We start from the raw sequence: 72,089 nt of genomic DNA on the forward strand, positions 1-72,089 counted from the left end.
TTGATTGGTGGAGGGTTGTTTGCCAAACGGGTAGGATAGGACATTCAATTCCTCACTGATAAGTATAATGATTATTATGAAGTAACTAAATGTTTTCAAAAATTCACAATCTTAGTTACTTTAGGAAAAATGAGAAAATATGCTACTCCATGAAATTACACTTTGCACCTTGCCATGTCGTTAATGGAGCATGTGTGGTTAACCGGCACACTAACTTGGACTAACATGGGTGGCAAAGGGTAACTCGATGTTTATGATAGATCAATAGAGCGTGTGTGGTTAACCGACACATTGATTAGGTGATAAATGACATCGAGAGTGCCAAGCACATTTGCATGGTTATTCACACCTTGTTTGTGATCCTCGGTACCCCAGTCACAAAGTTGAAGGGCATATTCGAGATTGAAACATGCCATTAAAAAGTTTAATGAATCTCAAAGAAGCTAGGAATTTCAATTCATTTAAAACCTAATGTTCGTTTTCATTTTTCATGATGGAAATTAGTAAATTTTCATTTACCTACCTTCAAATATTTTGCAATTTGATTACAGCATCCCTCTTCCGAATTGTAGAGTATTATGTTGGGTCCTAGCCTTAATATTTCATTTGGGGTGTTATATTAAGGATTCTTATCTAATCTAAACTTTGTCTCTTTTCTTTTTTAGATGTCAAGTTCAAACTCCTCCAATGCCAACTCCTCGAACCCACTTTCTCTCTTGGGCATTTGTGGGACGGTCACATTTGATGGATCTAATTTTAATGATTGGATTCGCAACATTCGCATGGCCCTAAGGTACGAGGACAAGGAAGAGATTCTCGACAAGGAACTCGTCGAGATCAACGAATCTATTTCTACTCCCGAAGAAATCACCGAGTATAGGGCTCGATGCAATGTGGAAAAAAAGGTGCCGTGCATCATGGTAGCCACTAGGGATGAGATTTAGAACCGGAAAACGGGACCGGAACCGGAACCGTTAGAAATGGAATATATAGAACCGGTTCCAGTTCAGGGTTTAAAAATTGGTTTTATCTGGGTTTCGGGTAATCCGGATTTGGTTCCATCGGGTATGGGTAAACTGGGTCTAAAAACCGGAACCCGTGTTTCGAATCGGAACCATTTTTAGTGTTGGAACCGGTTTTTGTGAAACGTTTAAAATATACATATCTCATTCGTTTCAACTCCGATTGACATGCGATATTTTCCAACATCTAGTTTAGAGTTTGTACATGATTTTAGACTATAAATTTGCCATTTTTAGTTTTATATTCATTGACTTACAGTCCCCCAAAGTCGAGATATCAATGCTGGAAGTTTTTTGTTTTTCAATTTTTTTTGTATTCGGTAAAAATTTTAAAACATGAATATCTAATTTGTATGAAGTCGGATTGACATGTGGTTTTTTCCAACTTGTATTTTACAGTTTGTACGTGATTTTAGACTATAATTTTGTCATTTTTGGATTAATATTCACCGATTTACAGTCCTCTAAAGTCGGGATAACAAAACTGAAAATTTTCAACTTTTCAGCTATTTGTTTTTGTACTTTGTATTTTGTGAATATGTTAACACATACATATCTTATTCGTTTAATGTCGAATTGACATGCAGTTTTTTCCAGAGTGTATTTTAGAATTTGCACATGATTTTAGACTATAATTTTGTTAATTTTGGTTTTATATTCAATGAGTTACAGTTCCATAAAGTCAAGATATCAATATGAAAATTTTCAAAATTCAACCCACTAAGTAGTAAGTAATTACCAAAAAAATTCGGGTTTTCCGGGTCTAAACCCACTTTATCCAGTCCAACCTACCCACTTTGATGTTTCCGGGTTTTCCGGTTCTAGACCCACTTTACCCGGTACCATACCCGGAACCGAACCGGAACCGGTTCCTATATACCGGTCCGGTTTCCGGTTCTACGAAATCTTGTTAACTGGTTCCGGGTTTTCCAGGTCCGGGTCCATCCGGTCTCGGTTTGGACCCACTTTCATCCCTAGTAGCCACTATGACTCCTGAGTTTCAAAAGTTCTATGAGGACTATTGGCCTTATGACATGCACCAAGATTTGATGGAAAAGTACCATCAAAGTGCACGTCAAGAGAGGTACGAGATAGTTACCTCATTAATAACAGCCAAAATGAAGGATGGAGAGTCCATCACGACCTACTTGCTAAGAATGCAAAGATATGTGGATCATTTGCTCAAGTTGAATTTCAACTTCGATGAAGAGCTGACTATTTATATTATCCTCCACTCTTTACCTCCTTGTTATGAACAGTTCAAGATGACTTACCATATGAACAAGGATGAGGTGACCTTGAGCAAGCTTCAACGGTTGTTAAGAACTGCTGAAACCGGTTTGAAAGGCAAAGTTGTTGCATCAACTCCTACTGCTGCTGCCCCTGTCTTGGCAATTGGACAAGGGAATGGGAAGAAGAGGAAAGCTCCTTCTAAGAGCCACAAGGGAAAGTCTCATGACGGTTCTTCTTCAAGTGGAACCAAAAGTGGTTCTGCTGCTCCTTCGTCTAATCCAAAAGATGAAAATTTCTTCTACTGTCATGATAAAGAGCATTGGAAACGAAGCTGCCTGAAGTATCTGTAATATATCAAGGATGGGAAGATGCATCCCACCTTTGCAGGTATTTACATTATTCAATCTAATAACTCATCACATGCTAGTTCTTGGTTCCTTGACACAGGCTGTGGTTTTCACGTTTGTTCTTATTTGCAAGATCTATAAAGAAGTAGGGATGTGGAGCATGGGAAGATGAACTTGATCATGGGGAATACGAAAGTGTCGCTTGTCACCAAGATTGGAGTTTATTCTTTAGTCCTTAGTAGTGGGTTAGGTTTAGAGTTGAATAATTGTTGCTACTCGTCAGAGATTATGAGTAATATTACTTCATTTCATGGTTTGTATAAACAAGGTTTTAGATTTTCATTTAATAATGAAATTGGTTCTATTAATGCTTTCTACAACGGTACTTTCTACTTTGAAGCATTTCCTTGTAATGGTATATTTGAAACTGTGATGGTTTTAGATAACTTAGGAAATAATGTGTTTCATATTGATTCGTCCAATGATTTGGACAAGGCATGCTTGTGGTATTGTCGTCTTGGACATGTCAACAAGAAGCGCATAGCCCAACTCCAAAAGGAAGGAATTTTTGAGTCATTTAACCTAAAGTCGGATGACACGTGCGAATCTTGTCTACTTGGAAACATGACTAAGTCAACTTTCACTGGTACTTGTGAAAGAGGTGAGGGATTAGTGGATTTCATACACACCAATGTGAGTGGGCCCTTTAGATCCACCACAAGGGATCCAAATCGCTTCTACGTGACTTTTACCGATGATTATAGCAGATATGGGTATATCTACTTAATCAAACATAAGTTAGAAACTTTTGAAAAGTTCAAAGAGTTTAAGAGAGAAGTGGAGAATCAATTTGGTTGGAAGATAAAGATGCTCCGATCCGATCAAGGTGGTGAGTATCTAAGTATCAAGTTCCACGACAATTTAAGGAATGTGGAATTGTTTCACAATTGACACAACCTAGGACACCACAGCTGAATGGTGTGGATGAGAGGCGCAATCGAACCTTGCTGGAAACGGTTCGTTCCATGATGAGACGAGCTTCGTTACTATCTCATTTTGGGGGTATGCCTTAGAGACTACAACCCATATCCTTAATCTAGTCCCAACTAAGAAGGTTGCCAAAACACCTCACGAGATGTGGATAGGGAAGGTTCCCTAGTTGGCACATATCATGGTTTGGGGTTGCGAGGCTTTCGTAAGACGAGAGACTCACGACAAGCTGGAACCTCACAGTGAGCGGTGTTTTCATCAGTTATCCACAGAAGTCCTTTGGATACCTCTTCTACAGGCCGAGTGACAATGTTGTCTTTGTTGCGAGGAGAAGGGCTTTCCAAGAAATAGAACTCATATGCCAAGAGGACATTGGGAGGCAAATTGACCGTGAAGAGCTTCAAGAATCAAGTGATGAAGGAACCTCAAACACTAGCGCTCTATCAGATGAGGAAACTCATGTTGAACCTATTGATGAGTCCTTACCTCTTAGATGTTCCAGTAGAGTTAGTGTTCCAGCCGTGTTATATGGCTTCCATATAACTGCTGAGGGTGATAAGTTTATTAGTGATAGTACACTAGCAAATATAGATGAACCTAACAACTACAAGGAATCCATGGTAGGCCCAGAGTCTGCAAAATAGAAAGAGGTGATGGACAGCAAGATTCAGTCCATGTATGACAATCAAGTTTGGAACTTGGTTGAAAATGTAGTGGGTCGTAATATGGTCGGGTGCAAGTGGATCTTCAAGAAGAAGCCCGACATGGATGGGAAAGTGCATACATTCAAGGCACGATTGGTTGTGAAGGGCTTTACACAAACGACCTGGGGTTGACTATGATGAGACCTTCTTACCAGTGACCAAGATCAAATCTATAAGGGTTGTGATAGCCATAGCTGTGTTTCATGATTATGAAATATGGTAGATGGACATCAAAACCTCTTTCTTTAAGGGAAAGTTTGCTGATGTTTACATGAATCAACGAGAGGGTTTTGTGGATGCAAAGTACCCAAATAGAATGTGCAAGCTTAAGAAATCCATATATGGATTGAAACAAGAATCTCATAGATGGAATCTTTGTTGCGATGAAAAGGTCAAAGTGTTTGGTTTTTCGAGAAGCGAGGATGAGTCCTTTGTATATGTCAAAACTAGTGGTAGTATAGATAGCTTCTTTGTATTGCATGTGGATGACATACTACTCATATGAAACAACGTCCTAACCTTGCAGGAGGTTAAGTCTTGGCTTGGGAACTGTTTCGCTGTGAAGGACCTCGGAGAGGCTGCTTATATTCTAGGGATAAGGATATTGAGAAATAGGAGTAAGAGACTAATAAGACTTAGTCAAAGTACTTACTTGGATAAAGTGCTAAAATCTTTTAGCATGGAGAATTCCAAGAAAGGGTAGTTACCAATCCAGAGCAATACCAAATTGAGTAAGACACAAAGACCGATTACTGATGCAAAGATAGCAGAGATGAGTCGAGTGCCATATACTTTCATCGTTGGTTCGATCATGTACATTATGACATGTACTCACCCTGATGTGGTTTTTGCATTGAGCATGGTTAGCCGATATCAAGGGAACCTGGGTAGAGCTTACTGGACCGTAGTAAAGAACACTATTAAGTATATGCGATTGACGAAGGACTGGGTCCTCGTACTTGGTGGAAGTGAAGACTTGAGAGTAATAGGGTATAGTAATGCAAGTTTTCAAACCGAAAAAGATAACTTCCGCTCTCAGTCGGGCTGGGTATTTACCCTAAATGGAGGAGCAGCGGCTCTGAAAAGTTCCAAGCAGGAGACTGTAGTTGATTCAACATGCGAATCAGAGTACATAGCAGCGAGCAAAGCATCGAAGGAGGAGATATGGTTGAAGAACTTCATCGAAAACCTTGGAATTATACCACCTGATACATTGTTGGATTAGGTGTCTAAGCTCATAACTATAATTGGTATGTACATGACCTGATATTATCATGGTCCTTTTGGGTTGCCTTCACCATAACAATTTGATAGGATGAATTATGGAGAAAGAGGTTGATTATGATTTATTAATATATTATAAGAATAATATATTAATTGAAAAATCATATTATTTAATTAGTATTGATCAGAAATTAATTTGGAATTAATTTAGTGATCAAAAGAGACTGATTAAATTATGGGGACTGATATTGTAATTATATGATATTTGCAAAGTTGGGCTTGTAGATTATGATTTATGGAGAAAGAGGTTGATTATGATTTATTAATATATTATAAGAATAATATATTAATTGAAAAATCATATTATTTAATTAGTAATGATCAGAAATTAATTTGGTGATCAAAAGAGACTGATTAAATTATGGGGATTGATATTGCAATTATATGATAGTTGCGATGAAAAGGTCAAAGTGTTTGGTTTTTCGAGAACCGAGGATGAGTCCTTCGTATATGTCAAAACTAGTGGGAGTATAGATAACTTCTTTCTATTGCATGTGGATGACATACTACTCATATGAAACGACGTCCTAACCTTGCAGGAGATTAAGTCTTGGCTTGGAATTAATTTGGTAATCAAAAGAGACTGATTAAATCCTATGTATAGTAGACATAGATTTCGTCCATAAGAGGCCTTCTGGAAGGATATACTGGATTGCGTAAGGCCTAAGCAGAGAATTAGAATTCCAGTTAAATACCCTAATTGCACAAGTATATAAAGACCCCATGGCACCCTGAAATCGGCCACTTGCATTCAAGAGAATACCCTAGCCGATTTCAGGAGCCTATCACATCTCTCTCATCATCCTCCATTGCTACTAGAAGTGCAAAAATTGAGGAACTAAGCTCTTGAAGGTAAAGATCTACAAGATGCAAGTAAAAGGTATTCTTCTAATCTTGCTTCATGTTGAAAATCTCAAAAATTGTTTGCTACTTAGGGTTCATGCTTTGGATGATTAGTATTCCATGTATAACTTGAGAAAAATCTAGATCCATAGCATTAGGGTTGCATGTACACCATAGGAATGATGTAGTGCTCAAAACACATCATACATACCATCCCCAACTCACGGTATGTATATCACAATGCAAGAGGATCCTGTAGATAAAGACCAACCAACCTCAAAGAGATTTTGAATCTTAGGTGGAGACATTGGAAATTTCCCAAGCATATGCACCTCTAACATTAAGACTCCCATACGAATGCACAAGAAATAATTTTGACATCCCATTCATAGCACCGATTCTCTATCTAGAAACAAATTGACTACCACACACCTTGTCTCTAAATCCCCAACCATCATTTTATCGCGAGGATCATACATAAATACAAGAAGCATCATTCTCATTGTTGTGATACATCAAACACAATAGAAGTTGTCGTTCCCAATTCACTTACTAAATTCAAAGAAAGCATACCCTTGATATCATCTCAAGGAAATCATACCACAAGAATCCTCTTATGCATTCCCACAGTGCCATACGTTCTGCCAAAAACCGAAACCATCTAGCCCCATGCCGTGTCTACATCCTAACTCTAAAAATCACATACATTCCCTCTTTTTCCCCTGTTTATAGAAATCTAGAAGAGTATAACTCATGTCATAGATAGTGGCATCCCAATCTATCTGTCAATCTCTCAGCCTCTTGCTAGAATCCTCAATCATCACAATCGATTCCTTTTTGAGTCTTGCCACTCAACTGTCACCACCTCGAGTAAGGCCCTCGAGGCTACAAACTTAACCAACTCACTTAGGTCTGCACCATGTAAACCCATACTAACATGGGCACTAAGGCCCACACAATCATCAGACCTATCCTCAACCTAAACAACCATAAATGATAAATCGAATAAGAAGGAAACACATTGCAATGAATCATGGTTTCAAACCATACAATCTACCCTTAATCAGCTCCTTAGAATCCCTAAATATTTTCCCATTTCGAGTGCAGATCACGTGCTTTTAGTAGTACGAGCCCAATACTACCTTCCACAAGTATCTTTACTTTCCTCAAGAATCGTTTTCGATCATCCAAGTAAATACTCATGTCAACTACCGTCTAACCCAACCACCAATATCCACTATCAAACAAGTACACACTACTAAGCTTCCTAGTTTCTCCTTCTCGGACCCCCTTCCAAAAATGATCATGTAAGCACATTCTAAAATTCTTCCTAGGTTGTCCTAGGGTTCCCTTCGCACCACTCTCCGCCATCAACTACAAAAGTGACTCCCATTAATACATTCTAACTACCACACAAATACAATTACATTCTATATGCACTAAATAACTCTTTGGCTGCAAGGTCTTACACTACAACGGTTAGACTCAAACAAGATTTGTGTAATAGAGTTAAATGTAACCTTCTACAATTATCTAATCCTTGCAACATGTAACCTAACGTATTTTCTTAATAGTTAGATAATATTATTATAGGTCTCTAAAAGCACAAAGCAAGCACATTCGAGCATCGTGTAATCTAAACCAGTGCCTTACTTAATCAAGCCATTCCATCCAACAATCTGAAATCCATATTACCATGCAGTTCCAAAAGCTAAATCAATAGGCATATAAAGGCATTGATCCTAGAAATCTATCATGCAAATCCTGAGCAAATCCTTAGCCCTAATCTAGCATGCAATTATCATAGACTTATACCAAAACAATAAGCATAACATATATACGGGTATTTTAGGATATACTTACTTTAGCTCGACTAATTGCATGCATCACACCCCTTTTTCTAAAAAATACTTTTTTTCAAGACTCATTTTCCTTTTAAAAGATTTTATTAACTCCTTAGTTTGAGTTCAAACACACCTGAGAGTGTGCCAAAAATCCCTCAAACCAAGGCTCTTATACTAACTTGTAACGTCTCAAAAATAGTGAGTAAAAATTTTCATTTTAAATAAGTGAAAACCATTCATTAATTATCCCAAAAGTTGATCAGAGAAAAAGTATTCTCAAAACATCAAAGTAAAACCATAAACAATCACCATGGAATAAATCTCCAGGGGATGCAGTGAGATGAAGTCAGGCCCATCCTTTTGAAACCAAAAGTACCTTAAAACATTTTAAAGATAAAACGTAAGAACTAAGCTTAGTGAGTTCCCCAAAAATACCACATATTATACATACAGTTTCCATGGGCTAACCCTATGGTCTTTTTCGTGGAATGCCATAGGCTACCCCATGGTCTTAAAACCAAGTGTCATGGGCTACCTCATGGTTTTTCCATGGAATGCCATAGGCTACCACATGGTTTAACATCCATGTGCAATGGGTTATCCTCATGGTCTTTCATGCAATTTCCATGGGATACCCCCATGGTCTTTCATATAAATACCAGAGGTTAACCCCAGGTTCTTCCATGCAAGGGGACTCACATGTATGACATGCATGTGTTATACATGTCCTCAATCCATTATACGTCAAAAGGGGTAACAAATAGGTCAAAATCCCATGCATTACATAAAAAACACTTCTGAGTCCAGATCTGAAACATACAATGTGACCTTGAAGAGTAATAAAGTTTCAAACCTTATTTCCAGTTCTCACTCAAAACTCATTAAAATGGACCAAAACACAAAATACACGTAGATCCAAAGAAAAATGCAGTAAATATTGGAACTTTACGACTTACAAAGGTCTAAAAGATAGATCAAAGTTGAGATCTTCAATTACCAAGATTCAAGGATCGATCTTGCACGAAAACATTGCTCCAAAACCACAAAACACTCCAAAAATGCATGAGATAGGAGATACGAGGCTCAAAATCATGAGAGGGAGCCTAGGGTTTCTCTCAAAAGTTTTTAGGTGTGATGGAGGGTGGAAAAAAGTCCCAAAAACACTAAACCACCATTTAAATAAGTAGAAAACCCAAAAATTCGTGGGCTTAGGCTACCTAGTTCTTCCTCGTGATAATCTTTTTGTCATGTAATGAGAACATGATCTGCATGTTGTGAGAATATGCTCCCCACCTCATGAGAATGATTTTTCACCCAAATCCATTCCAACTTTAAACAATCATAACTTTTTCATTTCAACTCCATTTCCGGTAATCTTTATGTAATGCCCGATTCCCTGGTATAAAATTGAATAAATTATTTATTAAATTTTGAAAGACAGACTCAACGATTTGGTAGCCCTGACTCGTCCAGTATAAGGCAATTTGGACGTGGGGTTTAAATGAGCTACTCGATGAGTCGTAGCCTGGACTCGACGAGTAGGACATGCTAGATGAAACCCTAATCTTTAGGGTTTGCACCCTGTTTAAGCATCATATTTGTCCTCCTTTCAAGCCTCCATCACCTCCAAACCCTATCATTGAAACCCAAATCCGCCATAAGTGCTTGAGCTATTTCTTGCCTTTTTTAGCGTTATTTGTGTCTTTTGGAGCTTGTAGAAGAAGTAGAAGATAGATGACGCAAGTGGGAAGGAGTAGATTCAAAAACTACAGTCCATTTGCTACATTTTCTGGTAATCAAGTTTCCAACTTGATCATTCTTCTCTTAGATCTATTTGTTTCCACTTTATGAAAGTTTTGGTCCAAGAACCTTCGTCCTTGGGATTGGGACGTCCCAAGTGACTTATATCTCAGATCAAGGATTTAGGAAGGGTTCCATGGCATAAAGGTGCAAACTTTACGACCATGGAAGCCCCATGCAAGCATATAAGCAAGTTTATGGTCTTTTTAGCCCTAAAAAACCAAGCATGGAAGGAAAGTCTGGAACTTCATGTGTCCAACAGATGCTAAAACCCTAGATCTAGGTTTGTATGCGTGGATTTGAGATTCTATGGCCTTTTGGACTAGATCCATGTCATATAGGAATTAGGGTTTTGTCTAAACCCTTTTAGGAGGGTTATGTATGGGTGAAGTTGGAAAATTTACCCATAGAAAGGCCTTTCTAGTGAGCAAACGAGCTAAGGACCATGGATCTAGAAGATAGTGGCCTGATATGTTAAGATGACCAAACAGACAGAAGAACTCGTCGAGTCCATATGGGAACTCGACGAGCTATATTGTGTTGTCCTAATTTTCAGTTAGTAGAACTCGACAATTCTATAGAAGGACTTGACGAGTGGATGAGCCAAGTCGCGACTAAGCAACCTGATAGAACTCCATGATTTGGTGGAATGACTCGGCGAGTTGAATCGTGTTTTCAGGATTTCTAAGTTATAGAACTTGGCGAGTTGAAAGGTTGAATCGGTGATTTAGTCAACATAGGATGTTGACTTTGACCAGAGCGTTGACTTTGACCAGCGGTAAAATGGTCATTCTACCCTATGAAGAGTTATCAATTTTTGATTAAGTGTTATTATGGAATTTATAGTCGGAGAGTCGCCGGAGTAGCATATAAGGATTCCTTACTCGAGTTCAACATTCAATTTGAGAGGTGAGTCTTCTTCTATAGGAACGGGTATAAGGCACCAAGGTTGGCCCGTTTATGTGTGATTGTATGTGTCGGGGTTAGCTGATGTAGGTCTTATGTTCTGGATTTCGGTATGATGTCGAGCGGGGCCCCATGCAGTTAGTATGTTTGATGTCTTCGTGATTCTTGCATGTGTGTGATTATGTGTTCTGGACTTGGTCAATGTCGGGGAAAGCCCGAGGAATGTTAACTTTCTAGTTATGTTTATGTTTATGTATATGATTATGTTATGCTAATGATATGTATACCAGAGTTCAGTCTGATATCGGGCGGCGCCCGATGCAGGGGCTAGCCTAAGTATGTCGGACCTCGGCTCGATGTCGGGCGGGGCCCGCTGTCGGACTTGTCCGATGTCGAATAGGTCTCGATGCAATGGGCTAGGCCGAGTATGTGATTATGTGTATAGTATGTGGTAGCTTGGGGAGACTCACAAAGCTTTGTATTTACAATTTTCAGTTTTAGTTTCAGGTACTTCCAATAGCAATGGGAAGGGCTCGGGATGATCGCATGGCACACACCAAAGATTCAGCCTGGGATTGTTTTAGATTCTGATGATTACTTATATGATTTTGATATAGTATTGACATGATGTTTTGAGACACATGATCCTTGGTTTTTATTATGATGATGAATGATTATTAGTTTTGTTAATGATTTAAAAATGAAATTTTTGGCTTGCATTTTTGGGATGTTTCACTTTATATACACGAAAAGGTGTTGACGAGCCCCATAAGCCTATATAATTAATTTTGACTTAATACATGTAGAAATAAAACCATAATCCATGCAAGAAACCTGGAATATTACTTTTTCCATTTTACCCTTTTTCTTCAAAGCTAATCGAAGGCTTTAAGCACTTGACCAACATTATCAACACCCAATAAGGTTTAAAACTTATTCCCTTGTAGTCTAAGGCCTTTAATTGATCTATTTATAGTCCATAATCATGAAATAAGAAACTTCTTGAAATAGGGTGTTACATATACCAACGGTTTATATTAAATCCTACTAAAGAGATCTAAACAGGGTGTTACAGGCACGTATCTGGTTGAGCTAGTCCGAGGCGTGGTAGTTTGTAGACATAAATTGGTGGTAGTTCAAACCCTATGTATTGGAGAACTGAGTATTCTGATCAGAGGATCAATAGATTGGTCGCTTTAGTGGTTTTAGTGCACTGAGTCAGAGGAATTAGCAGTTCTAGTATGCAAGGTTTTAGGTTAGGTAACTACTATATAAGTGAGGGAATCTAGGCTACCATTGAGTCACTCGGTGGTAGGAGGTTTACTCATTACACTTCTTAAGGATCTATTGGAGTCCTTCATGATCTGAAGGAATTCACGAATTGGTCAAATCGAGGGTGCAGAGCAAGTTGCCATCAGATTTATGTCTCCTAGAGTGCATTGGTTGTCCTTGCACTAGGAAATTGTTTGGAAAGGAACTCGTTGTAGACAATAGTACTTTTCGGGAATGCCAAGTATTAGGTCAAGGAGAGTTTGAACTGCTTAGGTTTTGTATTGGTTATTAATAGATTGGTTAGCTCGTAGTATGGATTGATGTCTATAGCCAAGGATGGGCAGTTGTTGATCTGTTGATCACCGATTTTGGTATGTTCATTTTTATGTAGAGTTTGTTCAACAATGTAGGATCATTGAGTTTAGTTTGTCGACCCATTTTCAACGTTGGTTATACCATTCATTGTCAACAACTGAGGTTGTTTGAAGGTTTCGAGTTGTGTTAGTTATAGGTGTAATTGGTGTGTTAAAATTTCTACAAGTTCTGTCAGGTGTATCTAGGTTTCTGGGTATGTGTACCCTTAATTGTTTGGTTGTGGAATTATTGTTCCTAGCAGGCTCTTGTTTGGCAGTTTTCCTTGGTTATTGGAAATTCGGATGTTTGAACATCATTGTTCAATTTTCTAGGTGTAACCTCATATCTGCACGGAGTTCACTTTGGGATGTCACGTGTTTAGCATTGGTATTTAGGGTCGATATGATCATGGTTCTAACAGCATTTCTGGGTGATTTTGGATTTTTCCTCCGAATTTGGAAGTTTTATCAAGTATTTGCATGTTGATGGAATCTGCTCAATTTTATTTAAATTTTGGGATCATATTTTGGTTGTTTAGTAGAGAATTTTCTATTAGCAGCTAAATTTTTTTTAATCATTAGATCTGACAACCCGCAATTTCTATTCTGTACAACATGTCAATTAAATAGAAGTCAAAACAGTTTCTGAAAACTTTCAAGCTTTTTGGAATAAGTTTGAGTATTTTAGGATTAACAACTTAGGAGATATCAGGAGAGAGGATGCCCTAGGGTTTATTGTGCAACAATAAAGTCCCAACACATCAAAAGTTTAGAGTTTACAGCCTAAACAAGGAGTTTACGGCTGTAAACCCTAAAGGAAAGAGGTATAAAGGTGACACTTAGTCATTTTTACCATTTCTCCAACTTTCAAGAACAAAAACTCAAACTCTCTCAAGTATCATCCAAACAATTCTTCAAGATCTTCATCTAGTAAGTGTTTCTAGCCCTTTTAAGTTAGTATATCACTTAATATAGTGATTTAACACACTTCTATCCATGAAATCTTTCCAAAAGGTTGATTCTTCAAGTTTCACCAAGAACACACACTAGTGTTCTTGGACTTTTGGACCTTTTCAAGCTTCTATATTGTAATTAATTGTATCCTAGAGTATTTTAAGGCTTGATACACTTGTTTACATCAATAAAACACAAATAAACACCAAGATCAATGGTGTTTATGGTCCAAGAACACCTTGGATCGTAAACCCTAAATAAGGGGCCAAAGTGGCCCTAGTCCCTTCCTATGCCTTGGTAACTATCATGGATCCCTTCATTGATATGATAAGGACTTGAAAACATCAAAATACCATAATCAATAGGGGTTTACGACCGTAAATCCAAAGGGAAATGGTCTTAGGACCGTAAACTCCATTTAGGAGTGAAATGGTGCCCTAACTTCTTCCATAGGCTTATACTTCAAGTGGAAACAATTATAAGGACTTATAAACCTTCAAATCAATAAATGGTCAAAGGAGTATGAGTTTACGGCCGTAAATTCTTGGGTTTACGACTGTAAACTCAATGAGTTATGGTCAAGAAAGTGTAAACTCAAGTAAGGGGTTCCCTTGAACCCTAAACGCAATAGCTTTGTCCTACAACACTTACATGAAATCCTTGGGACTTATAGCACCTATATAAGGTGTTTTACATGTCTTAGGATATCTTAACTTTGTTAATTAGTTGTTTAAAGACTAATTGGATACATATATGTGTATTTATATGTTAACTAGGATCATTGTGTGTGTACAAGTCTTCACTTGACACCTAGCAATCCTATATCTTCAGTTCATCCAAACCACTCACTACAGGTGAGTTCATACCCCTTAATCAATCTCTTAAATGATTTTAAATTCTTTAATGGGGTGGAGGGAATACAAGTAGAAAACAGTATGTTATAGAATCAATCACATGTGATTTATAACTGTGTTTTCAACCGACTGATTCACATACTTCAAAATGTGATACATGTAAGGGTTTTCAGTCCTGATGTACTTTGTTATCAAATGAATTACTTTTGAAATGTTTTATAAAATGACATCAAGTCATTGTCATTTATTGTTCAAAACTCTTAAATGTTTTACAAAATCTCTTTCAACTTATTGATCAAAACCATATCTATACACTTATGTTCATGTATATATGTATTGATATGAAAGCTTTCATCCTTCATTCAGGTCCCACACTCTTGAGTAGCAGGGGTGTATAAACTTTCTTGGACATATATTACATTCTAGTAAACTATTATAAGGATAGTTTAGGGGATACAAAACATTATTCCTATTACAAGGAATTACACCAGAGTCAGTTCATTCATGAGTCTATACTAAATGCTATATGAAGGGATACACTTGCATGGATACACTTACAAGGTTATACTTACGTAGATACTATATGATGAGATACTATTACATATTATATGAGTAGATACTATTATATACGTTCGGGAGTAACCATTCTACGCCCAAGACTGTTAGCTACAGTAGGGAAAATGCACATCGACGGATGTCTATGGTTAATACATTTTCGGCGAGTTTCCACGCCGTATTTATCCTAGTACCAAAGGATAATACTTAAATGAATATATTTTCCCTATGACTGTTATTTTGTGACACATTCACATAAACTATGAGGTAGACTATATATTTACAATAATAGTCATACATGGGAAAACATTCTTTTGCATAGAAATGCAAACTTCAAAACAGTTGGGTCTTGGTAGAAGACTACTTTTATACTAGTAGGAAATATGGGACTTTCTAAGGTTTTCACACTTATATCAAATGTTTCATCAACAATTGCATGTTTTTCATAACAGCTTTCCAAATCAATGAGACTAAAATACTTATGAATTCACTAGCTTTATGCTGATCTACTCGCTTTGAAAATAACTTGTATTCTCAGGTCACTAGTAGACATGTACGATGACCAGGTTTTGAGAAGACGGAGCACAGTCAAGACTCGTATTTTATTTTGATTATATATTTTGGTCAAGGTTCTAAAAAGCTCGCCATGGCTCCGCCATGGCGCGCCACGACTCCAAGGCTTGCACCTGCCGCCAAGCTTTGCCAAAACGCCGCCTTAACTCATATATATGTATAAAAAAGAATAATAGTTGAAAATACATATAAAAATATTAATTATATAGAAAATTTCCGCCTTAAGTCACGCCTTACAAACGTCGTGACTCGCCAAGGCTCAGAAAAGCTTGAGGCTTGACATTGCCGCCAAGTCACGCCTTACGTTATTTAGAACCTTGATTTTGGTGTCTTATTACTATGAAAGAACACATGTGTATTAATACTTTACTTTTAATGCAATGGATGATGTTGTTGCTTGTTTACTACTTTACACTATTATGATACGGTACATGACATCCTCCACCCCTGAACGTTTCCGTCGTTCTTGGTTTTGGGGTGTGACATTAGATCCACTGGTACTCCACCCTTTAGGTAAGGTTGTAACAAAGAAGGAATGCAGTAGATCACAAGTTAATTGTATGCTCTCCTTGGGGGTATTTATTGTGGTAGTTTATTTAACATTGACATGAGGATTTCAAGTGGATCAAATAAGACCGCCTGAGAACACTTGGTCTGACTTATTGGCATGATTCTAGTATGATTTATTGCTTTCGGGTTGGAACAAACGTTCAACTATCTACCTTATTTTCTAGTCACGTGTAATCATGTTGTCATCTAGTGACGTGTTGTTAGCAATCTAGATTGCAGTAAGTTTTACATGTTATTGAGTTGTATCACTCGTGTTGTGGTTGACAAGTTCTATGATAGATGTTGACTGGGTTTCTACAAGTTGGTGGGATGATAGTTGTGTGCATATTGGCCTATTGAGGTGCTGATCGTGAGCCACGTTTTTAAAACTAGACCAGACCTGGTGGTTTAACTAGGAACCGATCCTGGATTTGGTTCTTAAAGGCCAAAAAACCGGTCTTCATGTGAACTAGTAAAAACTGGTCAAATCAGTAGAAATCGATCTACTTGAACCGGTAAAACAGGGAATTTTAAAGAATAATTTTTTGTTCATTTTTTATATTTTTTATATAATTAAAATTATTCATAATGTAACTATGACATCATCCAGTTTTTGAGACCGGTCCGACCGTTTGGACCCATTGAAGCATCGAACCAGTAAGACGGTCGATTCGGTCTCCTTTCTGGTTTTCTAAATGTTGGTCGTGATCTTCATGTCTGTTGTTGGATGATGGAAAGAATTGTGTAGAACCGTGAGCTCATCATTCCAATGCTTGGATGGTGTCACGACATATCGTGAACCAGTATTGATACGACTTAAGTGGATGGCATCTTTGTGTCTTAGTTTGTTAGTGTTTTGGCATAGTTTGGAGCTAGATCACTATGGTATTTCTGCTGGTAGCTTAGTGGCCGATAGTTTGGGGTCGGACATCTGTAGGATTTTGACTTGTTTGAAAAGCCTCGGTTGTTCATCAACAGTTCCTTGTTGAGCTTCTTCTTAGCAGATCCCTGTTCTTTTTTGTGAGAATGGTTTCGTGCGAGTTAAGTCACCAGTGATGGGGTCCATTATAGGTTTATTGAATGATTTTTTAGGCGATTGTACACCTGAGCTGATATGGGATTTCTTTTGGATTGAGGTTTGTTACGCTCATGGGAGTGGTGGTTTAGTAATGACTTGTCAGGAAGTCAAGTGTGTATTTAAGATCTTTTAGGAATAATTTTCGGATTTGTGATTGGTTTGAATTCATGATCGGGATGTTTTGAGTGCTCATTTTGCATGGTTTTGTGACGTTCCTAGTCAGGAACTAAGGGTAGGTATGATAAATTGATCATCATCAATCTTTAGGTATGCTTTATGGTCACTAGAGTTTAGACTGACAGGTTCCCGATCTTATACAATATATAGATATGTTGGTGATAATTGTAGGTTTGAATGGTTCTACAATGAGTTGGGTCTTATAGTTGGGGAGAGAAAGGTGGTTGTGCATTTGAATGTTTGCAAGTGTTTGAGTTATTTGTTGGCATTGGCTAGGTTCTGAGTGGTCTCGTGAATTTTTCTTTATGGATACTTTTGTTTTATAAAGTGGTTGGAGGAAGTGTATGGATTGTGTTGGTGTTGTTTTTAGAGATTCTAACCGAGACGGATTTCGAGGATGAAATCCAGTTTAAGTGGGAGATATGTGGTATGCAGTTTTAGGATGTTTCTAATTTCAAGATAGCGGATTGTAAATTGATTGAATAAAGGTCTTAGACTTCAATGGAATAAAGTTTAAGACATTATTAGATGTTGATAATGTTGGTTAAGTGAGTTAAGCCCCTGAAAGGGTGAATTTGGAGTCGAGGGTAAAATGGGAAAAAGTAATATTTCAGAGTCTTTGCATGAATTAAGAAATTTAGTTCGGTATGTTAATTTTAAGTCAAAAGCAATTGGATAGGATTGTAGGGATTATTAATACCTTTGCATGCATATAAAGATCCTTGAAAACAGATTTGGAACGAAAAAGTTATGGTTGTTTAAAGTTTGAATGGAATAGGTAAAACCCCATAAGCACCGTGTGGTGAGAAGTTCACCACGACATAGTGAGTTGTGCAACCCAAGCCCATAAAATTAGGGTTTGCTTCGTATTTAATGGCAATGTTTCGTGTTTTAGGTCACTTTCAACCTCCAACTCGTCAGGAACTCCTTGGGAGCAAACCCTAACCTCTATTTTCATAGTTTGAGCTCATTCTCTCTCCTTGAACCTCTGTTGGTGCATATTTTGGGTGTTTTGGTAAAGAAAGAAAGAAAAGTTGTGCTTGGAAGCTTGAAGCTTGTGGATCTCTACTATATCTACTCTTTTGGACCCTTGTAAGTTATAAAGATCATTTCTTTATTGTGTTTCATCTTTAGATCTAAGAGTATTTTGGGTTTTAGTGCTTTATATGCTTGCTTTGGCCCTTTTGATGGATGTGAGTTGCATTTTTGACAAATTTAGGGTTAAAGGTCAAACCTTTAAGTCTTATAGAGCCATTATGGTGCTAAGATCTGGACTTCATCTTCATTTAAGTGCTATGCATGGTCTTGGTGATATTTTTGGTCCCTTTGAGAGTTAGGTTTAGAGTTTGGATGAGTTTGAACCATGGGTATGGATAAAGTTAGAAATCTTATCCATTAAGACCCTTAAAAGAATTGGATCTAAGCTTTTGAACTCTAGAGGTTAAGGGTTAAGTGTTTAATCCATTAAGTTGTCTTAGATGTTCACCATGGCGCGATGAGTGGGTGGTCCAGCAACAGCAACAACAACAACAACAACAATAACAGATAAATTGCAAAAAAAAAAAAAAAAATCATTATGTTTTTATTTTTATTTTTTTCAATTTTGACATTCTTTTGTTGCAACCAAAACCTATGTTTTATGATTTATTGCAATATTAACCATTTACTAGGTTAGCCGTTGCCATGATTGATGTGTATTGGGACACTGTTGTGATATATTGATATTATACTATTTGGTTGCGTGATGCGAACTAACATAATGACGTGTCAACCTCGAAAAAAGTGTCACAAAAGACATCAGGTTTTTAATTTTGGTATTATATATGTTTTCATTTTGTTTTACAATTTTGACACAAAGATCATACTTGCAATTGATTGGTTTATGAAACTTACGGCATAGTGAATTCTATGCAACTTAAAACATATGAATGTATTTTAGTTTAATCTTTTTTAGCTTAATTATTTGAAAGGTTTGACCTATTCCAATGAATTACATAAAGTCAATGGATTTATAAAGAAATTGATAAAAGATGCAGTACGTAACTTAATATGGCAATCGTCGTAACGAATTGGGATGTTGAGTCAAATGTAGCTCATTTTGACCGCTGGAAACTTCCATTGGATTCTTCCTTTTTTTTCTCCATCAATTTGTAAGAACACGTCTATATTTCCACCTAAAGTATATTTTTATTTTTAAAAAGTATTTAATCCATCATGTTGTCATGCAGTCTAACAAATATATATATATTATAATATTATAATATATATTATGTTAACGATAAATATATTTTCAACGAAAAATCACAACACATTCACACCCATATTTTTTTATCAATTAATATACACATTGTACATAAAACACACTTATTCAGAAAAATAAAACCAAATTTAATAAATTCCAAAGCACGATTTTAATATTTAAATTTATAAACAAAATATATGAACAGCTCAACATCTAATATCAACAAAATTGAAATTTATATTTAAAATTATTTTTATACATAAAAAATGTTTAGAGATAAAAACGTGTTTCTTGATCGATGCACACAAATTCACATATTGACTTATTCATATCAATTGTCCTCTCAATTCTTTTATATTTTTTAGATAATGTCATGTGAATCCAAAACCAAAACTGCGACTTTCCTTTTCGTTGTTGTTGACTCGATATTCCACATGTCCCTGCAACAATACCCTATAAATACAAATCCTAACACAACTATTTCTCAAAACACCATTAACCTTCAAAATCCTACAATATTTCAAATAATCATCTATTCTCCTCCCAAGAATTTGAAGGGATAAAAATGGCAGGTTTAAAGTTCAATTTGGTGGTTATTATGGCGCTCATGCTTGCATCTGAGCAATTTCACGGCACGACAGCTCAAACTACTCATGTGGTCGGAGATGCCTTGGGATGGAATATTCCTCCCAACGGACCTTCTGCTTACACCACGTGGGCATCAGGTCAGACCTTCAGTGTTGGCGATGTTCTTCTCTTTAACTTCACCACCGGATTCCATAACGTTGCTGAAGTGTCACAGGCGGCGTACGCCCCATGCACCACCGCCAACCCCATCTCAATCGCCACCACCGGCCCCGCTAGAGTCACCTTGAACGCACCTGGCACTCACTATTACATCTGCACCGTTGGCACTCATTGCCAAATTGGTCAAAAGTTAACCATCAATGTCTCCGCTGTGTCTACCACCCCTGCTCCAACACCAACACCCACCACTCCCGCACCGGTTTCTCCACCGACCGCTACCCCTACTCCCTCCACTACAACCCCACCACCAACATCCTCCCCTGCCCCTTCCTCCGAGGAAGGCAACCCAATATCACCACCTACCTCTGGCCAATCTCCCTCAGGGAGTAACGCCCCTTCTCCCACGGATAACACCATTATACCACCACCATCACCAAGTTTTGCTCCATCTTTCACCGCCGTGGTACCCTTCACTTTCTTGGCAATCGCTTTAGCTTTCTTTTACTAGATCAGGTGGTTAATGGTTACGTGAGAAGGTGATATTATGTAATTCATTTTTGTTTATGATTCTTTTTCCTATGCGTCGTTGTACTTATTTAATAGAGATTGATATTGCGTAACTTATCCTGTTTTTATGAAAATTCTGATATAGTTTATGGGAGTTTGAACATTTTATTATTGAATTTATAAATATGCTGTTATTATAAAAACTAGGGGTTGAGATTCGTTAAAACTCACATTCTTTCGAAAACCGAGAATTAAAGTTGGATGTTATCTTAATATTAATTTATTAAGAACATGATGGTCTTATTATTAATCTCATTTAATATTTATTTTTTTGTGTGTTTGAAATATCAAAAAAATTTCTAAAAATTAACATCATAAATCAAAATTTCGGATATAAAAAAATAATTTTTGATTTAAAAAAATATATATACAGGGTTTTTTAATTTTTTTAGAAAAAGTGATTTTTTTTTGAAAAAAATGATTTTTTATTTAAAAACTGCAATTTTTTAAAAAACAATAAAAAAAATAATAAAAAAATAAAAGTAAAAAATAAAAAAATAAAACTAGAGTATTTTAGTAAAAAACTATAAATTTTTAATAAAAAAATTCATGGTTTCTGGTGCATATATGCATACTTCATATATAATATAATGTTTGTAACTAAACATAAAAACTTATTTTTATTTACTAATCTATAAACACAATATTACAAATATTTTATTTGATACAAAATAAAATATAAAAAAAAAATGCTACAAAGATTTAAAGTGTTATTATTTCTTGTGTCAATATTTTTATATTTTCATCAATTTATCACTTTCAAATCTTAAATGTTTTTGACAAATTCTTGCATATATATATATATATATATATATATATATATATATATATATATATATATATATATATATATATATATATATATATATATATATATATATATATATATATGAACTTACAATAATAGAGCATTGATTGGAAGTTCCTAAAAAGCATCCATTTTGGATATATTTGAACTTTTGAACTTTTTCTTTTGTATTTACTATAAACTTATCATTATCTTATAAAGATAAAACATTGCTAAAGAAATAAATAGCATGACACAAAAGGACGTACTAAAAGATAAATAAGTTATACTATTATTTCGGTGAAAAAAATTATAAAAGTTAATTAGATTTAGAATTAGTTTACCCTCTAATAATTTTTGTTAGTTGGTTAGTATAACCAAAAACTAAATGAAATACAGTCTACTATACTCTTCTTTTACTTGGAATAATTTTTGTTAGTTGGTTAGTATCACCAAAAACTAAATGAAATACAGAAAGAGAGTTTACTATACTCTTCTTTTACTTGGAAAAGTTATGCAACATTGTTATTACAAAAGTATTATGTGAAGCGGCACTTTTAACATTTTAATTCCATTAACTATATTTTTTACAAGTTACTTTGTTGTAACTATTTTTGAAAATGATGATAATTATTTTTGAAAATGATGATAAGCTCCTTTTAATTTATATTTACGTCGTTATAAAGTAGATCATTGTCAGTCAAATAAAAAAACGTGAAGTGTATGAGTATATGATCACCTTAATCACCTTAGTCAATCATCATGAAAAATATAAATACCGAAACATAATTTGAATCAAAGTCATAAAATTGAAGCCAAAAATAAAATAAAATAAAAAACTTAAATTAATCTAAACCATAAATAATCAAAGTCCACAAAATTAAAACCCATGAAACAAAACAAAACCAACAATAACAAATCAAAATTTATTTATAATAATACCAAAACAAACCCAATATAATCTTAAGAGAAATATAGTCGAATACAAGTGAATTAATATATTTGAATTATTTACTTCACTTCATGTTCCACCAATTCATTAACCCCTTTGAGAAATATTTTGTATCTCAATTTTTCTTCTGTAAAGTATCTTCAAAAAAAAAAAAAAAAAAAAAAAACAAACAAACAGTTTTAGAATGAAATTAAAGATTTCTTAGAAGTTCATTGCTATTCATTTGTTCTTAAAGAAGCTTGGTGAAGTAAAAATCCAACTTCTACCAAATTGAAGATTTTTTGAAGTAAAATTTCAAAACTATACCATCAAGATTTCTATGTTGTAAAATTCCATTTGGTATGAAGCAACCACCATCAACATAATATCATATGTTAAAGACTTACATGTTCGGACCTAATATGCAATAGTCATTGGACATGAAATAATCATGTAGAAGGATGAGATTGCAATGTAGTCGTTCATCTATATAAAGATGTACACTAATAAGATAAGGTGCGGAAAACCAAGTAGAATCAAGGGCAAAATGATCAAGATATACACATAGCTCGAGGTAAAGGGTCTAGGAAACCTCTAATGATGTTCAATCAATTAAAATCACACTCGTTAGAATATAAGAATATACCAAGGGTAAAGCTGTCTACTCTCCCTAAAACATCCCTTCTGGACTTGCACGTGATTAAGGGCAGCATGGGTATGATTTTTTCTTCCATAACATCATATCTATATTCCAATTTCCATAATTGACATTTTAAATCAGGTTTATTCTATAAGTCATAAACATGGCATTAAGTCATCTAACACTAAAGTTGTAAAAGTTGCAATCACTTAGAACTACCTCTTTATCATCACATGTTGTCCCAAATATACATTTTTATGTTTCTCAGGTAATCAAGTGTCATCAACTTGCTCAAAAACACAAAAGATAAACAAAAGCTTGTTATACAATTGAATGTTTTGAAAAGAAAATGTGCATTATCTTAAAATGCAATAAATAAATAAATAAATAAGAGTGACTTACCTACCTACATTTCGACATTATATTAAATAGATGCGGTGCCTAAACTGCAAGTAAAAAATAAAACCAAATTACCCTTATTCAACTTGTTCAAAAACACAAAAGATAAACAAAAGCTTGTTATACAATCGAATGTTTTGAAAAGAAAATGTGCATTATCTTAAAATGCAATAAATAAATAAGAGTGCCTTACCTACCTACATTTTGCCATTATATTAAATAGATGTGGTGCCTAAACTGCATGTAAAAAATAAAACCAAATTACCCTTCTTCAATAAGTGCTTCCCATTTGTGTTCTTGAACACTCTCTTCAATTAGCCATCATGTAAGGTTGTTATGATGCTTGTTAATTAATGACTTCTTTGGAACTCTGTAATAACCAATATTTTTATTAGGAATTTATACAATAATTCAGTCATTCACACAAATGTTTTGAAAAAAATACAAATAAAACTCAGAAATCATGACGAAAAACAAAGTACACTAACCATATTCTTGGATCTAAATAGCACCAATTCTAGAAAAATTACACATTCAAAACAAAATCATTATTCTCAAACTTTACGTGATAACCATCACCACCAACATAACTAGAAGTTATCAAAAGGGAAATAATTAAAAATCATTGAAAAGAGAAGAAAACAAATCAAAAGGAAAACTAAGCAACCAAGATTGTATAACTTACTGATGTAGAAAGCTCCAAACGTTTCTTTTAAAATATTTATCATGTCATGACGTTCATCTTAAAATCTGGCATGCCTTTTCTTTTATTGCAAATCAACAGAAATCAGGGAACAGGGGAGCTCTACGAGCTATATGCTAGGGTTTTTCATGGATATTACAGCGAGAGGGATGAAGTTGTGTCTTCGACCCATACCAAGAACCCAAAATCGAAGTAAAACTTAAAAAAAAATATCTCACCTTAGGGATAAAAAACATAAATTGCATCAGGGCTCTTACCTGGTACCACCTCACAGATAGGGGAGCAATGTCATTGTTTCAACCACCACCTTCATAAACCTTTTGTTAATATGAACCATCAAACCTACATGGAATCAAAGATGCACACATCAAGCTTATAGAGAGAAAGAGAGAGAGAGAGAGAGAGAGAGAGAGAGAGAGAGAGAGCATAAAGAAATTGGTAAAAGTAAACAACTAAATATGGAATTTGAAATGGTGAATGGCATTGAGCGTAGGGATGAGTCTCTTCAATTCATTGTTTTTCCCGGAAGAAGAGGGATTTTTAGAAAAATAGGAGCGGAGAAGTTGTCCTTATGTTGAAGTTGTTACACAAGATAGGGAAGGGACCGGGTCAAAGCCATTGAAATTTAAGGTTGACAGTGAGTGATGGTTTAATTGTGTGGTGGTATGGTGTTATCGTCATGGTGGCTATTAGTGGCGGTGGCGATACGTGGTGACGATGAGACATATGGAGAGACTTTTAGGATTCAGATGGATTTTAGGGTTTTTATGAGAGATGGTGATGGTGAATGGTTGAAGGCAACACCATCTTAACTGAACTGAGAGGGGAGATGCCTTATAGATTATATCTTCTATTAAAAAATTCAATCGCCTAAATGTGAGGAAATACTAATTCAATTTTGACTGGTTCATTCATGTTTTGGAAGAGTAGATGACCCACCTAAAGCCATTGAATGTTTGACTTGTTGACCATAGATCATGTAATGATTTAAATGGTTGTACATATTGCATGATGGTCTTGTACCTCTTAAAATTCAATATTTGATGCTAAATGCTTATTAAGATATAAATAAATAAATAAATAAATAAACATATATATATATATATATATATATATATATATATATTGTAAGATTCACATGTGATTATATCATGTAAGATTCACATATGGTTATATAATGTGATATTCACATGTGATTGTATCTTTTAAGATTCAAATGTAAAATATATAAGAAAATTTTAAAAAATAATTAAAGAAGAACACTCACACAAATTGCATGTGTGCATATAGGTATAATTCATATGTGATTCACTTGTGATTTACATGTGAATCATATGTAATTCATATGTGATTCACTTATGATTTACATGTGAATTAAATGTGATTCATATGTGAATTATATGTGATTTACATGTGAATCACATGAAATTCATATCTCTTCATCAAATTGCCATGATAATATTGTAACACCTTTTCTAGAGCTCACATCAAGTAATTTAGAAGAATCATGCAATGAGAACTTATACATAGCACAATAGCAATTGTACATTTAATGGAACATAAAATTTCAAGATATTTAATTGAAATTTACTATTATGGGATTTTACCTGAGGGTGTTTCATTAGTAAAGGTGCAACTCAGAACCTCCAACAAAGCCAAAAATTTTCACTGGAATCTGGTGCCTGGAGAAAATACTCATCCAGTTCTTTAATAATCTCCAAAAGGCCCTATTGGAAAAAGAAGATAAAATAAACATAAACACAAATCATCTTGCATCATCCAATCAAACAAATAAGAATTAACCTATCTCACGATTAATTTACGTTCAAAATGAATTAAAATCATATCCTAAAAAGTAAAAAGTTAAAACAACATATTTAGTTGTGAAGTCCATGTGACCTAGAGTATTAATTATATTTACCTGTAAATAGTTAAAACAACATGCTTTCATTGCTAAGTGAAACAAAAACCAAATCTTCCGAGCAGAATCAATGAAAGTAATAGAAGGAGTAAGAATGTCATAAAGCTAGAAACAAAATATGCTTTTTATGGGAACCATTTGTTTTTTCTTACATTTTCCCCATCAAATATTGGTCAAGTTTTATCTTTATTTTGTTAAAACCAATTGAACCTATAACCTTGTTTTGGTAAAAGGTGAGACATGACTTTGCTTGACAACATAAATGATTAAAAAAGATATTCCCACATGATGATATCGATAACAAATTCTTTGCCTACCTTGTTCCACCTTCTTAGCATAGCAAAATAGAATATGACAAACATATAAAATCCAATCTTCCATTATAAGAAAGAAAAAGTTTGTTGCAACTGAGAGAATTCTACTTATAAACTAAAATAAAGACGGTGTCACTAATTTCAATGAAATGCCCGTTTAAGCCCTACAAACATCATGTTCCACTTTCACTTTCTCCATAAAAACTGACTTACAGTGATTGATTGATTGATACATACACGATCATGAATCATCATCATGGGTGAGCTATTTTGTTGGTGCAAGCAGGTTGGCGATGTGAAGGCCAAATGTACCTTGCTCGTTGCAAGGCCGACGCAGACTCCAACGTCGGCTACATTGAAGATCACTGATAGATGCCAGGGTAGGGCGGAGCTCCCGAGGGCTGGAGGTCTTGCTTTCCATCTCACTACGGGGGAGGCTAGGGTGGCGTCGGACGTCATTATGGTATGCTTATGTTTATGATTTTTCTAGGTACATTCTTAGTGAATTCCTTGCCTTCTCTTGTTCTTTTCGACTCGGGTGTGAGTCGGTCCTTTGTATCTCAGTCTTTTAGTAAGGGTTTAGGTATGACTCTTGGAGAGTTGGAGTGTTCGTTGTGGGTTTTTATAGTCAATGAACACGGGGTTTCTGCATCAAGAGTATATCAGGGTTGTGTTTCGGAGATGTATGTGCAACATCCCAAAATACGAAGGTAAAATTTTCATTTTTAAAACAACCAAGACACCTATTTATCATTTACTCAAACCGTTAAAGGTATTTTATAATAAAACAGTTATCAGAGTACAATCCCAAAATCTCAAGATTGCGGAAAATGTGGGTGTATGCACTGCGATCGAGTCGGGCCCTTCCCTTTCGAACCGGAAGTACCTGAAACCATAAAAAACAATTGTAAGAACAAACCCTAGTGACTTCCTCAAATACCATGTACCATACATAACATACGAGTCATACATAACAAACATGCAATAGTAGGTGTTATGTCCCAACCATAGTCTTGCCATTATACCTCGAACCATATCATGGTCTTTCCTTGCTAGGACACAGGCCAGAATCCTAGGTCTTGCATAAAAGTGCCAAAATCCACCTCCTGGTCTTCCATGCAAGCATCACAGAGACAACTAGCATACAATCTACAACTAACTATCTACTTGACTGCCAAGGTCCGAACCCTCGTCTTACATACTGATTTTCCAGGACCCACCTCCGAGTATTTCATACAAATGCTAAGGGCCAACCCCTAGTCTTCCTATAATACATAAGCCATTAGGCCGACATTGGTGCCTTCAACCCACGGTACAGTGAGGAGACACGCCTCTGATAGCTGAAACCCACATATAAAAATTCTGAATACAGATCTGCCAAAATCCACGAGCTATCAAATACCAAATTGGAAACCCATTATTAACTAGATCATGACTCACATTAAAAGTCTAAATTAGGGTAAAATACCTTTTTACCCTTCCTCTAACTTGGCCCAAGGCCAAAGCCCAAACCAAATGTCCAAAAGCCCAAAATCCAAAATAAACATCTAACGCCCAAATATCGCACAATTTTCCAGATTGGGCCCAATCCCTTTCATGGGCCTTTTCCCAAGAAGTCCAACTAAATCTCAACAATCCAATCCAATAATTTTGATGGCCCAAGACCACCAAGCCCACTCAAGCCCAAAACCAAAGATGAAACAAAAGAAATCCACCCTACTGAGTACGCGGGGTGTACTCAGCCTGTACGCTCAGTGTACTGCATAAACGGCTTATACGTGCATCGTATAAACTTGTACGCCCAACATACTCACCAACATGGACAAATTTTCCATTTTAGCTCTTAATCTATTAAGACTTTGATCCAAACATAGATTTAACTTCCTCAACGTGGATAATCACATAATGTTGCAAACTTTATTTGCATGCACGACTAAATGGGGCTCTAGAGATCAAAAGAGCTTAATTAATGACTTAATACATGCATGAGACCAAAACCACCATAATGTTTGAACCTTTATGCCCAAGGAACCGTTAATATGTCCAGATCTAAAAGGCTGAGCTCCAAAGACGGCCTAAAATCCCAATCACCAACCAAAAAGGACCAAAATGTCTAAAAACATGCCAAGAAGTAGATCGAAGAAATGAAATGGCAAGGTTTGAAGTTTATACCTCACAAGCCACCAAAATAAGGTGCTTAAGCTAGATCTCAAAGCACTCCCCCAAAGAAGGAGTCTTCAAGCTTCACCTTACTCCTTTGGATGCACAAAACCCTCAACAAAATCTTCACAAGAGCTCAAAATCACCAAACATAGGCTAAGGAACAAATTAGGGTTTTCAAGGGTGAGGAGGCTGGTTAAACAAGGCAAAAAAGCTAACTTATGGCTTAAATAGGGTACAACCCTTAAATTTAGGGTTTCTTGTTGAAGGGAGTACGCCCCAAGTACCCCTTAGTACGCTCGGCGTTCTCAAAGAAGACCCATGATCACTTAACCCTCTATGCCAAACGTACTTGGTGACTATGCCTCGCGTACTCGACCAATCTCCAAATCTCATGATCTTCAATTGGCCATAACTCCTTTGTCTTAAGTTCGTTTCCAATGAACTTTATATCCACGGAAGGGTAAAGAGAAAGCCTACACTTCTATAAACTCACCCTCGCCTAAGAACTTCCCGAACAAAAACCCAAAGTTCATAAAGGAACGACTTATCAAATTACGATTATACCACGCATCACACCCATGTATTCTAGGAACCACTTACTTGAGCTTGGCCAATTCCACGCATCACACCCATGTAACAATGTAAATTTTCAAAACAATTTTTCAATTTTAAAACATAACATATCTCATGAAGAAATCTCAAAACATCAATTGTATCAAAAGTTATCTTGGTAAAAACATATCCCAGAATCTCAAATACAATTGCATAAAACTCTATTAGTGTGTATAAATCATGCTGGCACCTTCCCGCGATCCTCACTGGTACCTGGAACACATATCACATAACATAGTAAGCATAAATGCTTAGTGAGTTCCCCAAAATACCACATACAACACATAAGCCACTTGAGGCTATAACTCTGTATGACCCTCCGGTCAATGTGTCTCAGCAGGACCCTGCAGTCCCATAGCTCGTTAGACCCTCTGGTCCGGTCTAAATCGTTGGACCCTCCGGTCTGGTCGGGTTGAGGACCCTCTAGCCTCGTGAATCGTTGGACACTCTGGCCTGGTCTATATAACACATAGCATACATATAACACATTCCACATAAATCTCAAACATACTCATACACATAATACCCTCCGGTCTGCACATAGATTCCACTCTATGTAAAGTATAATGAGAAGATTCACCTCGGGTAATCTCGGAAAGTCTCGAACTTGAAGTACTAGTCTAGCCTCCGCCTAATCACATAAAGTAATTTTACCTCTAATTAAAAATAATTCTCAAAGACTAGACTAATACCTTCCTCTAGTCTCTCAGAAGGGGAAAAGACCATTTTACCCCTCCAACGATCCAAATGTCCAATTGTTAACCAAACCGTAAAAGTCAATGGAAGTCAACTCCAGTCAATGGTCCCACTTTAACCAAACTTGTCGAGTGCACTTGAGTGACTCGGCGAGTCCATGCGTGTCCTCTGAATCCTCCTAAGTCCTTAATCAACTCGTCGAGTTAATCATTTCACTCAATGGGTTACCACTAATCATGAATCGCGGGGCAACCCGATCTGACTCGTCGAGTCCTCTTATGGACTCGGCGAGTTTCCTCCATGGCAACACTTATTTGATCTTCTGAGGTCAGATCTGTTTCTGTAACTTATAGATCTAGCCCTCTAGCACCCAAAAGTCACATAAAGGTTCAATCTTTATGTCCATGCACCATACATCAAGCTCTATTTGAAGAAATAGCCCTTAAAATGACAACCTAGACTCAAAACCCCAATAGGACTGCATAAAGTTGGATGGTTGGGACTCTCTGGACCTCTCAAGGTCCAAATCCAATGTCTATTTCTCAATGGGACTCTACATGCTCCATATTCCAACTAAAGAAGGGACAAAGAAACCCTAGATTCATGAGGTATACTTTATACACGAAAATAAGCATGGTTTCATACCTTAAACAAAAACCTTTGAAGAAGTGATAGAAAATATGAGTTCCTTAATCAACCTAGCTTGAACCTCCTCATTCTTCCTTGCAAGAATGCTCTAAGGTGAAGAAATTAGCTCCCACTCTCTCTCTCTCTCTCTCTCTATATATATATATATATATATATATATATATATATATATATATATATATATATATATATATATATATATATATGCTCTTTGGTTTGAATGGTGTCTCTTAAGGGTGTGAGTGCCCGCAAATGAAGGCCATAAGGACCCTTAAATAGGGCACATACCCAAAGATTTAGGGTTTCTGCATACAGTGCGAACTCTTCGAGTTAACTCTCCGACTCGTCGAGTCCATTCATTAATCCGAGTCATCAGTCGCGATCCCACTCGACGAGTTTAGACGTCAACTCGTCGAGTCCCTCTTCTCATCTCAAAATAAATACTTAAATTATGTTACCTGGAAATCTGGATGTTACAACCCCTTTAAGAAAACATTTATTTTATGAAAATTTTCAGCAAACCCTCAGTTTGAGCTCATGCGCACCCGAGAATATGCCTAAATCCCTCAAACCAAGGCTATGATACCAACTTGTAACATCCCAAAATACAAATGTTAATATTTAAATTTTAAAACAACCAAGACACTTATGTATCATTTACACAAACCCTTAAAGGTATTCTATAATAAAAACAGTTATCAGAGTACAATCCCAAAATCTCAAGATTGCGGAAAATATGGGTGTATGTCTTGTGATCAAGCCGGGCTCTTCCATTTCGAACCAAAAGTACCTGATGTTGGATTAATGTCTAAGTCCATAACTATAATTGGTAAGACTTGACCCGACCCGGCATGGTCCATTTGGGTTGCATGGCATCATGCACTTGGATAGACTATAATGAGAGAAATAAGACACTTACGGTTATTAATATATTATAAGTTCTAGTATATTAATAATAAGAATAATGAGATTATTTAATTAGTATTGATCAAGAATTAATCTAGAATTAATTAAGTGATCAAAAGAAGACTAATTAAATATATGGGTTGATTGTGTAAATCATTCATTCTTATATATGTGGGCTTGTGATCCAAGATTCCTTATGTTGGACTAAGTCCATGGGGTGACCCATGGATACTCCATGGAGGTTAAAATCCATGGAGCATAAGGAATGGGTAAATTCATGAGTTACATGGTGTAACCCTAATAGCCACCATATAAAAGAAACCCATGGCTCAAGAAATCGTGACTATTACTACACTATGTGTATGTATGAGGGCTACACGATTTCATGAAGTGTTCTAGTTTCTCTCAAGTTATTCCAAGTGTATTTGGTGTTGTGTGAACCATTTGAGGTGTCACACTTGAGGCACTAAGCACTCAAGCTTCATGAAGACAAGCATTATCAAAGAGGTATGTATTCTATCTTGTTATATTGATAATATTGTATGCTAGATTAGGATAATACCTTGGATGTTCATATTTGCATGTATATTAGAGAAAACATAGATCCAAGGTATTTAGGGTTGCATGTACACTTAGGAGTGTTAGAATGCTCATAACCCAACAGTGGTATCAGAGCCTAGGCTTGTTTTCTTGTTATACCTGCAATAGAAGCTGGAAAATCGAGTTTTGATGCTGTCAGCCCAGCTGACTCGCCGAGTCCATGAAGGGACTCGACGAGTCCAAGGCAAAATGCATCCAACTCGCCGAGTTGAGTTCATGCACTCGACGAGTTGGACCCCAGACAGCATATCCTCGAGGTTTTTGGCTAGAAATGGACTAGGAACATTACCCTAAGGTGTTTTGAACTTATAAACTTGTTTTTAAATGTGGTAATGTTCATGCTAATCCATTTTCAAGATAATTGTCAATAGATTCATGTTTTGTATTAGTTTAAAGGTTAGACTAATTACATGAAAATTTTGATTTGAATTATCTTGTTCTTATGAGTTGCTTAGATTAATAGAAAAGTTGAGTGAAAAAGTTGTTTTCAATCCAAATTAATCTAAGAGTTGAGTATAAAATGTGTTTGTGTAACTTATCCTTAAGTTACATGAAGAGTCACATTAAAGACTCATAAAACTCATAAAGTTGGCAAAGGTTACAAAAAGATGAAGAGTCTTGTCCTTAAGTTATGGAGGTTCAAGAGTCACTTCATTAAAAAAATAAATAAATAAAATATGTAACCTTAATTAATTCCATAAGTTATAAAATAAAGAAAAGATTAATTCTTTATTAATTTAAAGTCTTCCATAATTTGTCCACAAGTTATGGAACTTGAAGAGTTTTTGGATTAAAACTACTTTAAATACATAAGTTATGGAATTAATTAGTTTTGAATAGTTTCAAAACTTGCCCTCAAGTTTTGGAATTTGTAAAGTTTTCTCTTATGAATACTTTAATTCCAAGTTAGCCCTTAGAATTTTAAAAGTTAAAATTCAACCCTTATACTTTATAATATTATAAGTTAATAATATTTATATGTATAAGAGTAAAGTCGGTCTTACCGCTAGTACGCCTCATTCACGAAGTCGGTCTATAAGGTGGGTATAAGGTTGTTGCCTATAAAATGGCGACTTAATGGGTGTTCACTCTCACCCACCGCTCGCTTGACTGGTGGAGGGTCGTTAGCCGAACGGGTTTGACATGACTATAATTCTCCCTTCATTAAAAGTATTAATGATAAATACTAAGTAACTAAACTTTTAATAATACCCAATCTTAGTTACTTAGAAAAATGTGAATAAGGTGCTAATCCACGAAATTACACTTTGCACTTTGTTTGAGTCGGTTAGTGGAGCGCGTGTGGTTAACCGGCACACTAACTCGTATTTAACAAGGTAGGCAAAGGGTAACTTAATGTTTATCATAGTATCGATGGAGCGTGTGTGGTTAACCGGCACATCAATTGAGGGATAAACACTTAAGGGTACCCAGTAATTTGCATGGTTACTTCACACCTTGTTTTGTGATCCTCGGCATCCCAGTCACAAAACCTGAAGGGCACACTCGAGATTGAAACATGCCATTGAACAGTTCAATGAATCTCAAAAGATCTAGGAGTTTCAAAACCAATTAAAACCTAATAATACATTTCGTTTATCTTGGTGGAAATTGGTGAATCGTCATTCACCTACCTTCGAATTGTTTTATAGCTTGGATTACGGCATACCTCTTCTAAGTTATAAAATAGTTTGTTGGGTCCTAGCCTTAATATTTTCATATTGGGTGTCATATTAAGGACTTTAGATCAACTATCTTGAATATCTCCCATAACATGTCTGGATTAGACATTTATGATCTTCCCAAATCTCTTGAAACAAGCTTTCCTAAATGAAGATGATGTCCCATGGATATCAGACTTCTTTATCCTCCTCCAATTATTCTCCCTAACCCACAAGTTCTTGAAAAGTTTAAGATCACTCAAGCCCTAATGGCAAGGCAAGGTCTAGGTGTGATCACATCTTGGAGATGTAGTCACATATTGACAAGCCGGAAGAGAAGGGTGTCAAAGTCTTGAGAAAGTTGGTGGTTCAATCACTTTCTAAGTTACATAGTGAGTTCCTTTGGGACACCTATGAAATAGACTATGACAAGACCCTTAATGATCTTATCTATTGTTAAGATCAACTTCCTGAAACTTTATGGACATTGACAATGGTGACACTGGAAATACAGAAACAGCATTCTCTTCCCAATGGAAAGGGATCGGCCATAGTCAACTCGGTTGACCAAATGGTAAAGAGAAAAGTCTAAGTTTGTGATAGTCTCGTGTACCATTATCAAAGGGTCCATATGTTTATATTGCCAAAGGAAGGGGCATTGGTTGCGAAGCTGCCTGATTTACCTAAGGATGTTAAAGTCAATAAGATTGACTCTACTTCAGGTAAAAGTCCACACATCTAACTCTGTTAAGTTTCTATTCTGAGATTCCTTATACATGATGTGACTGGGTCACATGGTGATGTTTTAAGAATCAAAGAAAAGTAAAGGAACTTAAAGAAAGAATATGCTGAATCTGATCGCATAGATGGATTTCTATCGCATAGTTTGAAGATCGGATTCTTGAGCTACTTCTTAGGAGTTATGAGATATTGCTAAGGAATAGATAACAACAAATTTTCATATGGATTGTAAGGATAAGTTTTTCCGCATAGTTTTAAAATAAAAGAAATTTTTGATTTTATTTATTTTAAATATCCTTACAATGGCATTTGAGGAAAAATTGTTGCTTATATGATTCCATTAATAGCAAGAGTGGAAATATGAAATTGATTCTTTCATTTGTGGTAATGTCTAAATTTACCAAATAAGGAAAGATTCTCATCATCCAAAGTCTCAATTGGACCGGGACTTGGAATCATGCAAGTTGTATAGCATGATGAATGAGAACTTTCAAGTATTGGAAAAATTAAGACTAATTACTTGTTCACATGGATGTGTGAGTCAAGTAATGGACTAAGGGATCAAGTACATAGTCATGTGCACTGATTAAGTCCACCACAAAAGATTAATAAGACTATTCATCATAGTTTACTAAAGCTCAGTAAATATGATTATACTTACAAGCTTAAGTGTAACTCTGAGACATTGGAAAAAGGTTCCAATGTATGACAGAGCGAATAAGAAGAATCAACTGAGGCAGAAGGATAAAAGTTTCTCAAATCTGAAAAGATGGGAGAGTAATTTAGTATCAGCTTTGTGATCATCTTAATGATTAAGAAACCATATCAAAATTTGTTCTCTAAGAAAGTCTTAGTGCATTCTTATGACTAAGAAGAAGGGATCTTGAAATTGTTGAAATGGTTAAATCAAGAAGATGAGTCATACTCCGTTCCAATACAAGTCTTGGAGTCATACTCCAAGATTGTAATTTGAGTGACATGTCTTAAAGAAGGTTTAAAACACTTATCAAATGTAAGAGTAAAAGTTTTCTACTCTTGTACATTTGAAATTGGTAAGTTGTGATGTTTTGGATAAAACAAAGACCAACTTAGACCAATTGTGTGAAGTGTTTGTCTTGATTAGAATCCACACTATCTCTTGGATGTTTGACAAGGAAGTCTTATAGGTCAAGAGGACAGTGGGAGTCTTAAAGGTCTTGAGAGTCTCAAGAACTAATCAAGAATAAAAACCTAAAGTTCTTCACTAGCACACAACTTAAGGTTTATAACCTATCGTGTTGACATATTCTGTGCCCATTCCAGTTAAAGTTGGCTTTGCATATGAGTTCTTAGAGTTCTCAATTGGTTGCACAACAACTTGGAAGCAATGGTAGGCCCTTGAGCTGCCAGGTGGCAAGAAATTAAGATTGAGTTCAATCCATATGGTTTTGGATTTGTTATTATCCTTGTCTTGTGATTATGGTTTTGATAAATTCACATGGATAAGAACACATACACCATTAAATCTAAGTGTCATAAGGTTTCTCTCCGATTCATGAAAATGATGGTGAGGAAACACTTCCACTAAGTAGATTTTACCTAGATAGCAATTGGGATATTTGCATTCTCAAAGTCGTTAGTGGAGCGTGTGTGGTTTACCGGCACACTAACTTGGACTTGTGAGAAATGGCAAAGGTCAAAACGATCAAGACTATGATTACGGCATCCCTTTTCATAGTTCTTAAAATTGTTTTGACACACCCATGAGCTATCTAAGGGAAGGTGTATGTTTTTGATAAAGTCTTATCAAAACAATCTAGTATCAGAAATCTGAACTTTGGTAAGAAAGTCAATAAAGTATTGATTTCTAGAAGTCCAGTGATTTCTGAGTACATGTCAAAGCTAGTGGGAGCATAAGTGTTATGCTAATAATCATCATGTTAGTGGGAGCATGATAATTACGATAAGTATTGCAAGCTAGCAATGTTAATTATAGAAAACAAAAGGTTTCAATTGGGAAAAAGTTGTTTTGCTATAATTAAGGGAGAGGAAATTATACTTCATCTCAAATCTATAAGCTTAGATCGTGAGGTTTTAATCATTTAGTCAAGGATATATATGAATTTCATGTTGGAATGGCTCAACATAAGGAAATATGGTTCCATTATTTGCATTCTTAAATTCGATTATGATTACGGCATCCCTTTTCATAATCTGAATTATGAGAACTTGGCAAATTGAAATGGAAATGTTATAGCAAAAGACTGGTTTAGTCTTTATGTGAGACATCATGAATCGTGTCCCATATGCTTCGGATATAGGACCGATTACATGTGCTATATTCATCCTTTCTAAAATTTTCCGAATGCCTGGGGCGTTAAGAATGGAAAAGGTTTAGAACTGGATATGACTAAAAAGGATTAAACAATTGTCGAGGACAATCTAAGGTTTACCAAAGACTGGTTTCTCAAGGACAATTGGAAGTATAGTGATAATTCTGGAAGGACCATATTGACATAATCTGTAAGGAGGCAACTCTTGTTCAGAAGTGATAGTCAAAATGAATTCGGAAATGTTTCAAAGTTAGAATTTTCAATCTGTGTAAGATTAAGGAAACTTAATGCAAGAAGGATGGTTCCAAGGAGTTGATCTCCTTTGGAATGCTCTGTAATGATTGTTGTTAAGTCTTTTTGACTTTGTGCATAATCATTACAAGAGGATCGATGCATATAAGTTTAGAATCTAACAGATTTCAGTAAATGACATGAATTTGGAATTCTTGCATTTGCAGTAAGGATTTGGGAGTGTGAAAAGAGAATCATTGAAGTTATGTTCATTTGATCTAGTTCACAAAATAAAGATCATAGTCAAACATATTATGCATACTTGGTGTATGGCATGACTATTGTTTAGAAAAAAACATAGTGTGCATGCTTGGAGCATGGGACAACTATTGTTTTAAATTCAAGAATAATGTTGATAGCTGAAACAATATACAATGAATAATGTGTAATCATATGGTGATAAATAAAAGGAGTTTTATTTATATTCATAAGTTCTGAGACCATATTGGATTCAATTATTATTGTGTTTCACTTTGCATGTTTTGACTTCCCGAATAAACTAGGTTATTCTTCCGGAATGACTAAGTTATTCAAACCATCCACAGTCGGTCATATGTTGGAAGTAGATATGAATTAAGACTGTCATGGGTTGGCTTGTAGAGGTCTAAGTTGTTGGACAAAGGGCTACAACACTCATGAGTGCTCATAAGTTCTGAGTATTGGATTCAACCCGCGCTCATTGGAATCACTTCATGGATTTTATCACGAGTGATCATGAGACGATAATATCTTATATTCTTCAAACCTAGAGATATGAGTTGTTACTATGAGTTGATAGTACATTGATTACACGTAACGCATTGGTAACTCGATGTTATAAAACGTGTCTTTGTGTATGATTCAACAAGTAGTAGAACAAGCCATATGAGTCGAAGTTTATCCATTCCTTTTACCTTCGGGATGAAAGCGATATCTGTGGGCCCCTCAATGATTTGATGATGACAAATGGAAGTGCTCGGCCGGGCCAAGACTGATTTGATTTGTTCAATTAGTCAGTCGTCATAAATCGGAAATCGGGAAACAACAAATGGACAGAGAGAATGATTATAATCCATGTCTCAGTCCATATGATATCTAGAATGGAGGAATATATGATCCCTTATCTAATGGACAAGTCATTAACCAGATCAGAGTTCATCTACAAGGTCAGAGTTCGACAGAAGCTTTTGAGAGCTACGATTGCTAGTTGGTTCCTGAAGTCATACGCAATAATAGTTTTAGACTTATCCAAGTGGGAGACTGTTGGATTAATGTCTAAGTCCATAACTATAATTGGTAAGACTTGACCCGACCCGGCATGGTTCATTTGGGTTGCATGGCATCATGCACTTGGATAGACTATAATGAGAGAAATAAGACACTTACGGTTATTAATATATTATAAGTTCTAGTATATTAATAATAAGAATAATGAGATTATTTAATTAGTATTGATCAAGAATTAATCTAGAATTAATTAAGTGATCAAAAGAAGACTAATTAAATATATGGGTTGATTGTGTAAATCATTCATTCTTATATATGTGGGCTTGTGATCCAAGATTCCTTATGTTGGACTAAGTCCATGGGGTGACCCATGGATACTCCATGGAGGTTAAAATCCATGGAGCATAAGGAATGGGTAAAGTCATGAGTTACATGGTGTAACCCTAATAGCCACCATATAAAAGAAACCCATGGCTCAAGAAATCGTGACTATGACTACACTATGTGTATGTATGAGGGCTACACGATTTCATGAAGTGTTCTAGTTTCTCTTAAGTTATTCCAAGTGTATTTGGTGTTGTGTGAACCATTTGAGGTGTCACACTTGAGGCACTAAGCACTCAAGCTTCATGAAGACAAGCACTATCAAAGAGGTATGTATTCTATCTTGTTATATTGATAATATTGTATGCTAGATTAGGATAATACCTTGGATGTTCATATTTGCATGTATATTAGAGAAAACATAGATCCAAGGTATTTAGGGTTGCATGTACACTTAGGAGTGTTAGAATGCTCATAACCCAACACCTGAAACCACAAACAACAACTATAAGAACAAACCTTAGTGAGTTCCCCAAGTACCATATACCATATATAAAATACGATTCATACATAACAAACATGAAATAGTAGATGCTATGTGCCAACCACAGTCTTGTCATTATGTCACGTGCTGGCTCATGGTCTTTCCTTTCCAGGCCGGGGGCCAAAATCCTGGGTCTTACAGAAAAGTGCCAGAAGCCACCTCCTGGTCTTCCATGCAAGCATCATAGAGACAAAAAGCATACAATCTACAACTAACTATCTACTTTACTACCATGGTCCGAACCATGGTCTTGCATACTGATTTCCAGGAGCCATATTCGGGTCTATCATACAAATGTCAATGGCCAACCCATGGTATTCCAATAATACATAAGCCAATGGGCCGATATTAGTGCCTTCGGCCCACGGTATAGTGTGAAGACTCACCTATGACAGTTGGAAACTATGGATAAAAATCTGACTACAGATCCACTAAAATCCATGCGCTATCAAATACCAAAATGACAACCCATTAATAACTAGATCCTGACTCACACTAAAGAGTCCAAAATAGGGTAAAAGACCTTTTTACCCTTCCTTTAACTTGGCCTAAGGCTAAAGCCCAAACCAAATGTCCAAAAGCCCAAAATCCAAAATAAACATCTAAGGCCCAATTTTCCAAATTGGGCCCAATCCCTTCCATGTGCCTTTTCCAAAGAAGTCCAACAAAATCTCAATAGCCAAACCCAAGAATTCTGATGGCCCAAGACAACCAATCCTACTCAAGCCCAAAACCAAAGCCCAAACAAATGAAATCCACTCTGCTCAGTATATATGGCGTACTCAGCTTGTACGCTCAGTGTACTACATAAACGGCCTGTACGTACAACGTAAAAACTTATACGCCCAACGTAGTCACCAACATGTCCAACTTTTCCATTTTAGGTATTAACCCATTAAGACTTAGATCCAAACTCAAATTTGACTTCCTCAAGGTGGTTAATCACATAAAATTTCCAACTTTATGCACATGCATGACTAAATAGGGCTCTAAAGCTCAAAGTGCTTAAAGAATGACTTAATACATGCATGAGACCAAAACCACCATAAAGTTTGCACCTTTATGCCCAAGGAACCTTTAATATGTCCAAATCGGAAGTGTTAAGCTCCAAAAATGGCCTTAACTCTCAATCACCAATCAAAAAGGAAAAAAATGACTACAAACATGCCAAGAAGTAGATCTAAGAAATGAAATGGCAAGGTTTGAACTTTATACCTTATTAGCCACCAAATTAAGGTGCTTACGATAGATCTAAAAGCCCTCCCCTAAAGAATAAGTCTTCAAGCTCCACCTTCCTCCTCTAGATGCACAAAACCCTCCACATAAGCTTCACGAGAGCTCAAAATCACCAAACATAGGCTTAGGAACGAATTAGGGTTTTCAAGGGTGAGGAGACTGGTTAAACAAGGAGACAAAAGGAAACTTATGGCTTAAATAATGTACAACCCTCAAATTTAGGGTTTCTTGTTGAAGGGGTACGCCATTTATACCCCTTAGTAGGCTTAGCGTACTCAAAGAAGACCCGCGATCACTTAACCCTCTACGCCCAACATACTTGGTTAGTACACTCCGTGTACTCGACCAAGCTCCAAATCTTAATGTCTTCAATTGGCCATAACTCCATCATCTTAAGTCTGTTTCCAACGAATTCTACATCCACAGAAAGGTGAAGAGAATCCCTACACTTCTATCAACTCACCCTCGCTAAGATCTTACCATAAAAAACCTAAAATTCATAAAGGATTGAGTTATCAAATTACGATTATACCCTTGGGCTCCGAAACACAAACTAACACTCGGAGTACTTAATCTATAACTCTCCATCCAAAAAGGGCCAATACCCTCCTTCCCTAACGCCCTAAGCCTTATGATAATTGAGCCACTGCCCCGAATAATGAAATGATTTCAAACCGAGTGTTATAATATGCATGATAGTGGGGTTAGATTGGTTTAGCATATTTGGGGCTATGATTGACTGGAAGGGTCAGCGGTTGGTAATTCGAACTCTAAGTGGGGGAGAACTGGTTATTTATGCATTGGGTACCAAGATTAGGTCAGCCTTTTGTTATGATTCCAGGGCTTGACAGTATATTCAGCATGGTTGTATGGGCTATCTTGCGTATGTGGTGGATACTCGAGCTGGGAAGTAGGCTTCAGTTTCTGATGTGCCTCACATTGGAGAAGTTGTTGATATGTTTCCGAAGGAGTTACCTAGTGTGCCTCCTAAGAGATAGGTTGAGTTCAGGATTGTTTTGGTTCTGGGTGCAACTCCGATTACTAATGCACCCTACCGATTAGCACCGCCTGAGATGTTGAAGTTATCCTTTCAGCTTAAGGAGCTATAGGGCAAGCAATTTATTAGATCAAGTAGTTCGCTATGGGGAGCACCAATTTTGTTCGTAAAGAAGATGGATGGTTCACACCAGATGTGCATTGATTATCGGGAGTTGAACAGGTTGATAGTGAAGAATCGTTATCCCCTTCCACAGATTGATGACATTTTTGATAAGTTGCAGGGTGCATCCTGGTTCTCCGAGATCGGTGTATCATCAGATGAGGGTTAGAGAAGAGGACCTGGAGAAGACCGCATTTCAAACTCGATATGTTCATTACAAGTTCGTCATGATGCCATTCGGGCTCACTAATGCACCTACGACATTTATGGATTTGATGAATCAGGTATGCAGGTCTATAATCGACCGACCAGTCATTGTTTTCATTAATAGTATCTGGGTGTATTCCAAGACCAGGGAGCAGCATGATGAGCACTTTCGAGAGCTTGTTAGAGTTTTGAGGCGAGAATGACTGTATGCCAAGTTCTCGAAGTGTGAGTTTTGGTTATGAGTGGTCCAGTTCTTAGGGCATCTCCTTAACTAGAACGGGATTTTGGTCAATCCCACCATGATTGAGGTCGTGATGCAGTAGGAGGTTCCGAACTCTCCCTCTGAAATCAGGAGTTTCTTGAGTTTAGTAAGATATTATCGGATATTTATTCATGACTTATCCAAGATTGTGGCACCCCTCACTCTTCTGACAAGGAAGGGCATGGAATTCTGTTGGGGGCCTGAGCAGCAGGTTGCTTTCGAGTATGACATCCCCATTTTCACGGCCATAAAAGACCGATTTAATTTATGTTTTTATAATAAAATATGAGTAATCGTTCAAAAAAAAGAGTTGCGGAATTTGTTCCCAAAACAAAATATGATAAAATTTATCAAAGCATTTCTTGAAAGAATGTATTTTCATTATATTAAAAAACCTTGGGATATCATGTCTCGATACAGACCAAAACATAAACAGTACGATATAGGCCTTACAACATTTATTTACATCTACTGGCCTATAATCTAAAATCCCTGGTCATTATCCAACTATGCTCTTGTTCCACCACCTGTAATACCGAAAGTTGAGTGGGTTAGGCTTGAGAGCCTGGTGAGCACATAAGGTTTTCAACCCACAATAAATAAATTTATTAATTTCATCAACCAACAATAACCCTAATCATCCATTCCCGTTATCCTCACTTTATGTCCCTAAACATCTATCATAAGGGACCCAGCATAAGGATAATCATTGGGATGGACACTAATGCTAAGGGGATTCCTCAGCTATATATTTCTATAAAGCATCCATGAGGGGGATGGAGTACACCGGTGAAAAGATCGTTCACAAACACTTACATGTTGTGAGTATGCTAGCGTTCAACAGGACTGTCTAGATAGGTCAGTGCTCGTCATCTATACTCCGCTAGATGACTGGAACATTAACAATATTGTGGCCTCTCATCATTTTATTTCATCACACATCAATTATTCATCTACCTATGTTATACCCAGCATATTTGTAGATAAAAATACATATACATTTTAAATCATTCTAAACATGTATAAAACATTCATTCAACGTCCATCTCAAATAAAAAAAACTATATATGTACATATAGCACATATTTTATATAAAATACTCCATATCTATGTATAAAAAGAAATTAACTATACACTCAGCTGACTAGTTTAGTGGAAACTAACTACTATTGTGGCTTTAAGCTCAACACTGCTTGCCAATGTGATTTCTCTTAAAATTTTCTACAAGTTCTATTAAGTGAAAATTACTTACTATAGAAATTCCGATGCTTTTTTATGAAAATTTGATTGGGCTATATCATTTAAAAATAATGAATACTTCTCCTATTTATACTAAAGGTTTTCGTCACTACTTAAAGGTTTCGTACGATCCTATTGCATCGCTATTTTTAAAAAAATGGATATATAATTTGACACGTACCATTTCTAAACAAAACATACACCCCATAATTGATACATGGGGTATGAGTATGCTTATTTTTCATCCACGTATCCTTTGTAATTAATTTGTTACTATCTTCTTGATTCTTATCCTTGGTATGCACACATATGCATTTGTTGGTCTTATGTGGCAATAGAGTCACCTATATATATATATATATATATATATATATATATATATATATATATATATATATATATATATATACTAGGTTATAACCCGTGGGCACCACGGATTAAAATTTTTGAAAATATTTTACCGATAATTAAGACGATGCTTAGGAATAATTTATATAAAAATGCTAATAATGTATATATTGTTTTTATTTTATAAAATATATATATTATTTTTTTTTACCAAAATACCCACCAAACCTCGTTAACCTCCTTAAGCCCCTTCCCCCTTTAGCTGTAATAGGAATAAAAACCAAAACTATCCCTACATAGATATATCAGACATTAGAACTTGTCCTAAGTACCGATTTGTGAAAGGGATTAAAAGTTAGTCTATTTCAATCGTTGAAGGCAGATACGAATATACAACCATAGATGAAATGTGAAATGAAGAGAAATTACATTGATTGATAAAGATGTCAAACTCAAACACTAAAGAAACGAAAAATTTGGGTTGAAAATTAACTTTCCAAATAACACAACATACATATTTCTAAAAACTAATGATGCATTTGAATGATTATATCTATATATTACCAATCAAGAAAAAAAAATTATATATATGAGATTGACATGAGGGTCACAAGTACATAATGGGGCAATCAAATGAAGTGTGTGTTTGGAAAGCCATGTGAGGGGATTAAGACCATGTAACCAAAGTACAATAACACCTGCAAAAACTGCAAAGGTGAGTATCACCAATATAAACAACAAAAAATTAAAAGATGGAAGGGAAGGATGCGGATCAGTTTGACTTTGAGCATGACCATTCACCATTATTTACAATCTTTTTTTGAACGGCACATCTATATTAAAAAAGAAAAAGACCAACCAATGGCCAGACCAAAGTATAGATACAAAGAGGTTAAAACTACAACAATTTACGACACCAAAATAACTTTATAAAAATGAAATTGGCAACATTGAATTAGAAGGAGCAAACCAACCTTGTGAAAGTACTTTCCAGACTAATCTATCAATAGCAATGCACTTTCCTGTACTACCCTGCTATAGCAATGTACTTTGAATTGCATCCAACATTAGCAACAACAATTAGCAACTCCAATTATTTAAAGCAAACATAAACAAAACACCATAATACAGAAAAATGAAAATTGAAATGAGTTTTTTGGTTTAAGCGGAAAAATAAGAACATAATAATACAAAATAACGATAGGTTATGGCCACCATGAAAACCTAAAAATTCCATCAATACTCCAACTTGAAAAAACCTTCCAGACTAAATATAAAAAGCCTCCGGTTTATATAAACATCACCAAGACTTCCATTAGTAATTATATATCTGAAATGAATATTTCGCTCTCAAGAAAGGGTAAAATGGTCAAATCACTAAAAACCTCAACAAACATAAGACGGCATATTAAAATACCTCAAAACAACAACATCGTTGCTAATTGAGTTTGCAGGTTAAAAAGAAGGTTCAAATTAAGAAAGCTTTTACACAAGCAGATGGTGTGCAACATGGACCCATCCATTTGAGCAATTGTTTTGTTGGGATTGACTTATACTTTGTAATCAAACCACAAAAACACACTCATGTGAAAAATGCAATGAATATAAAAAAGAAACAGAAACAAAAATAGATAAACAATCGTCAAAAAAGATCTAGGGCAGAGAGGGGAGAATACATACCAGGAACAAAGGATCCATACCATGATCGTTTATATATATATATATATATATATATATATATATATATATATATATATATATATATATATATATATATATATAGAGAGAGAGAGAGAGAGAGAGAGAGAGAAAAAACGTTACAATTGACAAATCTCCTGAAAAACCCAATTCCAACAGCAGAAATTAGAACCACTCATGGATCGACAACTTAGAAGATGCTTAAAAAATATAGAAATAAATGAATTAGGAGGTAAATTGGAAGAACATATGAAGGTATGGGTATAATGCATATCAAAATCTACCTGAATCAGAGATAAAATCACACAGACACATAGATCATATCACATACACAACATATAGAGATAAGGATAATCAAATAAAATGAAAAGATTAAATATGATTTTAGAATACCTCTCGTACATCGCAAGTTGCAGATAATGTGGGTTGCCCTTCGTCGATGATGATGATGACGGTGTAGCATCGAGGTGCGATGGTGGCAGGTGGTGATGGAGATGTCGGTGGCAGTAAAAGTAATTGGTGGTGGAAAGCAGTGCTGCGTTTTAGGAGTTCGTCGTCGAGAAGGATAGAGAGAGCTTTTATGCATCGAATCACATTCAGAGAAGATATGTTTCCTGCTTTGATTTAATTTGTTGCCCATTTTATGGTAGCTGAATTTGCGGTATCGATCGCAATAAAAAAAACAAAAGAATCAAAGAATGCAAATAAAAGTGAATGAGAATCACAATATCAGTATCAATATAGAGATAATAGAGATAATGAACTTAAATTGCACCAAATTCGGCAGAAGTTTAGGGATGGAGATTTGATTACAAATTTGATATTAAATGATGAATTGGCGGGAGAAAGTAAATTATATTGCTGGAGAGAATGACACCTGGCATAAGTCTAGTCTTAAAGATGGACACGTAGCTTCTAGGAGCCCCTTTTATTAAGAATATATATATATATATATATATATATATATATATATATATATATATATTTACTATCTTATAAAAGAAATCTAATTATTTCTAAAAATAGATTGATTATAATAATAATATTTTTTTAAGACGTCAAAATGATGAAGCTGATAGTACAAGTAACCATTAATAAATTAATATTAAATTTTAACCACGTTTTGAATTCAAATATTTATCATTAAATCTCCTTATATTTCTCAGCAATTTGTTATGGTTCCCTTAAATCCCGGATTCATTCAAATTTTGAACCCTTTTAGATATCCTTAAATTTAGCATGTTGATTCAAATTTCTCTCTAATCGCATATACCTCTTTGTTCCCTCCTCTGCTATAAAGCCACCGTCCAGGAACAAAAAATGACTTCATCTCCCATCTTCCACTATCCCCAACCACCGGTTCTATGACACTGCTTTCTGACGTCTTTCCTTCCAAAAACGACTTCACCATAAGAACCCTAAATTACTTTTGGAAGCTCACCCTCTTCTCATTCTCTATCTTTTTTCTCTCAATTGGCATTTAGAGTTTTGATTTGTCATATGTGACGCCGTCCACCGCGACCATGACATTTTTTGATCGTTTTTACACCATCGCTTCCATTCAAACCCAACCATTCCCAAATGTCGGCCTAATTGATACACACTTTTGCCATTTTCACGGTTATGCCTTCATATTTTATGCCGTCTTGATCCGTTTCTTTTTATCGGTTATTTGATGTATCATGTAACAAATAACACCATAGTTTGATTATTTTGTCTTCGACATGTACTTTTTTTTTTGTAACATAACATTTTTGTAGAGGAAACATATCACCGAAAGAATTTACACGCCCCGCCGCTTTGCGCGGGTACACTGCTAGTATATATATATATATATATATATATATATATATATATATATATATATATATAACTTATTTTTTAATATATGTTTAATTTATAAATCAAATTTATATATACGTCTTTTTAAAAAAAATACATATCTATAATGTATTAATTAATTTAAACTAAAACTATACATGTACTATCTGATTAATATAATCAATATTAAACATATATTTTATTTAATATATTACAATCTTATAACTTACCAACGCCATAAGTTATAATTATAAAATACAAATTTATAAATTTTGTATCAGTATAATAACTAAATACGAAATATTTCAACTACATAAGAGATAATATTTTACAACCGATTTTTTTTTTTTAAATTTGAATATAAATAACTAATGTCGTAAAATAGGTGTAACACAAAGTGTCATTTCACTACTTGGGTTCACCCTTTAATGTATTTAGACCAAATACGTCTTCTATTGTTTGAGATTTTACGATCATTACAATTTTCGTTAAGATTATTTATCCTAAATAATCTTTTTATTTTTAACGTTTATTTTTGCCATATTTATTATGTTTTTAAAATAATTTTTTTACACAAATATTATATACACATAATATTTATCGAATTTCCATACATATAGTATATAAACTAATAAACATATATATTCAAATAATCTCTTTCACTTATTTATAAAAGGTTACAATCGACGATGAACGTAAATACATATTTTATACTTACGCCAAGCAGGAAACGCGGGTGTTACAATTATCTCCTCCTTAGGATGATTCTATCCCGGAATCATGCATCAACAAACAAATGTGAATAGCGACTCATCATGTCACTCTCCATTTCCCAAGTGAGATTTGGCTCATTCTTATGTTTCCATCGCACAAGCACTAAATCGACCATCTTGTGTCACAACTTCTTAGTCTTACGGTTAACAATTGTCTTTAGTTCTTCAGTTAGCCTCTTGCTTTCATCTATCCTTAACTCAGAAATTGGATTTATGTCGGGAACTTCTCCCGTGAACTGCCTCAAATAACACACGTGGAAAGTGTTATGAATACCATCTAGTTCTTCTGGTAGTTCTAGTTTGTTAGCTTGGTTCCCAATCCTCTAAAGAACTTTAAAAGGTCCAGTAAACCTTGGACTCAACTTTCCCCTTTTACCAAATCTTATAAGTCCCTTCCATGGCGAGACTTTAAGTAAAACCGAATCTCCAACTTCGAATGTTATCGATTGTCTTTTCTTATCAACATAACTCCTTTGACGATCCTGAGCTGCTAACATCCTTTCCTTAATCACATTCAGCTCTTCAGCAGTCTAATGAGCTATCTTGGGTCCCATAAACTGCCTTTCTCCAGCTTCAAGCCAACATGACGGCGTTCGACACTTTTGTCCATACAATGCTTGATAAGGTGTCATCTTAATGCTCGAGTGGAAACTATTATTGTACGTAAATTCTACCAGAGGTAAATGTTCATCCCAGTTACCTTGGAATTCTAGGGTACATGATCGTAGCATATCCTCCAATGTTTGAATCGTTCGTTCGCTCTGACCACCGGTTTGTGGATGGTAGGTTCTACTAAGATACAACTTCGTACCCAATTCCTCTTGTAGACTTCTCCAAAACCTTGACATGAAATGACCATGACGATTTGATACAATCGTTAAAGGAACACCGTGAAGTCTTACTATCTCCTTAACGTAAGCATTTGCAAGTTTAGCCACAGACCATTTTCATTCGCTTCTATGAAATGGGCACTTTTAGTAAACCGATCAACGACCACCCAAATCATGTCATGACCGCTCTTCGTTCTAGGCAGTTTAGTCACAAAATCCATGGTGATGTCTTCCCATTTACCCATGGGTACAGGTAAAGATTCTAAACTCCCATACAGTTTCTGATGTTGTGCCTTAACCCTCGCACATGTCACACACTTGGCTACATACTTTGCAACATCGAGCTTCATCATCGGCCTCCAGTAGTAGGGTTTTAGATCCTCATACATTTTCATGTTGTCAGGATGAATCGAGTACATGGTCTTGTGAGATTCTCCCATCAGAAGATCTCTTATTCCTCCCGTCTTAGATACCCAAATACTATCTTGGAATACCTTCAGTCCTTCACTGTTTGTATTGAACACTAACGTTTTGCACAAATGTTCTTCCTTTCAGTTATTTTTCTCTAAAGCTTCTTCCTCAGCTTTTATTGGTACTTCCTATAATCATTGAGATAGGTAACGTATTTCACAATCGTAATACTTAAGCAAATCTAGCCAATGTTGTTGTCTCATGTTCAATTCCTTCTGATTAAAGAGATACTGAAGATTCTTATGACCGGTGAAAAGGTTGCACTTTGTGCCATAAAGATAGTTCCTCCATATCATTAGGCCAACTACTACCGCTGCCAACTCCAGATCATGAGTATGGTAGTTTTTTCAATTGTCTCGATGCATATGCTATCACTTTATCCCTTTGGGTCAAAACACCACCTAACCCAACTCCAGATGCATCGCTATAAACTACGAAGTCCTCAACTCCATCGGGTAAAGAAAGAATCGGTGTTTCACACAACTTCAACTTCAGCTTCTCAAATTCTTCGTCGTGCTTCTCATTCGAAGTATAAATAGCTCCTTTATGGGTCAAAGCTATCAATGGAGCAGCTATCGAAGAAAAGCCTTAAATAAATCTTTGGTAATATCCGGCTAATCCCAGAAAGCTTCGGATCTCCGTGGGACTTTTTGGTTGTTCCCACTTTATTATAGCTTCAATCTTAGCTGGGTCAACCATGATCCCTTCTTGGTTAACCACATGACCCAAAAATTGGACTTCTTGAATCCAAAATTCACATTTGAAGAACTTTGCATACAACTTCTCTTTTTTCAGAACTTCTAACACTTCTCGCAGATACTTGTCATGCTCCTGATTGCTTTTTTAATAAATCAAGATGTCATCTATGAACACTATAACAGCTTTATCGAGGAATGGTTTACAAACCGTGTTCATCAAATCCATGAATGTTGTTGGAGCATTGGTTAGTCCAAACGACATAGCCAAGAACTCATGGTGTCCATATCTTATTTTGAATGTAGGCTTCTCAATATCCTGCTCTCTCACCTTTAGCTGATAAGATCCTGACCTAATATCGATCTTTGAGAAATAGATTGAACCTTACAGCTGATCGAACAGGTCATCAATCCTTGGCAATGGGTTCTTGCTCTTTATTGTTTCCTTGTTCAACTCTATATAGTCTATACACATCCTCATGCTTCCATCTTTCTTCTTTATGGATAACACCAGAGCTCCCCAGGGTGATGAACTAGGTCTAATAAAACCATTGTCCAACAACTATTGAAGTTGCATCATGAGCTCCTTCATCCCCGTCGGTGCTAATCGGTATGGTGCTTTTGCTATCGGTGTTGTTCCTGTTAACAAGTCTGTTCGAAACTCTACTTGTCTATCAGGGGGCAATCTAGGAAGATTTTCGGGAAAGACTTCCGGATAGTCACACACCATTGGTATACTTTGCATATCCTTTTTCTCCTTCTTAGCATCGATCACAAATGCCAAGTATGAGGTGTATCCTTTAGATAAACAATTTCTGGATTTCATTAGAGAAATGATTCCAGAACTTACTCTGTGCTTGTCTCCGTACACAATAAATTACTCTTTTCCAGGTGGGTTTACCCTTAGTATCTTTTTCTTGCACAGTATCTTAGCATCATTAGCGCTAAGCAAATCCATCCCCGGTACGATGTCGAAACCATTCAACTCAATGCGTAACAACTCCTCGTGGAATTCATTTCCATTCAATTCGATGACGGTATTCTTAATGCAATTCCTAACAGGTATGAATTTGCCACTAGCAACGTCTACAATCAGGGCACCATCAAGTTTTTCTATAGGCAATGCTAGTCTTTCACCAAATTTATGTGATATAAAGGAGAAATTTTCTCCAGAATAAAACAATAAATTGGCAGACAATCCATTTACATGAAAGGTACCTGAAGCGACATCTGATGCATCCTTTGCGGCTTCCAGTGTCATTTGGAAAGCTCTCACCTTCGGCTTTGGTGGGAGATTGGGCCTTGATGCCTCTTTCATCTTTGGGCAGTCCCTCAGTATGTGCCCCTCTTTGTTGCACCTATATCAAATTTTCTTATTGAATGTGCATTCATTGTCATGGTGCCGATGCTTTCCACATTTAAAACAAGTGACCTCCTTGCCACATTTCCCAACAAGTTTCTTCTTACACTTGTCATGCCATTTTGCTTCGCCTCCTCTTCCTCTCGAACCAGACTTCGAGAATTTACATTTCCTGTTGGATCTCGAAGATCCATCGAACTTCCTTTTCTCACCAACCTCTGCCCTATCCTGAACCCTTTCCTTTAACTAGGTCTCCACATTTTTAGCTGCTCGAAATGCTATCTTCAGAGTAGTTTCAATCTTAACCTTTGGGCCAAAGTTGGTTAGCAGTCCGTCTGTGAACCTCTCAATTTTTGAGAGTTTAGTTAGCACTAAGTATGGAAATAACTTCATCTTTTCGGTAAACACAGTAGAATAGTCGTCAATGCTCATTTCCCTTTTCTCCAAGTTCTGAAATTCATTGTTTAGATCTATCTCTGAGTAGTACTGCATCTTCAACTTCTCCAAGAACGTTTCCCAAGACATTTTCAGGGCTTCTCCACGTGGCATCGTGTCTGCTAATAGCTTCCACCAGATTAAAACTCCAGTCTTCAATTATCTTACTGCAAAACAGTTTTCTACTTGTCGCTATAGCTGCAGCTTTCAAATACCATCTCCATTTTAGAGATATAGTCCATAATCTTTATAGGTTTTGGGCTTCCAGAAAGACTTAGCTGTTTGGCACCCAAGAAATTCTTATACATACACTCATCTTTGTTGATTTCCCTCTGCGGGTTATTCATTTCTGCCACTATAGGTTCCACTTGACTGACAATACGACTGTAATTTCCTTCCTCTGACTGTCCGTCATTTAGTTCAGGTTGCTCAATACGCATTGAAGGTTCACTCATGTTGTTCGGAAATAGTTGCCTCATTCCTTCCCTTTGTTCAGCCATCATTGCCTGAATCATGGCTTGTACTCTAGCCATTGTGATTGGTTATGGTGCAACTTCTAGTATTGGCATCTGCTCAATCACTTGGGGTTAATGTTTCTGATTCCTATTCGCGTTTCCAACTCCACTATGGGTTCTTGCCATTTTGATCTATACACCAAATTAGGCAAATTTAGATCTTTATTCACAATATATATTTAAATTCTCTTTATCACTCTGAAACATTTACATGCTAGTTCTAATATCGTTGTCATACACTTAGAATCCTGAACACATAAGGTTTCCAGATCTGATCGGCAACAGACCAAAGATCCGCACAAATAATAGCATATATGGAAAACATATAACATTTAGCATATAAAAACATTTTAGGCATCTTTCCTAAAATATACTAGTCATCGTGTTTAAAATATGGTAGACACTCATCTCACGGTCATCACTTAGCAATCTAAGTTCAAGTCTAGAAATTATACAAATTCCTAGTTTGCGTAAACTAATGTTCTGATACCAACTATGACATCCGCATTTTCATGGCTAAAAAAGACTGATTTCGTTTAGGATTTTATAATAAAATCAGAGTAATCTTTCAAAGAAAAGTGTCATGGGATTTGTTTCCAAAAAAATTTTGATAAAATTTATCAAAGCATTTCTTAAAGAAATGTAATTTCATTATATTACAAAACCTCAGGATGTCATGTTCCGGTACAGACCAAAAGCATAAACAGTACGATATAGGCCTTCCAAAATTTATTTAAATCTAGTGGCCTATAATCCAAAATCCCTCGTTATCATCCAACTATGATCTTGTTCCACTACCTGTAATACATAAAGTTAGTGGGTAAGGCTTGGGAGCCTGGTGAGCACATAGGGTTTTCAACCCACAAATAAAAAAAATTATTTATTTCATTAACCAACAATAAATTTATTAATTTCATGAACCAACAATAACCCTGATTACCCATTCCCATTATCCTCACTTTACGTCCCTAAACACCTATCATAAGGGACCTAGCCTAAGGATCATCATCGAGAGGGACAATACTGTTAAGGGGGTTCCTCAACCATATATGTTTGTAAGTCAACCATGAGGGGGATGGACTACACCTGTGAACACATCGTTCACAAACACTTACAGTTTGCGAGCCTGCTTGTGTTTCACTGGACTATCTAGAAATATTTGTGATCGTCATCTATACTCCGCTAGATAACTGGAACATCAACAACATCGAGGCATCTCATCATTTTAATTCACCATACATCAACTATTTCATCTACCCATGTTATACCCAACATATTTATAGATCAAAATACATACACAGTTTAAATCATTCTAAACATGTATAAAACATTCATTTAACATCCATCTCAAATAAACAAACAATATATATACACATAGATGTATTTATATAAAATACTTCATATCTATGTGTAAGATGAAAGTGACTATACACTCACCTGACTAGTTTGTGAAAACTAACTACTATTGTGGCTTCAAGCTCAACATTGCTTGCCAAAGTAATTTCTCTTAAAATTTTCTACAAATTCTATTAAGTGAAAATCACTTATTCTAGAAATTTTGATGCTTGTTTATGAAAATTTCATTGGGCTATATCATCGACAAATAATGAATACATCTCCTATTTATACTAAAGATTTTCGTCACTACTCCAAGGTTCCGTACGATCCTATTGCATTGCTATTTTAAAAAAATTAGATATATAATTTGACACATATGCTTTCTAAACAACACATACACCCATTATTGATACATCGGTATGAGTATGCTTATTTGACATTCACGTATCCTTTGTAATTAATTTGTTACTATCTTCTTGATTCTTATCCTTGTCATGCACACGTATGCATTCGTTGGTTTTATGTAGTAATAGAGTCACCTTATATATATATATATATATATATATATATATATATATATATATATATATATATATATATATATATATATATACTAGGTTATAACCCGTGTACTACACGGGACAACTTAAAACAATTTTGAAATTTAAAAATAGTATTACATTTGCAAACATTTATTTTTTTAGAAACATAGATGTTTTGTCTGTAATTATATGGTTGTTAATTTAAATTAGTTTTGTAATGTGTTTTTAAGATAACAACGTTCTTTATGGTTAAATTAATGATAAATGATTATGTTGTATAATGAGATATGTAATTACAAAAATTGAAAAAAAAATAGTTTGAAGGAATAAAAGCAAGAACCAAGATTTAAATACATGGTTATCAAAACACTTTCTCATATACACTTACAATTTCCCAATAAAAGAAATTCCTACAAACTAATATTGTCTCTCTTTTGGTAAGTCCTTAAACCAATATTGCTAGCTCATAATACAAATTCTAAGATGCCGTTTTTACAAGACCGAAGGATCATGCTGGTTAAAATTTGGTTCATCCACGGTATCCTTCCATAGTAGAATAAGTAAGTGAGTTCTGGAATCTTGTTTAAAATCATACAGTTAAAGAACATTAGTGTATGATTAGATAGTTTATCACTTGGTGGTTCTTTCCTTTTAGCTTAGTGGAATTAATTCAGAAGAATATAAATGACAACATGCATGTAAATCATAATATATAGCAAGTTCCAATTTGAAAGGCTTTGTAAGCTTACGATCTCCACATCGTAGTATAACCACTCATCTGCAAGTAAAACCATGTAAATTATTTATATACTGATTTGTTAGTCTTGTATCCAAAATTTAATCTGGCAATTGAGCAAATAAAATGAAATGCATACACTTTTCTTGAAAGTTGTTGAGGAGCAAGTAGTTTAAGATAGCCTGGCCCAACAAAGGATAGAAGGATACTTTTTCTTATAAAGGATTAAACAGTTAACCCATCTCTCCACTATGAGAAAGATTAATAATGAAAGCCCTGCATTAGCACAAAGTATAAATGAACACAAATAAAAAAAAATTCAAAATGACTACAATCAACAAATAAAAAGTGATTTTAAAATCACCCTTCTGATTTACACCTGATACAACAAAATTGACTTTATGGTTTCAAATTCAAACATTTTAACTTTACACCAAGTATTCAAATTTATAAATACCAATTAATTTGGGATGAAATGGAAACTTTTAGATGCTTATAGATAATAGAAATATCCCTTTAACGCGTTATCATAGTTGAATACTCCAATCTTACCATGGAGAAACCATAAAAACCAATCAGATTGATGCATTATAATTGCAGACTCTTTATTCTAATGGTTTGAGTTGGAAGGCACCTACAGAAACTCTAGTAACTTTATGGACTGAAACTAAAATATGAGTAATTAATTATACCGCTGTCTATTATCGAAAAAATGAAATACATATGATAATTACATTTCAAAGCCTTAAAAAATTTAAGGTTTCAACCATTAAAACTTAAGGTTCTACATAACCAAGAACACAAATCAATCTCACCACCTGATTTATATGGTTTGCTGATTATAGAATTTGGTTCAGTCATTTTATCAAACAGGTAGTGTGCAAAAAGAGTTATCGATTCAAGAGACCAAAAAACAGATGGATAAACAGATGAACATGTTCTCTTTCCATCAGAAGACTCCGTTTAATCTCCATATCTAAAACATGCATTTGAAAAAAAAACTACGCTACTAAATATGAGTAGGCATAATAGAAAGCCAAAGAGGGGTATTAAGGTTTGAGGGTGAGGTCGGATCGTAACCTCAACTTAGTAATGACAACCAATAATTTGAGTGGATTTGGTGAGTTACAAATGATGGGAAGGAGAAGCGATGGAAATTAGAAGCATGAAACAGGAGCTTCAATTCAAATATGAATCATTTGTTGATCCAATTCAAATTTAGAGAAGATTTCCTGATTTCTTGTTGTAGCTATTGATATGTAACCTGATTTCTTGCTTGATGATGATGTATTGTCTAAAAGAAAACCAAAAGGGCTAAGTGGTTAAGTGCTAACCTGGTTTTTATTTTATTTTCAGCTTGCTTCCTGATGCTATGGTTGACTTCTTACTGATTTCTAGGGTGCGATGGATTTCTTGATTGGGTAAAGCGAGAGAAAATTTCTAGGGCTTTTACCTTAAGCCTTTTGTCCTTTATCCTGTAGAAATCAAATCAAAGTTTAAAAAACACCAAAATATATAACAATGTAAGACTAAGAACAAAGGATGTTACGACTATGGTAGTGAGGGAAGAAAGACGGTGGATCAAGTCTCCATTGAATAATGATTTGACGATAGTGAGTCATGTGGGGTGCGATGTTGGTTCGGATAAGCAACAGTGAGTAAAATTGGTCCGATTTGTGTCAATTTTCATCAAATCAGAGCAGCCCCTGATGTGTTTACTGTAAAAAAAATTGTAACTGATAACATCAATGAAAAGAGGTGTGAATCAAGAAGCAAAACAACAACATGAAAAGTCGAGAAGGGATCAAGATTCTTCAAACCGTTCAAACCTACTTAACCAGTTGATCTATAAAATAAAGACATTATGTTTCAATCAACATATCCATAGAAAAAAAAATCCATTTATGGCGTCATTTTGCAACTATAGAGGGATCATCGTGCGCAAATTAAGGAAGTAATTTTTGGAAGGGTTTAAATTTTGATTTTGATTTATGGAGAGGAAGTAACATGGGTGGACATTATCGTGGCCTGATATTTCGGATTTATAGGGTATGATGGTTGAATACAGCAATTAGCAATTGGGCGGGAAAATGAGTGAGTAAATTGCTAGAAGATTGACACGTGGCAAGGTAGTAGTGTATAATGGCAACATGTGGCGGTGTTAGGAGTCTTTTATTAGGTATGGATATATATATATATATATATATATATATGTATATATATATAGTTATAGTTATATATATATATATATATATATATATATATATATATATATATATATACCCTAATCTAATAAATAAGTAGAATTTTGCCACGTGGCACCTCTTCAATACATTCTCAGAATATTTTCCCGCCTAAAATTTTCAACGTAAGACTCTCTTTTTGTACATGCTTCTTCGAGTTCGTTTTCAGCCTAATGTGTTTTTACCCATATACCCTTTATACAAGATTCATGTTTCCAGTTATATCTTCACATTCAAATTGAAAATTCAAATCTTTCCTAAATTTATGGCTGTAATTTGCACAATCAAATCCCTCTATATCTACAAATCCAAGAGATAAAAGGATTGATTTGTCAGTCTTCTCAATTGTTATTTTTCTTTATCCGTATGCACCGATGGAACCCTAATGGCTTCGTTTTCTTGATTGCAGGTTTAATAACGACAATCTACTCCTCCATGGTGCATGATGAAAGTTCATCTCTTCTCAAACCTAAGTAGAGGCATCGAAGACGAAATAGGTTACGATGTTTATGTCAACTTCCTCAAAATTCAGATTTTGTTTTTCCATCGTAACATCTATAATATTCAATTCCTAGTTATTTTTGAATTCATTTAGAAGGAACATTCAAAGTGGTAGCATTAATGTATCTGTTCTCTCTTATTTGTTTCTCTGTTTTTAGAACAGTCTATCATGCGGGTCTCAAATAATGATGTTGTTTCATCATCCAATTGTTCTTAAAATCAAACCTCTCATTTGTAAACGACCATAACCTATGGGTTCTTATGCCTTTCACGACTGGCGATTCTTGTCTTTATATGTTGCAGGCTTTCCTGAGGGTTTTAGGAAGTTGTTATTGCCTTTGAGGTGCTCAGCAAAATGTGACAATGAATTTCTTTTTGGGATTGAAGGTTCATATTTGGTTGTATTTAGGGGTGTAAACGAGCCGAGCCGAGCCCGAGCCTGACCAAGCTCGAGCTCGGTTCATTTAATTTGAGGAAGCTCGAGCTCGATTCGAGCCTTAAAATGAAGCTCGAGCTCGGCTCATGAAAAATTTAGTGGGCTCGCGAGCCTAATCGAGCCTAAACGAGCCTCTATATATATATATATATATATATATATATATATATATATATATATATATATATATATATATATATATATATATATATATATATATATATATATATATATATATATATATATATATATATATATATATATATATATAGAGGCTCGTTTAAGCTCGTTTAGGCTCGCGAGCCCCATTAATTGAAGCTCGGCTCGAGCTCGTTTAGTAAACGAGCCTCATATCTAGGCTCGAGCTCGGCTCGGGCTCGTTTAATTCGATCTCGAGTCGAGCTTTTAACGAGTCGATCCCGAGTAGCTCACAAGTAGCTCGGCTCACTTACACCCCTAAATTTTAGATTGTTTTGGTTCCTTCATGTTTGCTTTTCTTGAAAAAAAAAAACAATATAATTTTTTGAAAAAAACATACATGTAGTTTGAATTAGCAAAGGCTTCCGTTGTAAGAACCATCCAGTTTAGGAACATCAAATTTTTTGTAAATGATGCTCGGGTCATTGAAAACAGGGTGATGGTGGAGTTTCATTTTTGCATTATCTTTTGTTAAGTTCTTATTTATGTGTAGTTATTACTCCTTTTAGTGTGTGGAACTGCAATGGAGAAGAGCAAATGGTTAGTGTTATATTAATATTTATAAAAGGAATGATTGTTGATATTTGAGAATCATGAAGTCTGAGGATCCAAATGATCATGATGTGTATGGAACTCAAGGTTGATAAATTCAAGTAAGATATGCATATGGAAAGGAAATTGTTGGGAGATTAATTAAAAAAATTATATTAAAAGATGAAAGAAGAAAAAGTAGTACTCTTTGTAAGGGTAGAGTTTTATTCCTAATTAGAAATAAGTACGGCTTCGATTTACAGTTAAAAGCAAAAGTTGATTGTCATTGGTCAATTAGATTTAATCTTTGCGAAAATGGTGTGGCCCGTTATCAATATTAATTACCATCTGAATCGTTATTATTGGCTAGCAATGCTTTTTCTTTATCTGGGGATTATGCTTTTTCGATTTCAGATTTTGTTTCATCAAATTAACTATCTTCATATCTTTGATGTTTTCCAGGTTTACTCTGTTGTAGAGGCTGATTTGTTAAATAGAGTGGAAAAAAGCATTCTGGAATTTTGAAAATCAAGTGTGCTTATTTTCGATGCAGTTTTCTCATGTTACAGCTAAAAGTGATGAATGGATTTGGACCTTTGTGGTTCCCTTGAATAAAATATTAAGAGATTAAACTAAAATATTAAGAGATTAAAATTAGATCATTAAAGTTAATGGAGATGAATTCATATAGAATATGACATGATTATAATTTGGCTTTAAGAAAATCCCAGGAAGCTGGTAATATTATATCATATCAATTTTATTCTATCAAAATAATCGCTTTCCTACTTATTTATAGGGTTTTTATATCACAGCATCCACCTGAGAAAGAGTTTCATTTCTTGCTTGAGAAATTCTTTGAAAATGTTCGCATTCATCTTTTTGAAAGGGTGAGTAACTTAGAACATATTCAACACAGTTTTTCTTCTATTTTTTGATTATGAACTTTAATGATATTATAAGCAATTTCCATGATATTAGGGAAGTATGTTGATCAGCTAAGATCGTTGATTGCATTTTGGGACTAAAAAGATTACATGAGGAAAAATGGTCTTTTTGATTCCATTCTTAGAATCTTCATCGATTATGATTTTTTTAATGCTTTTGTTAATTATTTTGATACTTAAAGTTGTCATAGTTTTTTATTTTTTTATACTTAATCGTTGCTTTGTTTTATAATTTAGTAACGTCCATAATAAATTTCTTGCATTTTAACCTTTTTGTAAGTCCCTAATCTGCCTGTGTATCAATCAGATCCGTTTGATGGTGCAGAATCCCAATCAAACGGATGATGTCGGATCAATTAGAAGAGAAGGAGAAGAAGAATAATATGAATCTCTGTATGAATTGATTAGAATTAAGATCCGGATACAAGAGATTCACACACAAAATGCTCTAGTTTTCTCTCTTCTCTAGTTCATCAAATCTCTACTCCTCACCCTAACACCTATATTGATACTTGGAGAAGATGGGCCGTATAACATGGGCCGTAAATGGGTTTACGGCCGTAAGGTGTTTACGGCCGTAAACTCAACCATAAACATGACCATAAACTCCAAAAATATTACAGAAAAATATAATTATCCAGAAAAGCAAAGTATAAACCATATTTTGACCCAAGAATCTCCCCCTTGGTTTATAGCTTTCTTTTCTTAATGACCCAACAAGCTCCCCCTAAAAAGTAGCTAGCTCTTTTTGTCAATCTTCAATGGGAGCTCGGCTTCAGCTTTAACCTTCAATTTCTTCACATTATTAGGATGAACATATGAATCTTCAATGAATGACTTCATCTTGAGCACTTGAGGGTTTCTTCAGAATTTGGCATTGAACGTACATTGGGTGAGGAGGCTTGACATACTGATTCTTGAAAGATAGTGCTTTCAGCTTGAGAATCTTCAGAGAGAATATCAGAGAGAACAAATCTTCTAGATCACTTCAGCAGGTTCATAGATAGCAACAGACTGATTGAGGAGGCTTCAATGCAATCCGTCACATAATCTTCAATTTCAGCTTCACCTTGCTTCTGGGGTTGAAGGATTGAATGTCGAAAGAATGATCTTCATTTCTTGCTCCATCGAATAAGAGTTCTTCGATGCTCACGGACGAAGCCTTTGGCTCAGAAATCTTCAACACAAACTCCATGAGTCTTATCTATACCTGAAATCACTTTCCAAGACAAAACAAAACTAAAAGAAAATTTAGAACAAAAGTAAAACATAAATAACACTTTTTTGATTTTGAATTTTTTGATTTTTGTTTGTTTGTTTGTTTGTTTTTTAATTCTCCCCTTTTATTTAAATTAGAAAAACACTATAAACAAACTTAAGAAAAACAAAAACAATAGCTAACTTTAAGAGTGATTTGGGATCAAAGTTATTGGACAGCCTTATTCCACTTGTCGGTACCCTTATCTTCACATCTTCGTCTGATCGATCGCCAGTATTGTGGTCCACTTAAACACGAAAAATTTGTGACAATTTTGGACATTTTACCAATGACATGATTCAGGCATATATCTAATTGTAAATTTATGTCGTTACGATAACTCCTAAATCTTAAATAAATTTACCTTATGACTATTTAACTGACTACAAACAGGGATATTGTTGTCCACTTAAATCGAGCAGCGAGATCTACAGACAATCTGTATAAGTTCAATTTTAAGTGTACTGGAACGTGTTTCCCGCTTCCTGATATGCCCCAGCCATCAAGAACTTCCAGAGTACTCCTTACACCGGGTGAGCAGACAACCATTCAGAGAGAGGATAGATTCAAAATTCTATTACTTATTACTTTAGAGGGGTTGAGAAGAAGAAGGTTGCATATGCGGTACCAGGTCGGATTAGAAGTCACGCAAAGGAGACATCATATGGCTAACAGATAAGAGGTATTTCACATATATAACTTGCTGAGATTTAGAGTTGCATATGTTGTGTACCAGGTCGGATTAGAAGTCACACAAAGGAGACAACATATGGCTAACAGATGGAAAGAAATAAAATGATATTCTACAGACCTAATTTATCGGAATTTACCAATCACCCCATCCAACCGGAATTAAGGACAGAAGCCGCACATCGAGGAAAAGTGAATCCACAATTCTAAATACGGGTTATTTAATGTGACCGGTAGATTCTCATGTATATCTCCCTGCTCAACCTATCCGAGCGTCATGACATCAGGTTAAACGGATCTAACTAGGTCAAGGTTTGTCATGTCCTTAAAATTTATTAGGTTCAACTTTTCCTAGTCAAGTCCATTTAAAATCTTTCGTGCCTACCAGCGCATCGAGCACAGAGCGTAGACAATTCAACTTAGGTACGTTACGCCGATTCAGATTACCCGTTATCACTTGTTAATTTCATTTCCCAAAACATCTCCCTTAAGCACATTTCATTTACACCATTTTTTTTTTGATTTTCTGATTTTCTAATGTTTTTGGATTTTTTTTTAAATTTTCTAATTTTTGTTTTGTTTTTATTTCTCCCCTTAAATTTGTGCATAGGAGAGAAACGAAAGTTAATACGCAAATTTAAACTATCCTAAAACAAAAATTTGTCTTTAAAGCGAATCAGCTGAAGAAAAACTTAGGAGTATAGAGAAGAAAAACTCAAACCGTAAGTCACCGATTGCATTTGCATCCAGAAGGTCTGAGAATAGCACGCGTAATCTTAGAACAGATCCAAAAATTCTTGACATCGTTAAGTACTATCCCCATGAGTGATCCCTTCCTTTCTTCCCTTCCCGCAAAGGACACATACTCTCAAATAATGTTCTGAGTGTTGTATAGTTGAGAGATGTCGCCAATCATATGCCAGGAGCAACCACTACCAACAAACCGAAGTCTAATGATATGCGTCCATAGGTGCTTCGACACAAATCGGGATCAGTTGGTCTTTGGAACCCAATCCATTTTGAAACTGGGTCGACCTTTTTCATCCTTGCACGGTACTCTCCCCCATGACATGTCATGCTTATCACAAACAGAAGTTGTAGAAATATTAGAGTCGTTAGTTGATTTAGGAGATTGAGCCTTCGGAACCCATTTATAGTTGGCTTTAACCCATTTCTTTTTCGATCCGATGGGTGCCTCGGTACTTGCTTTGGAACTTGATGTCAGCCGTTGAGATGACTTTGATTTTGGCTTCACGGAAGCATCTCTTGGATTGGACTTCTTGGCCGACATTCCCTTCTTGCCCTTGGGATTTTGACTCTTGTCCTTTGAGGTTTGATTCTTGGCCTTGGGATTTGAATTCTTGGTCTTCATGGCATTCCAGTCGGCATTGTCTGAACGTGACCTTGAGGGGTTTCTTTTGAAGTGTCTCCTTCTTGGCGCGTTCTGCCGGCCTTGTGCATAGTAAGGAACGTAGGCGCGATTTGGACAATTTCGGGCAATGTGACCAGGTGTCCCACAGTGAAAACAAGTCTTTTTCTTCACTGGGAAATTGTTTCTTCCTGCCCCTGGTGGCATATCCTTGCCTTCTCTATTGTTGTTCCCACATGCACACTTGCCACAAGAACTCTGTTGCGTTGGAATTGGTGGTCGATATTTCTCAATGGAAGGTTGATCAGAAGCAGTTGAGTTCGAAGCAACAGATTCAGAGTTCAAGGAGATTTTTGTTTGTTCAATGTTTTTCTCCATGTTCTCATCTTCTGCTACTTTACCTGCACATGAAGCAGAAACATTAGTATTTTCAACATTAATAACTCCTCCTGACACAAATCCAGCTCGTTTTCCATATCGAAGATGTGGCTCCCTGTCAGTTTCGTCTTGTGTCATAGGGATGGATGTGTAGTTATGATTATAAGGAGGAGGTACACTATCATACCCTAGACCCTTGTTTTGATTTTCTTTGAATTTTAATTGGGTTTCATATAAGGACTCGACTGTCTGACTTGACGCAGTATAATTTTTGAAACTGACATCTGTTTTTCCACACTTAATTTTTAAAGCGTCAAGTTCTTCAGTTACAGCAGCAAGTTGTCTCTTAACATAATCATAATTTTCACACTTGTTGCTATACTCTTCCTGAAGTTTCCTAAAGTCCTTGGTTTTTGCTTCTAACTCAGCCGTCAGAGGTTTCTGTCGTTTCCTGAGTTGATAGCCTTCATATCTCAGGTCCTCAACTTCTCTTTTTAATAAATCAATTTGTTCCTGAAGAAATTTAATTGTGGCTTCACAAGCTAAAGTACATGTAACTTCAGTGACCGGAATGTTTTCAGAACTCATTGTTTCTCTACACTTCAAAGTATCAAGTTCTTGAATTACATCAGCAAGACTAAGATGATTGAGTTCTTTTGTCTTTTTGATGATAGCTACGTTCATATTCCACGATTTTGGAAGTGAATTCAATAGCTTTTTATTTATCTTAGATTTGGACAAAAAGATCCCAGCTATATTCATCTCAGTAGTGAGTGTAGTAAATCGCTGCAACTGAGTTTCGAGGGTTTCTCCAGGGATATAATCGAACATGTTGAAGTTTTGTCTTAACATCTCCTAACGACTCTCTTTCATGTTTTCAATTCCTCGTAAACTTCAAAAACTATTAAAAACACAACTATAATTCAAACTTAAATTTAAAAATGCCATTTGACTATAAACTTCAAAATTCAACCTTAAAAGTCAAATTTAAAAAGTCAAAATCAAAAGTCAAACTTAAAAAGTCAAACGTAAAAGTCAAACCTAAAAGCTAAATTTGAAAATTTAAAAGTCAAACGAGAAAGTCAAAGTTCAAAGTCAAAGGTCAAGCTTTAAAGTCGAAGTCAAAATTTAAAGTAAAAAGTCAAAAATAAAATTCAAAATTTAAAAATTAAAATTTTTGGTTGAAAATGGAATTTAAAAATGAAAGAAATTGAATTTTGGGCTGAATTTGACAAAATTTCGAAAGTTGGATGCCACTGGAAGTGTTTAAGTTTAATATTTCGGAGTTAAGTCACAAGAGGTTGGCTAGCCGAGATGGTAAGGCGCTTGGCTGTTGAAGTAGAGGTCGCAGGTTTGATCCCCTGCACCCCCGAAATGCATCTGAGTTTCTTTAAGCTGCTGAACGAGAAAGAAACACTGTTGAATGTTGTTGAACGTTGAATTCCCTAGCCATCCAAGCCGAGCCGCACACAATCGATCCGCAAGCCATCGAGCCGAGCCGATGTCCCACACCGCCGCCGTAAATCGCCGGCCGCAAACCTCCTCCAGCCGTGAACAAGTTTCCAGCCGTAAACTCCGGCGGTGAACGGTTTTCGGCTGTGAACTCCGAAACCCTAGCCGCCGGCCGCAAACTCCGACCAAAAACACCGATTTTTCGACTTTGAAGCTCCAAAACTCGATCAAAAACCCTTTTTTTTTATGAAAAACACGAAGAACAAACCCCCCTTATTTTTGCGAGATCAATCTAAAAATGCAAAAATATTTCGAAAATAAGATCAAATATTGCCCCAAATCTGATAAAATTGACTGATACAACTTGGCTCTGATACCATTTGTAAGTCCCTAATCTGCCTGTGTATCAATCAGATCCGTTTGATGGTGCGGAATCCCAATCAAACGGATGATGTCAGATCAAATACAAGAGAAGGAGAAGAAGAATAATATGGATCTCTGTATGAATTGATTAGAATTAAGATCCGAATACAAAAGATTCACACACAAAATGCTATCTAGTTTTCTCTCTTCTCTCGTTTATCAAATCTCTACTCCTCACCCTAACACCTATATTTATACTTGGAGAACATGGGCCGTATAACATGGGCTGTAAATGGGTTTATGGCCGTAAACTCAACCATAAACATGACCGTAAACTCCAAAAATATTACAGAAAAATATAATTGCCCAAAAAAGCAAAGTATAAACCATATTTTGACCCAACACTTTTTGATTATCGAAAGTATAAAAGAAAAGTACATTGATATTTTGTGTGTTTAACATTTTTAATGAGAAAAACACAATGTTATTCCTCGCATGATGTTTTAAAATGGTCTTAAAGTGTCAGGTTTGTCAAATCATAAGTTACTTCTCAAACTCTACTTATATAATGACAATCGACTACAAATGTTATGTCTGATCAAATGTTTTATTAAGGCAGTTATTAAATCTAAAAGTATAATTTTATAGACAAAATTTTTATCTTTGTAAATTAATGTTTTTTTTACAAATCCTTGATTTGTCAATTTGATATATCTAATAGCGTTTTTTTTCTTTTTTACCCGTGGTTTCCACGGGTTGTAACCTAGTGTGTGTGTGTGTATATATATATATATATATATATATATATATATATATATATATATATATATATACATATAAAACTTATTTTAGAATATATATGTATAATTTATAAATCAAATTTATATATACATCTTTTAAAATATATATATATATATATATATATATATATATATATATATATATATATATATATAAAACTTATTTTAGAATATATATGTATAATTTATAAATCAAATTTATATATACATCTTTTAAAAAAAATACATATCTATAATGTATTAATTAATTTAAACTAAAACTGTACATGTACTATTTGATTAATATGATCAATATTAAATATATATTTTAATTAATATATTGCAATCTTATAACTTACCTACACCATAAGTTATAACTTATAAAATATAACATAAATTTCATATCAATACAATAACTAAATACAAAATATTTCAATTACATAAGAGATAATATTTTACAACCGATATCTTTTTAATTTGAATATTAATAACTAATGTTGTAAATTGGGTGTAACATAAAGTACCATTTTACTACTTGGGTTCACCCTTTAATGTATTTAGACCAAATACATCTTATATTGTTTGAGATTTTACGATCATTACAATTTTCGTTAAGATTATTTATCCTAAATAATCTTTTTATTTTAAATGTTTATTTTTGCCATATTTATTAAGTTTTTAATTTTTTTACAGAAATAATATATACACATAATATTTATCAAATTTCCGTACATATAGTAAATAAACTAATAAACATATATACTCAAATAATCTCTTTTACTTATTTAACTCAAATAATGAATGACGACGCATTAAAAATCTCTTAACTAAAAAGTTTGTGAATAACTATCAGACCTAACTTTATGTGATTAAGTTACTAGGCATAATTAATATCATTGTATCAGGTTTATAAAAGTCGAGTATGTTTGACATATATGTAAAATTGTAATGTGCTCCCTTTTATAAAAATGAATGTTTCAAATTAATGAAGATATGTACATGTATAAACGTGGTATACTTAAACATATAAATTAACATTTTTAATTATAGCTTGAATCCTTAAAATAGTACAGAGTTTCATAACGTACTTGTTATAATATGCAATGTCACATAAATATCATATTATTCTTTATTGCGTAGTATTTGTTGTATGAAATGGTTATTTCACGATAAAATAATCATAATACGTATACGTAAAATTTATACTAGTTTATTTGTAACAATATGGTACATTGTTAAATAATAATATTTTTATAAACTAGGTTTATTGTATTTTTCATAAAAGGTAATTGGTTTGTATAAACAAAATATATTAACACATGTGTTCGCCCCCCCCCCCCCCCCCCCCAAACACACACAGACACACACAAAATAAATAAATAAATAAATAAATAAATAAATAAATAATCAAAATATTTAAAAGGGGCCGTAAGCACTCACCCTTGAAACGTGAGTTCGAGTTGAACGAATTCAGATTCTTTTGAGAAACTTATCGTGAGAGACCCTTAATCCACCATTTTTGAACTTTTAAAAACTCTTGGAACCGTTTCTTAAGAAATATAAACTATTGGTGGTTGTTTGGTAATTTAACTAACCAAAATTGGACTGATTTTGTTAAAATAATTCAAGGGAGGGACTGATTTTGTAACTTGAACAAACTATAGGGGTTGGTATGTAACTCTTTGAGTAAATGGGACTGTTTTGATAAAAAAAAATTACAAATGAGCGGTTGATTTCAAAAATGGATTCAAGGATTGGGGTTTGGACTGATTTTGAATAAAGGTTTAACAGTAGGGGTAATTTGGTTATTTCCAAATTAAATTAACTTAGGGCTTAAATTTTTTCCCCCGTCTTATGTTTTGATCGGGATAATAGAAGGAACATACGAACGCAATGGGCAAGTCGATTGAAAGGAACACAAAGCGGTCAAGGTATACACGAAGATAGAGGTCCGATTATGTTGGTCGTTTACAGGCTGAGGAAGTGTCTCCGGAGTCCACGAGTCCGAAGCATCGAGTTCTTGCTCCATCTCGTCTGGCTGTGAGTTGCGAAGGAAGGAGACTCGATGGCTGCTGATCTTTCGTCGATCGATTCGAAATCGGTGATGGCCTCCGGGGTTCGACTTAGGCCGAAAAAGGGGAAGGGATAAGAAGCAGCGACGCTTCTGTGGAGTTGGCGAAAGGGAGTGAGAAGCGAGGGCAAAGGAGATCTCGGTCTTTGGCCGGTCGCGAAGGGCGTTAACAGGCGCTGATCAAGGGGTGTTTGGGGGTTATGCTCGGAGGACGATGAAGAGAAGCAACGGTTCGGTTGTTTGGTTGCGGTCATCGATCATCAACAGGTACAAGAAAATCTCTTTCTCCTTTTTGTTTTTGTTTGTCTGCTTGATATAAATCAAAGGAAGGAATTTGTGTTTGTTTTTGGTCTTTGATTGCAGGGAAAGAAGATAGATCAACACAATGATCATTGGGGTGATTGGTTACTCCATTTGACAGAAAAGAGAAAGAAGAATAAAGGTGATGATCTTTTCTTTGATTGGTTATGTTTCATTTTCTAGAGCTTATTAGTTAAATAGATAAAAAAAAGTCAATCTCTTGATGATCTTATTGTATCGTTGTGAATCTTTGATAGATATGGATTACACTGTGATATATTTTGAGTTTTATTCTTTCTCTTGTATGAGTGATCAGCAAACGGAGTTCAAGGAAGTAAAGCAGAAACTTGCGTGTGGTTTAGTATTAGCTCCAAGTTAGAAGCAACACTCCTAGTTGTACAATAATTGATAGTATTTACACTTCATGTAAATTAAAAGTTGAAATGGGGAAGGAACTTCTTATTTTTGGCTGTAAATTGGCTATATAAGTTTCATTTTAGTATTTTGTATAATGTATTTGTTTCAATATGTGTGTGTCTTGATTTAATTAAATATGTATTTGTGTGTTTTTGTAGGATTTGGTATGTATTATTCGTGTTTTTCTCTTATATACACATGTATATTTAAGATCTTTACAAACCATTCTCTTGATAAATGTAATCTATTCTCATTTGTTATGAGTTTGTTATATAAATTTGTGTAATATGTAAATAAATTGGAATCGTAATGTTTTTTTTTCCAATAAGTCAATTCAATACATATCGATTGAAGGTAAACGGGCAACAAGTTGTGCCGCTAGCCCTTTCTAGATGGCAAAACCAATTCTTTTGAAAATAACATTTGTGGATCTAGGAGATATGCCATTAGAATGCATGACCCGTTGGACTCTATTAAGGAGCTCCACCGCCTCTGGTGCGAGAAAACCAAATGTATCGAATGCAAAAGGAACAAACACATGTTGATTTTCTCTACATGCATTCTCGTGCTTTACCACTTTGCACGCAGCGGCTTTCAAAGCGGCGTGCCTAGCTGCGAAACCTCCGCTCCCCAAACTAACGAGAGGAGAGACACCAGTAAGATCCACGCACGCATGCTTCCCTCTCATCCATCCAAAGACCAAAATGTCAGTCGGTCTAAGTGTGGACCTGCCATCCTGCGGGTCCGTCAAAAGGTTCACTTGTCACACCCCGAAAATCAAAGGCGGAAACATTTCCGGGGTGGACTCCACGTTGTGTATCAAATCCAATGTACATAGTAATCACAGTAAACAACCATTACATTACATATATATGAAAGTTTACATTTGTTTCAAAAGTAAAGTTATACAAGATATACATATGCATCATATTAACAAAAGTTGAGACAAGTCTTCTGAGCACTCCGTCTTCACGAAAAGATATCGCCGGATACCTGTCTAACTTGGACCTGAGAATACAAGTGGTTTGAAAATCAGCATAAAGCTGGTGAGTTCATAAGCGATTTTGTTTTATGAAAATGTATCGGTTTCCTTTAGTTTCCGAAAAGGTTTGTTATCCAAGAAAATCCCATATTTTCTTATGTAAAGTTAGTTTAGTTATCATCTGTTACCAATTCAATTACATGTTGTATTTTACCCAAGGAAAATCCCATATTTTCCTAATTGTAAGACCAGTTGTATATCACAAAGTATAGTTTAATACACAAAACTATATATTGAAAATCTTGGGATCACTATCCCGAAAGAGATATACGATAGTTTGACACATATGAAAATACAGATTTAAGATCATGGGACTACCATCCCGGACTAGACATAAGATAATTTGATATATATGAAAATATAGATTGGGAACCATGGGATTATTATCCCGGACAAAATATAGATTTAGATCATGGGGTTATCATCCCGTACTTGATATAGATTGAAATTCATGGGATTACTATCCCGAAATAAATATATATTGAAAACCATGGGATCACTATCCCGGACAAGATATAGGTTTAGACCATGGGATTACTATCCCGTAATAGTTATAGATTCAAAACCATGGGATTACTATCCCGTATAAGATATAGTTAAAAATCATGGGGCAAACATCCCGTACAAGTTATAGATACCATATAAAAAGTAGATACGGAATCGAAACAAAGTCAAAACGATACTGTGAATAAACTTATATTAATACATGTTGTGAGTCGGGTAACCATGCTAATACGACAACGAGACCTCCTTGACGTTTGTCAGACGTCGAAACGATATCCAGAAATTTGTCACCCCAGGCGTGCCCGCCTAACTGTAGCTAGCAGTTAAGGTGTGGGATTGTCAGTCCCGAATAGATCTATTCACAAATTCCACGCTCTCCCTCCAGGAGACTCTGGCTACACTTCCGGGGAGGATTTACTGATCATTCGTAAAGGGTAGTGACTATCTCACAAACTAGTACTAAACTATTCACAAGGTTCTCATACGATATCAACATACAGAAGATTATGAAACGTAATACAGCGAATATAGATACATACAATGAAATTATCTGACAATACATTCAAATGATACGGAGATAAACTGAATCAAACATAGTTTATCTAGTAACTTTATGTAGATATCAGTACATGATAAAACGAATAGTAAAGAACCCCAAATTATTCCCATAATAATTTGATTAGTTTGGTTATTTCCTTAACTAAAATACATTTAGTTGTAATTGATAAATCATTCCTTATGCTCAGCATAATACATAAGGAGTAAAAGAGTTTATAAGTTTGTCAGATATATTTGAAACATATCAATATTATGATTTGAAAACAGTTATAGTTTGCTTGTATCCCCCCCCCCTGAAAACATTGAAAAACACGGAAAAGGGCGTAGGGGTACGAACTCACCGAGCGAGAAATGTGACGATTTGGATGCTAAGAGTTGATCCGGGGCTTGTAAACACACGATGTTCCTAAGTATAATGTAAAGATACACATTTGTATCTAGTTAGGACCTAGATTGATTATTTGATAGGGACAATTGCTTCTAGTCGCGAAAACACCCCGATACAAGTGTTTGGAGGGACCCGGGTGACATTTAGGGACACATATAGTTAGGATATTGAATTGGGACATCAAAGGAACACTCCTTAGCGAGTTTATGGCCACATGAGCCTCTACCCATGATTTTACGGCCGTAAACTCATGGTGGGGTGAGTTATGGCACAAAATGGCTTGTAACACTTAAGGACATTTTTCTAGGTTTGGTTCAAAGGCTTGGAATGGATTTAAAACATCAAAATGACTTATTTATGGGAGTTTACGGCCTAACATAGGCTCCTGGCTGTAAACTCCTAAATATCCAAGAAAAATGTGCTAAATGATGCTAAAACAAATCACATGTGATTGGAAAATATGTTTCAAGGCTTTACTTGCATTTTCTTGATGTTTTCAAAAGGTTTTTGGAGTTTACGGCCTATGAGACCCCTCTCATGGCCATAAACTCTCTTAGAGAGTAAATCCATGTGTTTTAAAGCCAAAAACTTGTTTGTAAGGACTTATAAAATTCATTCCACGGCTTTAGGGGTGTTATAGGGGCTTTTTGACACTTTAAAATGAACTTACACCAAGTTTTAAGGAGTTTACGGCCCAAGCTCTTGC

The 72,089-nt window shown here is 35.3% G+C and overlaps 1 protein-coding gene across 1 annotated transcript; it reads left to right on the forward strand.

Moving 5' to 3' along the window:
* Positions 1-20,054: 20,054 nt before the first annotated feature.
* Positions 20,055-20,947, forward strand: LOC145046176 (blue copper protein-like). Its single transcript, XM_078994481.1, has one exon. The coding sequence runs from the start codon at positions 20,146-20,148 to the stop codon at positions 20,833-20,835; it is 690 nt and encodes a 229-aa protein (XP_078850607.1). The 5' UTR covers positions 20,055-20,145; the 3' UTR covers positions 20,836-20,947.
* Positions 20,948-72,089: the final 51,142 nt, after the last annotated feature.

The sequence above is a fragment of the Lactuca saligna genome, chromosome 5 (genome assembly GCF_052625555.1).
Source record: "Lactuca saligna cultivar CGN05327 chromosome 5, ASM5262555v1, whole genome shotgun sequence".
Lineage (NCBI taxonomy): Eukaryota > Viridiplantae > Streptophyta > Magnoliopsida > Asterales > Asteraceae > Lactuca > Lactuca saligna.

Coding starts and splice junctions, on each gene's coding strand:
- LOC145046176 (XM_078994481.1), top strand. CDS start 20,146: ATGGCAGGTTTAAAGTTCAATTTGGTGGTTATTATGGCGCTCATGCTT.